Here is a 71,251-nt window from a genome sequence, read left to right on the forward strand (position 1 = left end):
TGTGCTAAGTTGTGACAGTGGATTATAAAGTGAAATACTTAAAATATGACGAAGAATGTTAAGAGCTTTATAGTTCAACTAGCACTTTTAGGCGTTTTTTAACAAAGACATCCAATTTTCAAATCCTTCTACTTCTATCAAATTATTATATTAACCAAAAAAAAAAAAAAAATTTCCCCAAACCTAATATACAACACCTAACCGAAGTTTTTCCCAAATAAATAAACTTACCAAAAACTATCACTAAAGCCCAAATAAAAAAATACGGAGATACTGAGTATAACAAAATACACACCATCTAAAGCCTAAACCCAAGCTAATAAGCTTACTACTCCCATATCCAAAAGAGTAATGCTACAAATACAAACTATTTTACAATATCTTTACAAAACGTTAATGTGACCAATCTCTTATTAGTTTTATCTAGGCCCACAATTAATATCACCTTTTCATTTACCAATAATCACTCATCACATCAGCAGTTTGTAAAATTTTTTGTAAAATAGATTGTATCTCTAGCTTTATTCTATCAAAAAAAAAAAAACTAGCCTAAATCCGCACAACAAAAATGGAAAAACCCTATTTTTTTACGAGTGCCCTTTTGATCATTTTTTTAGAGCAATACTTTTATATTTATTTTTGTAGGGACTTAATTTGTAACGACCCTAAATTGGTTTATTGGGTTCGAACGTTAAAGGTCCAAACAATAAATTTGTAGAGAGTGGGCTAAAAGGCTAGGCCTTGGTTATTGGACAGTAGTTAGTCATGGTGTTCATGATGATTATGCAGAGGTGAACTTAGCGTACTTGGCACGGCCTGAGTGGCTCCGGTCCTTGGACCTCGTCCGAGGAGCTTAATGTTCTTATTATTCCTTTTACGTTAGGGTTCAATAGCCCTGGAGACGATCTGCCTTTCTCTTTTTTGGCTGCTTCCTCTTCCTTTTATACTAGCTTTTCCCCTCTCTCAAACATCCACGTGTAGTTCCACTTTTTAGAGCTGATACTTGTCTTGTCAGCCCATACCCAAAGTGGTTAGGAGTAGTTGTAAAAGCTGAAGAGCATGGCCTTGTCAAGCGCAGAGTACTTAATTGCAGTATTGGCAGCCTTTCCCTTGAACCGCTCCTATACTGTACTCGCCATTTCTTCTGGGAGCACTCTGGGGGCTGCCTTTGATGGCGTGCCATTCTTTCCTTCTATGTTTTGGGATGTCGAGGACAGAATCGTCCTCGGCTACACCTCTAGGCCATTTGGACTTTCGTTGCACGTCCTCGGCAACGTCTCTCTTCGGCTCGGGCCTTGGGCCTTAATGTAAAGTGGGTCGGGACCACAAATTCTCTGGCCCCCACAATTTTAATATAAGAACTTAATTTTCTAATTTTACACAATTACTATTCAAAAACACTTACGTTAGATTATCAATTCTAAAAACTTATTTCAATAAAATATTCATTTTCCAATTTTTTTAATTACTTCCTTCAACCTTCTCTCTCTCTAGAACCCTCTCCCTCTCTCTAGAAAAAATTAATAAAATTCTCATTTTACATAACTATAATAACCGTGTATATTTACACGGTACTATAACTTTTCTATATTTACACATCTTTACATAATTTGACGTGGGTAATTTTTTGGAATTTGATGAAAATTAGTCCTTATGCTGTTATACATAGACTATATGTGTACTCTATGAATTTTTTATTCCAATTAAAATATATACAAGTCTTTAATATATATTTGTAAGTAAAAAAAGAAGTTACAGTTAAATTGCTCACATAGTGTAGCATTTACATAATCACTTTTAGGTTATGTTTGGTAACCGTTTTTATTTTCTATTCTCAAAAACTTGTTTTTAGGAATATAAAGAAAAAACAATTTTCTTGTATTTTTGAAATCAAAAACATGTTTGGTTAGTTGAAATTAAAAAGACAAATTTTTTAAGAAAAAAAATAGAAAATACTAAAATATGTTGTTACTAGGATTTGAAGTTTTGAACTCTAATGCTAACTCATTAAATGAGATAAATTCATTAAATTAAATGCGTGTTTTCATTGACTTTTGAAAATTAAAAACTGAAAATAGCCTTTTATATGTTTTCAATTTCCTTCACAAATTGAGTTCTGAGAACAGTTTTTGTTTTCTGTTCATTTTAGGTTACTAAACAAGTTTTTTAGTCTCAAAAATAGAAAATTGTTTTTGGAAACAGAAAATAAGAGAAAAAAACAGTTACCAAATATACCCTTAGATTTTTACAATATGGGTAAAATTATTTTGTTTGACTATATATATATATATATATAATGTAAAGCTCTCTTTGGCCATGTAATTGATGATATTAAAAAGCTAGCTACTAGTTTACGGTGATCTTGTTTTGTATATGTTAACTGTTAAGCGCAATAGTAACACCCTTACACATGCTCTAACCAGAAAAGCAAGAGTAATAAAATAAAAATAGCTTGGAAATTAGAATATAAATATATAAACTTGGAAATTGAGTCTCAAATTCTCTTCAATTGCCTAATAACATATGGTGTTCTAACATTGGAATTTTTTGTTTTGATTTTAAATTGCAAAATGCTGCTCGGGCAAGAATTGATCATCCTTCCACATCATGTTTTTTGTGAAGCAAATGACACGACAGATGAACTAGTAAAAAGGTAACCAAAGCATCAATTGCAGCTTCAGAGAATATAATGAATGTTCAAATTTTGTTTGTGTAAAATATGTGTGTGATGTTTTGCAATTAGGCACTCCTTGCGAGTGTAATGCTTGTAACATTGCTTCTTAGTTAATAAATAAATCTTTTTTTTAATTAAAAAAACCAAAAAAAAAAAAAAAGGAAAAGAAAAGAAAAGCAAGAGTAATTGATGATGTCAGGTGGGGTTGGAGGAGATTTGTAAATCCTATTGTAGTTCGAGACAATTTTATTTTGAATTGATCAATAAAAAGCATTTTGTTGGGATTCTAAAAATAATATATATATATATATATATAATATGTTGCATCCTGATTAATATTATTTTAATAATCAATGGTTCAAGAGCTCTACTAGGAGGACATGCTCTAAAAATGCTATGGCCTTACCGATAGTTATATAACTCAATGAGTTGGCAGGTAACCTCATGATATTTTTAAGATATATAGGTTCAAATTCTGTCCAGCTATCAAATATTCAGATTATCAAAAACAAAAGGGTAAATTCCACAAACCTATCCTGAGGTTTGGATTAATACCAGTAAAGTCCACAAAATTTAAAAAGTGACCATTTTAGTCCTTTTTGCCAAACGGTTTGTAACACCGTTACTTTTTTTTTTTTTCATTCTTCTTGTTCTTTCCTCTCTCCAGAATTACCTCTCTCTCTCTCTCTCTCTCTTCATCTGAGTCCATAACCTTTGACCAAACCGAGCAACCCAGCCACCCGACCCAGCTCACCACCACTTCAAATTAACCATCCTCCGCTCAAATTTGGCGACGATCAGCCCTCCTTTGCTCAATTCCGGTGACGATTTTTCTCAGATCTGTTTAGATTTGATGATTTTGGCTCAGATCCGAAGTATTTTCAAAAACCCACTTAGATCCGGCGATGTTTAAGCTTAGACCGGTAACGTTTCACTCTCCTCCGCTTAGATCTGGCGACGTCCGGCGACATTTCAATCTCCTCTGCTCAAATTCGGCGCCGTGGTGGTGGGTTTGCAATTTCTCTTCTCTCTTCCTCTTTGCGGTGGCGCTATAGTGGTGGGTTTTGTAGTCGGTCGGTTTTGGTTTGGATTGGTGATAAAGAATTTGGTTTTTTGTGGGTGTGTTGGATTTTTGTGGGTTTTGGTTTGTGTTTTTGGTTCTGGGTTTGTTTTGGGGTGGTCGGTATTACTTATGGGTTTGTGGGTTTTGTTGGTGGTCAGTGGTTCTGGGTTTGTGGGTTTTGTTGATGCCGTTGCTTTGTTGGTGGTTGATGGTTTTGTGGGTTTTGCTGGTGGTCGGTGGTTGGTGGTCACTGGCTTTTTGTGGGTTTGCTAGGTCGGGTTGTTGGCTTTGTGGGTTCTATTCTTCAATTTTTTTCTTCTTCTCTGAATTAGAGAAAGGGAAGAGAGAAGACTCAGGAGAGGGGTGAGAGAGAGGATAGAGGGTATCTAACGGTGTTACAAACCGTTTGGCAATAAGGACCAAAATGGTCACTTTTTAAATGTTGTGGACTTTAATGGTATTAGTCCAAACCTCAGGGTAAGTTTGTGAAATTTACCCAAAACAAAAATAAGTAAAAAAAGAAGAAGAAGCTATGGTCTCACAATTTGACTCAGCACATGTGGTCCACTACTAACTCCACGTTGAATGAAGTGCCTTGCCTTGTCTCTATAATCTATATTTCATTCTTTTTAGTGGAAATTATACTTTATCATCCTAAATTATACACTAGATTACACTTTGCACCATAAACTATTCAAATGCACACTTTACACCCTAAACTATGACCTTTGTTACACTTTGCACCCCAACATTAGTTTTATAGTTAAGTTAAATAGAAATTAATAGCATGTGATTTGCATGTGATTTTTGCTTAGGTGTGACACTGTATAAAGACCAAAACACCCTCTTCATAAACAATTTAAAAAAAAAAAAAACAAAAGCTTAATTCTTTTTACTTTTTCCAGCTCTCTCTCTCTCTGTCTCGTGAGTACAGGTATAGCCCTCTCTCTTTGGTACAGCTCTCTCTCTCTCCCCAAATTAAAAGCCTGTAACCCTAAATCCCCTAATCAAAAATATATTCGGCTCCACCAAATCAAAAAAGACAAAGTTAGTTTGATTTGGGGATTCAGGACCCATAAAAGATAAAAATCATTTTCTTTTATTCAAATTTCAAACTTGCTTAAAAAATTAAGAATGAAAAAGTGAGATATGGGTAAATCGGTGAATCCCTATTAAGCATATTCTTTCAATATTTTTTTGAAGAATCTGGGTGACATACTATCTGAGTAGGGGCTGTCATTTCCAATGAGGAAACCACTGTTTCTCAATTTGTTATGCATAGAGAAAAGTGGTAGAGGTTCTTCCTTCTTCTACTATACGCCTGACTTGAGTTCTTGCTTCTATAATACCCCTTACCTCATATCAGAACTAAACTTGTTTCTTTATTACTCTTTTCTTTTTCTTTTTTCTGGGCTTACACATTCTCTCCTTTCTTTCTGTCTTCTTCATAAATTTCATCTTCTCTCTCACTCATATCCACGTATCCAAGCATCCCAGCATGTATCTCACTGCTATTTTTTTGCGGTCTAACTTTTCTTTCCACCTTGAGGCAAATATAGAAACTACATGAATTGCATCAATTGCTTGATGAGCGAGAAAGGATTAAGATTGCAAAGCAGAGAGAGTATGATTAATAAAGAAAAAGACAACGTTAGTTTGATTTGGGGATTTAGGGTTACAGGGTTTTGTTTTTAATTGTTTATGAAGAGAGTGTTTTGGTCATTAAATAGTGTCACACCTAAGCAAAAATCACATACAAGTCACATGCTATTAATTTCTGTCTAACTTAACCATAAAACTAACGTTGGGGTGCAAAGTGTAACAAAGGTCATAGTTTAGGGTGCAAAGCGTGCATTCGAATAGTTTAGAATGCAAAATGTAATCTGGTGTATAGTTTAGGGTGGTAAAATGTAATTTCCCCTTATTTTTATCCGACACCACTTGCATTGATGGCTTATCATTATACCTCTTTGTTAAAAATCATATATTCGTTTGGATGTGTGTATCCCTCCATCTAACATACAAAAAATAATTATAAGAAAAAATCCTTTAAGGATGACTTATAAATGTTAAGTAATTTGTAATACGATATATATATATATATATATTGTGGGGCCAGAGAATTTGTGACCCCGGTCCACTTTATCTTAGGGCCCAAGGCCCGCGCCGAGGAGAGACATTACCGAGGACATGCAGCGAAAGTCCAAATGGCCTAGAAATGCAGCCGAGGACAATCTTGTCCTCAGCATCCCAAAACCCAGAAGGGAAGAACGGTACGCTATCAAAGGCAGCCCCTAAAGCATTCCTAGAAGAAAGGACGAGTACAATAGAACTCGCACGGGAGTACAGTGTGGGAGCGGTTCAAGGAAAAACTGTCACCTCCGCATTGAATGCGCTAACACACGTCCTGGCCACATTAATGGGAAAAGACCCCTGAACAGTGTGGTTTCGGTTATTGCAACTAACAGAAAATGGGGGAAGGTGGCTGATGAGACAAGTATTGGAGTAGTTACCTGCCTGATCAACAGATGGAAGGTCAGAATTAACTGAGAGGGGCTAATATAATGTAAGAATGCGCCAAAAAAAAAGGGCATGATGTTTCGTCTCTAGGACCATGGTAACCTAGCGTAAAAAAAAATATAATAAGAACATTAAGCTCCTTGGACGGAGGCCAAGAACCAGAGCCACCCAGACCGTGCCGAGAAGAAAGTCTTCTTGGATATATTCAGTTCACCTCTACACAATCATCATGAACACCATGACTAACTACTGTCTAATAACCAAGGCCTAGCCTTTTAACTCATTCTCTACAAATTTATTGTTTGGGCCTTTTACGTTCAAATCCAATAAATCAATTTGGGGTCGTTACAAATTAAGTCGCTACATATATAATTACATTTAAAATTTTTTTTAGAAGGATTAAAAATATGTACTTAAATACATAATTTTAATAATTTAATTTCAACATAAATTAAATATTATTAATGGTTAAAAAAAAACTCCATTGACTTCAAATTAAGATCTAATTAAATTTTCTTTCAACTGAATAAGACTTATAGTCATGATTCTTCGAAAAACACTAAACTAATTAGTAATTATTATTAGTTATAGGTAAATTTTTTTCCCAAGGAAAAAAAAATTTGTTGTAGTATCATATTATTCATATATTACCTCTGAATCCTAAACTTAGGAGATCTCCTTTTTTTTTTTTTTTTAACTCTGATTTACTAGACCTCTATTGTTTTTTTTTTTTTATAAAAAAAAAAAATCCTTTTTTTCCCTAATAAAAGTTTCGAAACTGTATCAAAAAACTTGACCCCTTATAATCATTTAAAAAAAAAAAAAAACTAACCGACATTTACTAGATTCTCAAAAGAAAAAAAAAACCTACATTTACTACTACTATCTATTATTTAAATTTTGAATATATCATTCAAAATCAAACTTTTTTTTTTTTTGAGAATCCATTCAAAATCAAACTTGAGGCTTCACTTTTTTTTTTTTTGTTGTTTTAAAATAGAACTTCTACTGTTATTCAATTTTAACCACTAGACTAGTCTGTTAGCAAAAATCTACCAGACTAGTCTGATAAAAAACAAACTAGTACGATATCCTTGAAGGTACGGTTTTACAAGTGGGAATAAAAATTCTCTTATATTTATAAAAACCAATTCTGCAAAGCCCCACTTTTATAAGACTCTCACTGTTTCAATCATCACCAAGTAAAACCAAAAGTTAAGGAACAGAGAAAAAAAAAGAAAAAAAGAAAAAAAAGCAGAGCATAGCTTTCACAAAATTGCAAGCAATTGTTGTCTTTCTCCGACCTCGGACTTCGTCTCTGTAAGTAAAACCGTAAAACTCTTTTCCACCATTAATGTTTGACTTTCACTAATTTTTTATTTTTGGTAATATATTAATTACATTTATTCATTCACGCAAAACACGCCGTCTTTGTAGTCTGTACAATACTCTAGTATTAGTTATTTTTTTAAATATTTACATTTATTTATTTATTCATCCAAAACAAAAAAAACAAAACTATATATATTTCTTCAAATTCTCTCTAGGGTTTGGATTGCTTGGCTAGGGTTTTAGAGTTTTCAGTCTCTAAAAACACAAAATGTATGTTTTTGAAAAGTTGAAAAGTGAAAACAGAAAAGTATAAGAAAGTAGTTTTTTTCTGGGTCAGTACTGTTTTTTATATCTGGGTTTTGAATTTTTTTCTAAAGGGTTTCTTGCTTTTCTTTTTTGGACAAGAAAGGTACAATTTTTATGTAGCAATGGAGAAAGTGGCTTCAGATTTAAAGCTATTAGATTTGAAGCAGAGTGGTTTGAGGAAAGCGTTTGAGGCCTTGAATGCTCAAGCGTCTTCAATCCTTATACTCACACTTCAATGGAAAGACTTGGAGGAACACTTGGATTCCACAAGGAAGTCCATTGAAACCCAGTTCAAAGAACTCGAGGAGCGCGAAAAAGAGATGGGTTTGAAGGTGAAACAATTGGGTTTAGTGCAGAGTGAGCTTGGTGCAAAGGAAATTGAATTGGGTTTGGTGCTGGAGAAGCTTCAGTTGAATAAGGAGCAACTGGTTTTAATGCAAAAATCAATGGGACGGTACTCTAGGGACCTCGAGTTGAAAAAAGAGGAACTGGATTGGTTGGAGAAGTCGTTTGAGGAGTGTTGTGACAAATTGGGATTGAAAGAGAAGCAGTTGGAGACAGTGAAGGACTCGTTAGATAAGTATAGTGATGAAGTCATGATGAAAGGGAAGGAAGTGGAGTTAGCGAAAAAAAGAATAAAAGATTGGGCTGAAAAGTTTGTGTTGAAAGAGAGGGAACTGTGTGGGGTTCAAAAGTTGATTGAGGAGAAAGCAATAGAGCTTAAGTCAAAGGAGAAACATTTGGAGTCTATCAAAATATTGATTGAAGAAAATAGTGAAGAGCTTGAAGCGAAGGAAAAGCAATTTGATCAAATAGGGAAGTTAATCAAAGAGCGGACAATGGAGCTGAAAGTGAAAGAGAATGAATTTGAGTCTATTGATGGTTGCATTAAAGAGAGTTCAGAAAAAATTAAGTCAAAAAAGAAGATATTAGATTTGATAGAGAAGAAATTGATAGACCAGTCTAAAGAAGTTCAGTCCAAGGAGAAGCAACTTGATTCAGTCGAAGAATTGTATAGAAAATTTTGTGAAGATTTTGAGCTAAAACAGAGGGAGTATAATGCAATCCGAAGATCTATTGAAGAACTCAACGAGGAACTTGAATTTAAAGGAAATCAACTGAATTCTAGACAGAATTTGATTAAAGAGTGTGACAAGGAGTTCAAATCAAAACAGGAAGAGCTTAGATCAATTCAGAAAGCAATTGTGGAATGCTTTAAGGAACAAAAATCAAAGGAGAAGGAACTTTATTTGGTAGAAAAGTCCGTCAAAGATTGCACTGATTCTCTTGAATCAAAGGAGAAGCAACTGAAATTTGTCCAAGAAACAGTGAATGAAGGGCTCAAAGAACTTGAATTGAAAGAGAAGCATCTTGCCTCACTCAAGAAGTCATTGGACGAACGTTCACATAATCTTGAAATGAGAGAAAGGCAAGTCAAAGAACGAGTCAAGGAACTTGATTTGAAAGAGAAACAATTTGATTCAATAAAAAATAATCTTGAAATGAGAGAAAGGAAAGTCAAAGAACGAGTCAAGGAGCTTGAATTGAGAGAGAAAAAATTTGATTCAATACAAATATCATTGAAAGAGACTATAAAAGAGAAGGAATTGAAGGGGAACACTAATGACCTTCCTTCTCAAGTGAAGACCAAGCAACATGAACACACACCTGCCAACAATGCTATCGTTGATCCTTACCCTGCATCTTTGAGATCCCACCCCACCATGGATGGACGAAGTTTGCAGTTGCTCTTGAATAAGAATTTACAAAGGCATGAGATGGTGCGTGGTGAAGTCTCTACAATTCTTCAAACAGCATCTGACCCTTCGAAGTTGGTGCTAGATGCAATGCATGGGTTTTACCCTCCACATTCAAGGGAGGGAGATATGGTGTTTGATGTGAATATTATCAGGAGGAGTTGTATTCTTTTGTTAGAGCAGTTAATGAAAACCTCAAAAGTTGTTAAGCCTCAGGTGAGAGAAGCAGCAATGAAATTGGCAGTTGAATGGAAGGCAAAGATGAAAGTGGACAATGATAATGGTTTGGAGGTTTTGGGTTTTCTGCAGCTCTTGGCAACATTTGGATTGGGCTCTGGCTTTAATGAAGATGAGTTACGGAGTCTTTTTCTCACTATTGATCAGCATAGACTGGCACCTGAATTATGTCGAACCCTTGGGATCATATATAAAGCACCTGGTAATCTCTCTCTCTCTCTCTCTCATATTTTTAATTTGATTTGCCTAAACTTCAAGGCAAAATAGGTGATTTTAATTTTTTTCTCCTTTTAATCTATTGTGAATATTTGAATTAGCAATTGTGATGTCCCTAATGTTCTTTGAAATGAGAGGCTTATACATCTTTCTTATTTTATTTTATATGATGAAACCAATTTTGATAATATTTTTGCCCTCTAGACCTCACTGAAAAGCTTAAAAATGTTAATGACCCTTCCTTATGGGTTTGGGACTTTTTCTGTCATTATGTTGTGTCAGATTCCATTCCTTTATGGAGCAGGACTGCTGCCATTGCCCTGGGACTGGTCATGGGATAAGTTTTTCTGCACATAGTTAATCCATTAGTTGTTGGCAGCAATGATATTTATTGCAAAATGCCTTGTTTGAACACTTTAATGTCTTATTAGGCGTTACCATTTTGAGATTTTAATGTTTAACACTATACAGTTTATTCATTCATCAGTTATTTAGTTATATTCCTGGGATGCTTATTGATTAACACACTATCTTCACTATTTCCTTGTCCTCCCCCACATTAATGTCTAACACAGCTAGTAATAAATTATGGTATAATTGTGATAATGATTGTAAGGAAATAATCCAGATATGCTGTCCCTTTCTTCCAACATCATCTCTAGTGAATCCAAGGCTTAAATTTGGTCTTTTAAGAATTTGGCAGTCCAAATATAACTTCTTCCTTGAGTTTCTGATGATTTGTATTGCTTGAAAGAAAATTTAATGCGATAAGTATGCTTTATATTCAATACAGAAAATTCTTATAAATTACCCACTGGTTTCTATTCATTCTACCTGTCCAGTGGCCAGTGCTCTTCATTCCCAAGTTAAAATGGAGCAGCTTGAATATCTACCAGCCAAAAATGTTTCTTGTTCTTCATCTGTAAATCTTCAATTAAATGCCACCACATATGGGAGTTTGCAGTTCCTGAATGAGCAACTGAATGGGGCTGATTTGACGTGCAACGAAATATTAGCTTCTCCTCAACTGTTATCGGATCCAGCAAAGCTTGTTTTGGATGTGATGCAAGGCTCTTTTCCTTATATTTGGGAGAAGGGAGACACAGGTTTTGAAGCAGGTATCATGAAGAGCTACATCTTAATGCTACAGCAGCTTAAGAGTCTCTCACCACAGATACCTCCACAAGTTAAAGAAGAAGCAATGAAACTGGCAGTTGAGTGGAAAATGAAATTCACAGCCAGTGCTATTAATTCTTTGGAGGTTTTGGCTTTTTTGCTGCTTCTAGCTACTTACGAATTGACATCTTCATTCAATAGAGATGAGATTTTAAAGCTTTTTGAAGTTGTTGCAGAGTATAAACAGGCTCTAGAAGTATGTCAGACCCTTGGCTTCATAGATCAGATTCCTGGTATGTTTTCTGAATATTGAATCTACCCATCATCACTCCATGTGCATGTCTGTATATGTTTGTCCCTTTTTTTTATTAGTAAGTTAAACATGCATCCAGTGGGTCTTGAATCTTTCACCTCACCCTCTATCGCATTCTTATGGGGAGGGGAAATATCATTTGAGTTAGAGCTCATTGGCCCATCATGCTTTTTTGATTTGTAGTTTTTGTGCAATTTATAGCATTTATTTTCTAGGCTGGTTGAAACTTCTAGAATTTTGTTCTTGTTTGTGATTGGAAGAATATTGTCCTTGGGGTTCTTGAAGGGCTGCAATTTGCTGACCTTTGCCCATTGATGAGATGGGCCAACTTGAGTTATTGATGTGCTGTGTACATTACTTACTTTTCTGACTGATGAGTGAAGAAACCATGCAATATTGATTTGTTATTTCTGTGAGAACTACTTTTGCAATTTTATTGATTTCAAGATTTGTTTCATGGGTCCATAACTCCATTCATGTACAATTGAAGCAAGAATACTATGGTTTTGATGGTATGTTGTTAGGAGTATAGAGTTAATATAGTTTTTATATTTAGCTCTTTATTTTACAAGATTTATTATTTCTTTTTTCTTTTTTTATCTAGGGAAGATTGATAATTTTTGTAATTCCTACCTATGAAGGATATTTTAGTCTTTGAGTTATGCTTAAAAAATTCTAAGTGTGTGAGGTTTAGTTTCTTTAAGTACAAGTCAATTTTAGTTTGGATATTTTGATGGCGCAACCATAGCATGGTTAGAGAAACAATTTCCTATTTGGAAGTCTACGGTTAAGGCAAAGCTCAAGAATAAAGTATCCATATTAGTGTATTAAGTTTTCTGCTTTATATGGTCATTCTAGAGTTAAGGGTATTTTAGTTAGTCTACAATTATTGGGTATGGGCCATAGTTATAGGCCTTGGATTTTCTTTATTATATTAATAAGTAAGTCTTATTTTGTTTACTTATCAAATATGTGTGGATTTTGGTTTAATTTAAGGTTTGGTTTACTACTCAAAGTAGAAGTTTTCTGCTCAGAAAAGTTAAAGAGTTATGGTCTATATAGGTATCTTACTATACTCAAACAAGTCAGAGTTGATCAATAAAATATTGTGTTTTGAGTATAGGCAAGTTGGCCTTAGTATTCTGTTTCCTCCCTTTCTCTTCTTTCTTGTGATATTATGTTCACAAAACTGTTCATAAGTACTGTTCATTCACACTGTTTTTGTGTAGTGTTAACACTTACTGATTTGGAGAAATTCTATATCTTTTTCTCTCTCTCTCTCTCTCTCTCTCTCTCTCTCTCTCTCTCTTCAACCCTAAATTAAATATTTTTCCTTTTCTAGTGAACCCATATTCGTTCTCGAACCCTAATCCTTCTTCAAAAAGGTTCTAAACCCAAAATCTACAAATCTTCCTAAACTTTTTTTTTAATAAGGAAGAAGAGAATATTATTAATAAAAGAAAAGCAAGAGAAACACAAAGAGTTCACAGAAGTGAACAATGGAAAAAAGAAACAACAAAACAAAAACAACCCCTAATCTATTCTAATAGAAGAATCCGTAAGGGTAGAACAATCCGAGAAACCCCAATATCGAGACCAATCAAAGAGGGTCCTCTGGCAAAACTCTAATAATTGAACCACAGTTTTCCCCTCATCCTTAAAAGCCCGCCGATTCTGTTCAGACCAAATAGTCCACATTAAACAGCCTGGGACCAAATCCCAAATATCAGAACTATGCTTCCCAAGCCAATGAAACCAACAGAATAATAAGTCTTCAACTAAACCTGGCATGACCCAATCGATCTCAAACAACCGAAGCATATACATTCACAAAGAATGAGCTATCGGACAAAAAAGTAACAAGTGATCCACAGATTCCGCATTACAACAGCACAAATAACAACGATTTGCCAATGGGCGACCACGAAGCATAAGATTATCCAAACTTAGAATCTGACCTTGAGCTGCTATCCACATAAAAAAAGCCACCCTTTTAGGAACCTTAACTTTCCAAATACCCTTCCAAGGGAAGGTGGAGGGAGCTGCATTACGAATCTTATGATAAAAAGACCGAGTATCAAACTTCCCATTGCCATTAAGATTCCAACAAAGCTTGTCACACCCTCCACCCCTAGGGATTCGGGTTTGGATGAAATGAAGAAGGGAGTAGGAAGCCGCCAACTCCCAATCATTGAATTCTCTCTAAAATCTTAAAACTCCACACTCTGTCATTATCACCCACTGAAGGGCTTAATACATTAGAAATACAAGCCTCCTTATTAGCTGAACACAAAAATAACTAAGGATAAAAACTTTTAAGAGGGACATCCCCAGTCCACTTATCATGCCAAAAAAGAATATGAGATCCATCCCTCACCACAACAGAGAAATGCTTAGTGAAAGTTTCCCACCCTTCACTAATACTCCGCCATAATCCACAACCATGGGCCCTACTACAAGCTCTAGTGCACCAACCCCCTTTTCCCTCCCCATATTTCATGGCTATGACCCTTCGCCACAGATGAGAGGTTTCATGGTCATACCTCCAAAGCCATTTCCCTAAAAAGGCCTGATTAAAGACGCCAACTTCCGAATTCCTAAACCACCCAATTCACGTGGTAAGCAAACCTTTTCCCAAGCCACCAAAGGATATTTGAAACACTCAACTGATGAACCCCACAAGAAGTTCCTTTGAGTGCGTTCCAATCTAGTCGCCACAGCTTTGGGGATAGTAAAAAGGGAAAGGTAATAAGTCAGAAGGCTTGAAAGGGTACTCTTCAGCAAGGTGAGTCTACCACCCTTTGACAAATAAAGCCGCTTCCAACCTAAAAGTTTCTTTTCCATCCTCTCTAGGATCGGATTCCAAATGGAGGGTGTTTTATATGAAGTTCCCAACGGCATGCCCAAGTAAGTCATAAGCAAATTGCCCACTCTGCACTGAAGAATATTAGCCAAAGACTAAATGTTATGCACCTCCCCAATAGGGAAAATTTCACTTTTCCCCACATTCACCTTCAAACCAGTAAAAGCTTGAAGACAAGTCAAAGCTAGCCTAATAGATAGAATTTGCTCTCTAGAGGCATCACAAAAAAGAGTGGTATCATCAGCAAATAAAAGATGAGAAACACGGATATCAGTAGAATTAATAAGACCCACATGAAAACCCTGAATGAAACCACCTTCCTCAGTTTTCTTCATGATACGACTTAAGACCTCCATGATCAAAAGAAATAGGAGGGGAGACAAAGGATCGCCTTGTCTGAGACCTCTAGAGCTACCAAAGAAACCAGTAGGAGATCTATTAACCAGAACTGAGAAGTGAATGGTAGAGACACAAGTCTTTAACCATCTCCTTCATCTATCCCCAAATCTTATCCTTTCCAACAGATAAAATAAAGTGTCCTAATTCACATGGTCATAAACTTTCTCAATATCTAACTTACACACCACCCCCGAGGTGCGACACTTCAGTCTACTGTCTAAACATTCGTTGGCAATAAGCACTTAATCCAAAATCTGTCTGCCGCCAACAAAAGAATTTTGTGACTCCGAAATAAGATTATCCGGCACCCGCCTCAATCTGTTAGCTAAAACCTTGGACAAAAGCTTATACACACTGCCTACTAAGCTGATAGGCCTAAAATGTTTAATATTCAAAGCATTATTTTTTTTTGGGAATCAGAGATAGAAAAGAAGCATTCAGAGACCATTCAAACTCTGAGCTCCTATGAAAATGATCAAAGAAAGCCATGACATCTATTTCCACAACACTCCAGCATTTTTGAAAAAAAGCCATAGTGAAACCATTAGGACCTGGGGCTTTATCACCCTCCATCTCTTGAAGAACCTTTGCCACTTCCTCCTTAGAAAAGTCCCTCTCTAATTCAAGCCGCTCGTCCTCTTCAATGCTAGTAAACTCTAATCCATCCATAGAAGGGCACCAAGTATCTGACTCAGTGTACAAACTCTGATAAAAATGGATCACCTTAGACCGCACCTCTTCCTCATCCTCATAGAGGACACCATCCACCTCTATACCCTGAAGATAATTAGTTCTTCTATGGGAGTTTGCAATCCGATGAAAAAAGTGAGTATTATTGTCCCCCTCCTTCACAAATAAGAACCGGGACTTTTGTCTCCAAGAAATCTGCTCCAAAAAGGCAAGATGTGCAATCTCTCCTTTAATTTGAGTACGCCGAGTTTGATCCTCATGAGAAAGGCCTGACAGGTCCTCCCTAGCATCCAAACCCAACAATTCCGATAAAAGACATTTCTTCCTAAAGGCCAAATCTCCAAATTCCTCCTTATTCCACTTTTTCAAGTCCTCTTTAAGAGCTTTTAATTTACGACCCAGAATAAAGCTAGGAGAACCCGAAAAGCAATACTCATTCCACCATTGCTGAACCCTCTCTACAAAACCCTCTTCTTTCAACCACATATTCTCGAACTTAAAGGCACTCCGGCCTTTATTAACATTACCCGCCATCACCAACAGAGGGCAATGATCAGAAACTACACGAGGGAGAACCCTTTAAGACACGTTTCCAAAGTGATCCACCGATGCCAAGGTTCTATCAATTTTTGACATACAATCTGACCCCAAATCTCTAAACCAAGTAAACGAAGTCCCTTCAAGGGGTAAGTCCACAAAGTAATTAGCCTCAATGAAGTCTGAAAAAGCAAACATTGTCGGACTAAAAGCCTCACAACCAAATCTCTCACTCGGATATCGAATGGTATTGAAATCCCCAAAAACACACCATGCCGAATTCCACCTGGAGTGCATCCTTAAGAGTTCTTCCCACTGAGCACCTCGTTGAGAATCCGCATTAGGCCCATACACTCCTGAACAAGCCCATACAAAATCATCTACAACCCCTTGAATAAAACATTAACAGAAAACCGCCTAACAGCACAATCAACTTTTTCAAACACTCTTGTCCCAAACCAGTAACACCCCCCCCCTGCAGTATTGACTGCATCTAGAACAACCCAATCCAGGAATGGACTACCCCAAAGGCTTAGAACAACAAAAGAGTTTAAAGAAGACAATTTAGTTTCTTGAAAGCAAACTATATCACACTTCCACTCCTTGAGAAGATTTTTACATACCTCTCGCTTCTGAGGATTATTTAATCCCCTAACATTCAAAGATAGCAGTCGTAAACTCCTTTAAAACTAGTAATCGCCCCCGTACCTACTGAGAGGTCTCTATTCCTCCCCTTAGATGCTACCCCATCATAATTAATAGAGGAAAACAAACCTTTGAGTTCCCTAAGCCCTTTTTGCTTAGAGTTCACATTACCATTAGAAGACCCAACACTAACAACATCAACACAGTCTTGTTTGAGAAGACGAAATAGAGCCAGGCATTGATTTTCATGCTTCACAATAGGAAAACCCACAATTCTACAAAAAAATTTCATCAAACTACAAACCCATTTCGAATTTTCCTTCGCTGACCCCCGAAACTCTCCCTCATCACCTTCCTGGATCACCTCCAACTCCTTATGTCCATTGGGATCCCATTTAGAAAGAGGTGAGCATTCCAAAAAACCATTCTCATCCTCACCATGAAAAAAATCACTAGGATTAATCACCATGTGCTTCCACTGACTCAGTAGATGCTCAGGCCCATCCTGAAGCAATTCAAACCCACCCACTTGGCTCGGCAACACAGGCTCAGCATTAGGACTACTCCAATCTCCTCCCTTCTCACCTGAATCCACCATAAAGTCATCTCTCTCTCCAAAATAGAGACCCTCCCCAGTACCCAGACCTGACAAAGGAGAAAAAGAGTTATGGGTAGCATCGGCCTTGCCGTCACCAGCTATCAGAGTATGGGTCATGTCCCCCATCCTCCGATTGGTCACCACCGCGCCGGAAAACCCAAGAAAGGACCCCACCGTCGCACTCGCCGGCGCAGCTGCTGTCACTGGCGACCCGGAAACCTCCATCGTGCTCGCTGAAACCGCTGCTGGCACCGGCGACCTAGGAACCTTCCTCGAGCTTCCTCTGGAGCTCTCCCCTACAACCCACAAAGCCTAACCCTCAAAAGAATCCTTTAAGGCCACGGGTTTGACCAAAGTGCCCTTAAGTGGAGAAACAGTATCCATGAGCTGGGCTTGGGCAAGCCCACCAGAATGTTTAATAATTTCTGGCCCGCTACTTACATCCTTGGGCCAACTGAAATCCTTTGCATCCAGGTAAGTCACAGAATGTTTCCCGCCCTCAATTTTGCACTCTTAAAGCCAAACAAGCAGGGGTCAACTTAAAAGTACAAGTCCGCGTAGGTCTGCCATTAATGACTGAGATTTTGCCTTTTAAAACTAAACCATTCTCTGCATGGCCTCCAGGAATCCTGTTCTGCCCCAAGATAGCTCCAAATTTTTCAAAATTCCTAAACTTACGCTAATGACCAACAGCAGACAAAATTTTCCCACTCTGGTCACCACCAACAGAACTGACCACCTCCACCACCACCATTTTTGGAGGATGCTTCAGCCATAGAAACTGGTTTAGCACCAGTGAAAAAATCCCTCATCTCTCTCTGAAACAAAGACCAACCTGCACGATTGGAACTTGTTGGTATCATAACACCCCCTCGGTGAGCCCCGTCAAAGTATTCAGCTATGACCACAAAAACACCAGCCTTATTTGACCTCCCACAAAATTCCAACAACTTATTATTATCCCGAAACCGTTTGCACATGGAAACTTTCCCTGAAACCCAATCACGAATATCAGCAAAACAAGAAAGGATCCACTCCAATCCTTTACGTCCTGCCCAGATAGTATGCTTGAAATGCCGGCTGCTCTCATGAATAGCATACGAATCATGTCGCCCATCATTGAAAGAAAAAGAGAAAAGCTTTGCATCAATACGGAAAGGAATCTTTCTACCCCCTGAACCGATACAGTGGGAGAGGTATAATAAGGTTTGAAGCTGGTTTGGTATCAGTTTTAGGTAGGGAGATAACGGGTAACATTGGAGGTGTAGGCACAGAAGGTTTATTAGGCAATGTGGATGGTTGTGAGGGGTGTGACGGTGGGCAAAAACTAGAAGGGATAGAGGGATGACAAAAGGTGTATGGAGGTAAACCAAAAGGTGGGAGTTGAGGTGGAAATAGAAAAGGATAGGGAGGGAGGGAAGGAAAATGTGGTACAGCCGGTGGTAGGAAGGGGAAGAGAGAGGGAGTTGGGGGGGGGGGGGGGGGTTGATGGTGGGGGTGAGGGTGGGGGAGGGAGAGACATCAGCTTAATTCGATATCAACCCACCACAAGTGCACATGGGCAAGTTCTCCCATTTGTCCTATATCATTTTTGTTAGGTGTTTAGTTTGCTGTCATTTCTATTATGTGTTAATTGGGTCTGCCTGATGCATTTATCCATACCGGCTTCTGTTATTTAGGTGGTGCTTATATTTTAATCATATGCATATTGGAACTTCTATGGGGCAGTTTGATTAGCCTGCAATTTTTTTTTACATTTTACAGATTTTATTAAGAATCTTATTGAGAGGAAGATCTATATTAAGGCTGTTAGATTTATTTGTGCCTTCAAGTTGGTTGACAAGTTTCCACCAGTACCACTCTTGAAAAAATACTTGGAGAATTCAAGGAGCTCTACAAAGAACTCATGCAAGAGAAAGAAATCACTTGAAGAAAAGGTATCCTATAGCTATCTTCCTCCTTTTCCATGAAATGCCAACTTCCTAGTCTAGATACTTTTGCCCATCTTACACGTGAATGAATGCTCGCAGGATAAGGCCGCAAATAGAGAAATAGCAGCTCTAAGAGACGTATTGGGATGCATTACAGATTACAACCTTGAAACCCAGTTCCCTCCCAAGGACATTGAAAGACGTGTTCTTGAGCTTGAAAAGCTAAAGGCCGAAAGGAGAAACGCTGCATCAACCTCTGCCGTCGAAGTTGGACCAAAACAGCCGGATGTGAAGAAATGTGATAATAGCGGTTCAGCCCGCAAGCAGCAAGCGCAGCCGCAGAATAGAAACAAACGTGCTCGAACTGCTGTCTCCACTGTCAGACCCCATGCAATGCCAGTTCCAGCTCATGGAGGCCATGGGCATTTTGGTTATGCTGGCAACTACAGTCTTTCTCCTTATTTGGGTGCTGGGCAGCAGTTTGTTAGAAATCATTACTTGTTTCATTTCTGACCTAAAGCTAAGCCATAATTTCACAACCTAGATATGCTCACTGTAACAGTCCAATGTATAGTTGAATAATTTTGGAAAATCAGTGTATAGTGGTAGCCTTGGTTAACCGTTTAACATCTTAGTACCCATCATCTATGAATCACTTTATAATCCAAACTTTTGTAGTGTAGAGAGGCTAGACATGAGTACATGGTAATAGAAAAATTTTGAAACCTTAGTTTTGCATTATTTATGTATCATTTATGGTCTTTATTGGGTTGCTTATACGTTATGGTAAGTCTACTATTGGAGAATCAATTGGGTGAAAGAATGGCATACATACCAATGATACCATTCATTCATGATTAAGTGTGCATGTCAATATATTGTTTTCCAAAGTAGTCTAGTCCCTCACTAAAGCATTAGGGAATTCTTTCAATGATCTATTTGGATGACCATTTGTGCAACAACGTGGTTTTGAAAGTATCTTGCCTACAAAAGAGAGTGTAGGCTTGTTGAGTATGGACGGTGCTCAGCTGTGGATCTTTCATCTTACATTTTGTCATTACTGTGAATGGGCTTACATGAGAATGACCCATCCTACTGAAGGAGACTACTTGAGTCACTGAAAATGAACCAAGCCAATCATGATCAACTTGAGCTCGGCTTGATAAAAAGTTTATTCATGTTTGTTTGTTTATAAATAAGTCAAGCTTGAGTCTTAGTTTTAGGCTCGTTTCATAAACAAGCCGAGCCTAAGCAAGAAAATTTGTTCATGAACAGGCTCATGAGCTATTAGGCTTGATACACAACAATTCAAGCATAGACTCATTTATAAGTTTATATGTGTTAGCTAAATATACTCATTATACATATCTTAATAATGACATGGCCAACATTAGACCACTACTATATTACCATATATGATCCTTCCCTATCAATTATTTAAAGTAAAGTTATGAAATATACTAGTATTTTCTCATTCATAATAGTTACAAATAGGTATTTTTCTAGCCCTTCACCACCTAACGTGAATGTAAAAATTGTATTTTGAACAATTGTTGAAGCTATAGACAAGGAATGATGAATAAATGAATTTAATTATGTAAATTATTAATTTGAATAATAGCTAATCATAGGTAAGACTTGATGCATGATAAAATGAGTATACTATTTTTTTTTCTTCTTAATTTTAGAGATTTAAGCATTTAATAATGTAATTTTTTTAGATTTCAAGCTCAAAAACTTGACTTGAGCTTGATATTAAGCTTGAGTTTGGCTTGACTAATTAATCAAGCCAAGTTCAAATTTTTTGGCTTTCCCACGAGCTCAAACTCAAACATTATTTTTAGGCTTGTCACAAGCTCAAGCCAAGCTCGAGCTTTTGATTTTTCCTGACGAGCCAAGCTTGAACAAGCATTATTCGACAAAGCTCAGCTCGTTTACAGCCCTATACCTGACCACCACTAAGTGAGGTAACATTTCGTATTTGAATGCAAGTAACATCAACAAATTCAATTTGACCAACTTTGTCTCTTGTTATCTAAGATGTTTGGACTAGGCTAGAGAGCTTGTTATGGTAATCTCAATGAGTGAATTGTAATCAAAATTCTTATTGTCAAATATACTTTGCATTACTCATGGACCCTTTTTCGTTAGTGAGTATTGCTAGAATCAAATACTCACTTGAATCAACAAACAATTGCCATAGCCTTCTCTTCAAAGAGGAAAAAGTACTGATCCGGGTGGAGGAAAAAATACCAATCTCGGGGCCATCCCCCTCACCATCGCACTCACACCTTTAGATTTTTTAGAGAACTCAATTTTCAATAAATCCAACTGACATCTTGATCTTCATCAAATCTAATAACTTAATTTTCTTCAAATCTTTCAGGTCCTTACTTCAAATTACTAGTCTCAACATCCTAACTCGCTCCACAAGATGATATGATGGAACTGATAGTTTGATTGTCTTTTATCAAGTAGTAACCCAAGTCTTATCATTTGACTTGGGTTGGAATTTTTCGAAACTCAAAACTATACAAAAATTTATAGACAAAACTAGAATTTAAACTTTCCAAATAGAAGGAGGGAATAAAGAAAATAAATTTCATGTAAATCCAAACTAACATCCACTACATATTAACAAGATATCAACAAAAAGAAAAGTAAAAAAAAAAAAAAAACAATACAACTAAATCATCTAACAAAATGGAATTCAATATTCTTTTAAATTCTAAAATATTTGAATGGGTCACGTGGCCATTTTAGTTTTTTTTTGGGGGGGTTCTAGTTTTAACTCTCAATGCTTGAGGGGTCAAAAATAAAATATTCGAAATCTTAAAACCAAATGCATATATTAAACATTTAAACTGTATACAAACTTCGTCAAATTGGGTCAAGAGAAAAGATTGCGATCACGCTATTCACGTTATTTTCCCTCCTTTTTCTCTCCAACCAAAAACACCTGTTCAGTTCTTCATTCCCCAGAACACAACCACCTTCTAAGTTTTCTTCGATTCTTTCACATCAAATGCGAATCACGCTATACATATACATAATATAATGCGCGGTTAGGTTTGTTTACATATTTTCTCCAATGGAGAAAATCACAAGGGAATTGGAGGCGGCGGAGTTGTCGAAACAGAACCTGCGCAAAACGCTTGACCAAATCCACGACTGCTCTTCCTCAGTCCTTTTGCTCTCACTCCAATGGAAGGACCTAGAGAACCACTTCGAAACCACGCGCCGCTTTCTCCTGGAACGGGCTCAGGAGCTCGAGTCGAAGGAGGAGGAATCCGGTGCTTTTCGGGAGAAGGAGAAGCGGTTCGGAGAGCGCGTGAAGGAGTTCGAGCTGAAAGATATGATAATCGGCGAGAGGTTGAAGAAGTACGATTTGAAAGAGAAGCGGTTCGGAGTTTGAAGCGAGGGAGAGGCAGTTTGCGATGAAGGAGATGAGATTAGGCGAGAGATTCGAAGAGTTTGGTGAGCGTTTGAAGAGGTTTGAGTTGAGAGAGAAACGGTACGAAGAGTTTGAGGTGAAGGAGAAGCAGTTTGGAGAGCGTTCGAAGAGATTTGAGTTGAGAGAGATTTCAAGGAGTTTGATTCGAAAGAGAAGCGATTCGCGGAGCTTGAGTTGAAAGAGAAGAAATTGAATGAGAGGTTCAAAGAGTTTGATTTGAAAGAGAAGAGATATGGAGAGCGCGATCGAGAGCTTGAAGCGAAAGAGAAGCGATTAGGAGAGTGTTTGAAGAAAGTTGAGGAATGGCATAAATTGCTTGAGTTGAAAGAAAAGAGAATAAGAGAGATCCGAAGAACTCGTGTTGAATGAGAAGAGAGATATAAAGAGCTCAAGTCGAAAGAGAAGAGATTAGAAGAACTTGAATTGAGAGAGGAGAGTATTGAGCAGAGATCAAGAGATATCGAGTTGAAAGAGAAGCGGTATGTAGAACTTATTCAAGACTTCGAAGCAAAAGAGAAACGATTAGGAGACTGTTTGAAGGAATTTGAGGAATGGCATAAAGAACTCGGGTTGAAAGACAAGAAAATTGAAGAAAGAAGTGAAGAACTTGTGTTGAATGAGAAGAAATATGAAGAACGAGTTAAAGAGTTTGAGTCAAAAGAGAAGCATTTCAAAGAGACGATTAAGGAGCTTGGATTGACAGAGAAAAGGTTCACTGACTGCCTTCAAACCCAAGTAAATACCGAGCCCTTAGCAGAGCCCTTAGAAGATTTTCTGGTTAACGATGTTGATAATAATTCGTCTTCTTCTGCTAGTCCTCGATTTTGTGTAAAAATGGGTGGAAAGAGTTTGCAAATATTCCTAAATGAGCGGTGGAAAGAGCACGATTTGATGAGAGATGAAGTGGCTGCTGCTCTTTGATTATCATCGGACCCTGCAAAGCTTGTTGTGGATGCAATGGAAGGGTTTTATCCTCCACATTTGAAGAAGGGAGACGCGGAGTTTGATGAGAGATTGTTCAAGGGAGTTGTTGTCTGTTGTTAGAGCAATTGCTGAACAATGAAGTCTTGTTGAGAATATATGCAAGCATAGAATTTCAAGCCTCAAGCTTCTTTAGTGACTCGACCATTCCTGCCTAATCATTAGGTTAATAGAAATCGGCATCTTCAGGTTTTTCTAGGAAAAGGTTTCTCTTAATCATTGTCTTAAATTGATTAAAGTAATGCTTAATGTTAGGCATTTGCTCAATTAGTCTTAAAAGTATCCCCTTTCCCATAGATGGAACCTGTTACCTGTATTTTCTGTTTTGTGTATACCAGGACTCATTCAAAATCTTATTAAAAGGAAGCAACTCCCCGGGGCTATTAGGTTGATTTATGTATTTAAGCTGGCCGACAAGTTTCCACCAAGAGATCTCTTGAAGGATTGCTTGAAGTGTTCAAACAATTCTTCTAGAAGGCTTTTCAAGAAGAAAAACAGATCACCTAAAGCACAGGTAAGTTTTCAGAACTTTAAGAGCAGCATCACTTTTCTGAAAAAAAGAAAACGAGGCTATGAAGAAAAAAACTAAGCTGGCCCTTGGCAGCAAGAAACATATTGCTCCTGTCACTCCTGCTGCTGCCCCCATCCCTGCTCCTATTCCTACCTCCATTACGGAAAATAACCTTACCTCCCCAGCAACCATTGCCAAAACCACTGGCCATGCCCCTGCCCACTTGACTCCAGTGCAACAGCATAGTGGTAGTAAGCGCCCTTGGATAGCTGTTTCAGCAGACGCTGCACCAAATACTTCCAAAGGTTCCACCTCAACTGCTCACTTAATAGAACTGCCTCATCAGGAGCCAGCAAGCTTGTTCAGCAATAAAGGTACACCCTGACTGAATACATTAGTTACACATCATTATAGTTCACATGCTTGCTAATATGCTAATTATTTGGTGTCGTTTGGTGGGCACTGAAACGTACTTAGTGTTGGGTCCCAAATAATATCATCACAAATATTAGCAATCCAAAATAACATAGGACAAACTCCGAATAATTTCACTATTATTAAATCAAAAACAATATCTCTTGTATATGTCTCACAGCTAAAAAATAATCTCTCTCTTGTTTTTCTTTGCTCTCATACGCACTAATTATTTCTCTCAAAAGCGGCAACACTTTGCTCTTTCCTCTCTATTTTCTTCTTCACGCACAGCTCTCTTTTGGCTGTTTTCTTTTTCTCTAAGCGGCTCCCTCTTGGCCGTGCTCTTTTCTCTTGTGCAGCTTCCTCTCTTTCTGTCTCTTCTATACGCGGCACACCCTAAAACCTAAGAAACCTTATCTTTATATATTAACCCAGCCGCCTTACACACTTACTACACATGGATGCTAATTCAACTAGAATTAGGATGCTTGCAAGTCACAGCCAGTACAAAACAAGTCCATAGATGGGCTTTAATGCTATGTGGGCTGGACATGTGCACATGGTGCACCCAACACTTAGGACTTTTGATTACAATGATGGCTACTTTTGATAGCATGTGATTACGGACAATCACAAGAACCTGAATATTGTAATAGTAGGCTATTATATAAGTGGGTTTGGTTCACATCTTTCAGTTCCTTTGTTTCACCACATAATTTAATTCATCCATCTATTATTTGAAAACTTTTTTGGTTCTAATTTCATAGATTCTTGTCTTAAAGATTTTGTTTTCCAAAATTTTCTGATTACATTCTTTCATAGTGTATGACTATCAACAGATTGCATTTTAAAGTCTCCAGACACACACACACACACATATATTTGGATGAAGTGAGTGATTATTTCATTTCCAAGGAGAAAAAAAAAAGATAGTACAATCACAATAACAAGCAGAGATAAGCTACGAATTACAAACCTATCCACATCAACCAACGAGCTCAAACAACCTACACAACTCTTGAACAGAGCTCTCTTTTACATTTGCATCATTATTGAAAAACCCCATTGACTACACAGGACACATTCTTTGATATAATCTCTTATCTTCTTGCAACATTGCTCTCACATCTCTTTAATCAATCCGACAGTCTGCTTCTCAGTTCTTCCTTGGTCTTCATGGAATCTCGCATTTCCTTTCAACCATGGTTGATAAATTGTGGTTGCCATTAGCTATTCTGCGAAATATAATGTTAAAGTTTCTCCTTGTAAGGAGCTGAACACTCAACTGGATAACATCATCCCACCTCCACAAATCCAACTTATTGCCAAAAGCCTTGTAGCTCAATTGGTTGGCACTTTTTGGCGTTTCTAATGAAGATATCCAGGGTTCATATCCCTCCTTCTCCAATTATCGAATTATCACAAATCCAGCTTTCCCAGATAGTCCCAAGACTTGCAGCTAGATTCTCTGGCCAAAAGCACATAAAAAAAATACATGATCACAGCTTTCCAAATGATTTCTGGAGAAAATGCATAAGCAATTACCATTGTATTCCCATTGGACCTACCTATCTTATGCAGTTAGCCTGTTCTTAATTGCTAATCAGCACATAAACAAACGCTAAGAGATGGCTTCTGAAAACAAGATTAGTTTCCACTATTCCTCCACTGAATGCTTGACTCTTATCTCTTCCCAAGCTGATCTACAAGAAAAATTTCTCGATGCTGTTGGAAGCCGCTTCACAGCATCTCCTTGAGCTAGAGTTACATGAAAACAGCCCTCATGAATCCTGACCACATTCTTAGATTTTGCAGGAGCTTGCTTCCAATCCCCTTTATGGACACTATAGATTTTTCAAACAATGTGTTACCAGCATCATAAAATATTTGATGGCCATACTTAGGGTTCAGGCCACCATGCGGGTGCCAATTATCATGCCATAGGATTATAGGAAAACATTTCACCTATCCCCACATCAAGCTTTATCAATGGCCTACTTTGCTTTCTGATGCATAGAAGCTTTCTCCACCCCCATGTGCAGTCTTGAGGGACTCCATCTGCCCAAAAACTTCTGCCTTGTAAATAATGATTCTCCCAAGCAACTGAAATAGTACCAGATTTAACAAAAAGATTCCTCATACATATCATCATTGCTGCCTTATTCCACTCATTCAATCTTCTCAACCACAAGCCACCTTCTCTACAGATATACATTTAGCTAAGTTCATCATGTTATGCTGTTTGAAATTCTGATTACAGTCTCCTATTCATTGCTTTCTGTTTCACCATCTTAAATTCACCTTCTACATACCCAAGTTGAGAAAGGAATATAAACATGGAACTTTGCTTTAATCTCTTCTTCTTGATTTGTTGCTGTTATCTTCTCATTTCTTTCCTCTTCCAGTAATAGAAATGCATGCAAGAATTTTCCAAGTTCACAGGCTTCTGTTTAAATGGCTTAAGATGTTGTCTGTTGTTGACAGGCCCCATCCCTTCCTCTCTCCCTGCATTAAGCTTCTAGGTCCTGGTTTCAGTGTTAAGGGTGATTGTTAGTTTAAGAAGGTTGTTTCAGTGTGCTTATTCTATTGACCATCACTTTAAATATCCTACTTATCTGATCCTGTCCTTTTTCCTGGCATAGATTTTCATGCTTCCAATGATACCTTGGTCATCACAAGAATACTCGTGTATGCCTTGCATGGTTGCGAGAATGACTAACAAGACCATTTACACCTCCTTTTCTTTTCTTTTGGCTTAGTGGAATGAAAAACATTATCTTTTATGAAGGTGAATTTTATCATATGATTCATTTTAATGCAGAAAGTCTCAGAAAGTCAACAAGGAAAACTAACTAATATTTTGATAAATTAGCTTTAGAATATTGCCTGTTCGTTCTTCAGCATTTTTTGCATGATTTGAGTGATATCAAGAATAAAACTCAGGCACATTCATGGTCATGAACTATTGTTTAATATGTGGTATGTAAAAATTTCTGTTGAATATCAAATTCTTTGTCTTACTTGTTTAGTGAGCAGCACTGTTCATTCCCATGTAAAGAGTGGGCAATTGTCAAAGGAAAGTACGCCATTGGACAGCAGAGAGGCTTCTTTGGCTGTGAATCCTCAGCAGGATCCTAAATGTTCATCTGTCAATGAGGATGGAGAGATATTGAGATCATTACTTAACAACCAAGTGGAGTATGATTCGATGCGAAGTAAAGTTTCTGATGCTCTTCAATCTGTACCAGATCCAGATAAGCTTGTTTTGGATGCAATAAAGGGAATTTATCCTTCAAACTTAAAGGGAGATGAAGGCTTTAAGTTGGGTTTTTCTAGAAACTTCATTTTATTGTTGAAACAATTAATATTTTCACCCCAGATGAAGCCTCTGGTGAAAGAAGAAGCCACGAAGTTTGCAAATGATTGGAACTCAAGATTGAAAAATAAGAGAGATGATCCTTTGGAGGTCCTGGCCTTTCTGCAATTTTTAGTAGCCTATGGCTTGACCTCTTCTTTTTATGCAAATGAGATTCTTGGTCTTTTGGATACTGATGTTTGGCATAAAAAGGTACCTGATTTATGTCGGGTCCTTGGCCTGACAGATATCATGCCTAGTAAGCTCCCTCTCTCTCTCTCTCTCTCTCTCTGTACCCATAAATCATTTGTGTTAAATTCTGTTCATATATTTTGAAAACTTTCTCATTTGAATGGGTGTCATTCCTCCTTCATGCAGTACAGTAATCCTTAGCATCACTGCCTTCACAGAAGGAACTTTCAATGGGACTTGTACATCACTGATTTACATCTTCTGCAAGCTTTTGTTTTGTGAAAAATTTTATAATGGTCTTTAAAGTTTCCTGGTTCCTATTTCTTGTAGCTTTTGCGGAATTTGTAATGTGTTCGAATCAAAGATGGAAGAAGGGTACTATATGATTGAGAAATTTAGAAAGGAAAGATTTTAGGATATGTAATAAGAACCTGAAAGGGTGAAAGGTTTTATCCGAACTGTTATTAGATCCCTTGAAGTGATGCTTAAATGTAATGTAAATTTAATATAAACACCACTTGTTTTCCCTGTGATGATATTGCATTTCATCAAATGTTACCAAGCGATGCAAGAAATCTTATAGAGAACCTATATGGGTTTCCTTTCCTTTGGTTTTAATTTAGTTTCAGTGAAGATATCTTTTCCTCATGAAAAGAGGGTTTCCAGTTGTTAAATTCTTTCCTCTATCTGTCATGTGATATTTGGGTTTTCCTTTCTTTTTTATTTTATTTTTATGTCATTCATTTTCCTTTGATGCAATTATTGTCATCATTGTTACATTGATTAAAAAAAAGGTCATACCCAATATACAATGCTCCCACTTCTTCGGGTTTTTAATACTAATAGTTCCTTTATTGCATGTAATAGATTTCATTCAAAATGTTATCAAAGAAGAGCAGCAGTTGGAAGCTATTAAATATATCTGTGCACTGGAGGTGGTGGACAGTTTCCCACTAGTACCTCTTTTAAATGATCATTTGATGAATTCCAAAAGAAAAGCAGAGGACTTATGCAAGGAAGGAGATAAGTCACTTCCAGTTCAGGTATTTTCTCCACCCTTTTGTTTATGTTTGTATGTTCTTCTTGGTCAAACATTCAACCACCTTCCTCTTGTACATATTTGCTCGTGATTGAGTAAAACTTGCTTACAGCTTATGGGGATAAGCAAAGAGTTAACTGCTTTAAGAGCCGTATGCAGCTGGATTGATATTTACAAGCTTGAAGATGAAAACTTTCCTGAAATCCTTGAAAAGCACATTGCGGAACAGGAAAAGCAGCAGGCAGAGAAAAAACATGAGTATGACTCCTCCAATGTCAAAAATGGACCTCGTACTAGATCTAAAGCTACATTACTGCAGCAGCATCAACAACAACAAACAAGCTGTAGTCCCAAAACTTTGGGGTCGGAGATGGATCCTCAACAAACTAATCAAGTTTCGACCACAGCACACTGAGCAGATATGTATTGCTCCTACAACCATGATAACTGCCACCTCTGCACCATCCACCCTAACTTCTGGCAATACTCCAAAGTCTGAACCTGAAGAACACAGTGGAAGTAAGTGTCATAGGACAGAAGTTCCAAGAGAGGCTCCACCAATCTCTGCTGTTGGTGCCACTTCTGGTTTTCACTCTATGCAAACCCCTAATTGGCAGCCACCAGGTTTGTTTATGGACCAAGATGCACCATACTTCAACACATCAGCTAGACATTATAGTTTGTCAGGCTATCCTCTGCCTAATGTACATATGAACCCATACATTATTCCTGATTACCCTAGGGAGGCACTTAGGATACCTGATTATTTTGATAGGCCACTATCCTTTGGTGGCCCTGCAGATACAATCAGGGGACCAGGTTTGTACAATTATCCAATGCCTTATGGTGGCTATAATTTACCGCCGTAGTACCTTCTTCTTTTGGCCTTCAAAACATTTGCGTTTGGAAAGTGCAAAAAATGCCAACTTCTTAGGATTTTTGAGCTTATTTTAGCTGACCCCCCACTCAAAAAAACTTTTCCCTTTATTTTCTACAGCACTTTCAGCAAATAAATAATTAGTTAAACGCATCCAAATGCACTCACAAGCTTGTCCATTATTCTTACAGAGTATAGGCTAAAATTCACTTGTTAATTGCTGTTCATTTCCTTCAATTTTGCTCTATGAAATGCATAGAAGAAATGATTATACAATGGTTTCCTCACACAGTTGTGAAACCCTGTCCTTTACTTACAAAGTATAGGATTAAGTTCACTTGTTGACAGCTGTTCTATTCCTTTTGTTTTGCTATATGAAATGCATGGAGGGAATGATCATACAATGGTTCTGTAAGAAGGGAAGTAAAAAAGAAATATATACATTTGCCTGAATCATATTTATACAAAAAAAAAAAATAGAAATCTTGAATCACCTTTTTGGCTCTAGTTACTGAAGGTTTGGTAAAACAGCACATTTAAAATATGTTAGTTGCTTCAATTGTACTGCTTTGATAACCTAGAACAACTTAACTCAATTATACTGTAGTACAAAATTATGTTAACAAAATGCTGAAAATTTCAGTTCTTTTTAGCAGTCAAATCTGTTTTTTTTTTTTTTTTTTCAATTATATTTTTCCTTTAAGAATGTCTATATTTTATCTTGAACTAATTGTTTCCTTGCCCTACCTCTGTTTCTCTCTCTCTCTCTCTCTCTCGACTTTACCTTTTAATTTAAGAAGTCCATGGTCCAAGAAGACCACGTGGCTTATGAAGTGATTGCATGCAAATACCCTTTGCTTGTAAAATTTCATGCATGGACTAACACATGCCACGTACTTATACACGAGAGGTGGACAAGGGTGGCTTCTACTTGCTGGATTGCTGATGAAGTTTCCTTCTTTGGCTGGCTTTCAATACCTACGAGGTAACATGTGGGTTACTCACTTGTTTAACTCAAGGGTATCGAGTGGGGGCATAGCAAATAGGAAAATGTCGTTCTTCTAAACATGTTTAGAACCATCTTTGCTTATAATTAAAGAGACTGTCCATGTGACTTGTATAATTAATATGCATAAATAGTCTCATAATTTATCATGTAATGAGTTAGAAAAGATAGGGTCAAATAGGTTAAGAGTCAAACTTTATCCTAGCAAATAAGTATATGCTCAACATGGTGCACGCTTTTTACAAGGCTGTAACAAAATTATTTCAAAGGAAAAAGTTAATGGTGAGATGTAATAAAGAATGTGAACACTAGTTTGATGTAAGAGCTTACGTATATTTGTAGATTCGAAGCATAGCCTTGCAAATAACTAGATTAGAATTTAAATTTCAACCTTTAACGTTAGTGTTTGGCAGTTTGGATGGGTTGTTAATTTTGTCTTAAAGCTTTTTTTTTTTTTTTTTTCATTTTAATTCTTAAATTTAACATTTCTATCAAGTTGGTCCTTTCGTTTTTTACGGAATATAAAAGTAATAAAATTTTCATTGTTCACATAAAACTTTTACAGTGTTTGTCGGATTTAATGGTAGTTTTATAGATAGTAATTAATGGACACGACTACAGGAGGACTAACTTGATAGATTTGTTAGTAAGGATTAAAATGTCAAAAGATAATCTCTAGGAACGAAAATTGACAATTTACTGAAATTTAAAGTAGATAATTTGAACTTTTTGACCAACAATTATGCCACAAGTAAATATTTTTCTTCTAATAGAGTCAAAGTAAATTTTGTGTGTAATCCCTTATTATCTTAATACTTGAATAAGGTTCTAACTTCCAAGTTGTTAAAATGGTTGGATACTAAACAGTAACAAAGTCATGGGAATGAAGGCACTTGACTCTAAATCTTACACTAGTTTGTAATTTGAGTAATGCACGGTAAATCTCAACAAAATTTTTTACTCTCTATGTTTAATCTGTTTTAGAATATATAATTTAATACTTACAGTAATTATTAATAATAGGAAATATTTAGTAGAGGATTGCAAGAACATCAACAAATCAAAGTTAACCAACTTTGTCAATTCTTCTGATCTAAGATGTTTGGACTAAGCAAAATAACTTCTTGTGAAAAAACCAATCTGACCTTTTGTATTTGAAAATGAGTTAGTAAATTAATAAGTACACAACAAATTTCATAACATTTTTTAATTTTTATAGAATCAAAGTTATATCAAAATTTGAGTAGTAAATTATGTCAAATTTTGGGTAGTCAAATTTTTTATGGTCCAATAGATGCATTATTTGTTAATTATATCCTTAGTAACCTTTGGTAGAATTAATAAACAAATATTAAACTTCTTATTTCAAGAGGAAAAGTACCAAAAAACAAAGATAAGAAACATAATGATGATTGATGATAATTGTGGGGACACGATTCGTGGCGGACCGTAAGGGTGTTGGGTTCGCACGCAAGAAGGCCCCAACAATATCATTTGTAGAGCGTGGGTTTGAAATGCTAGGCCTTGATCGACAAGCGGTGGGTTTTTCGTGGTGTTCGTGCGTGTCTATGCTAGGTTCACCCATGGAGTCTTTCTCCTGGAGGTGGGCTGGGAGGCTCTGGTTTTTGGCCATTTTTCCCAGCCTCCTCTTTAGGTTACTGATTTTTCCTTTTATATTCCCTTGTGTTCACTGTCCTTCGTCCACGTATAGGGTTAGCATTTCCAAGGTTGATATTTGTCCCATCAGCCTGCACTCAAAGTCGTTGGGGGTGGTTGTAAAAGCCTAAGAATGCGGCTCTGTCAGGTTTAGAGCGTTGAATGGCAGTAAGGGCAGCTTTCCCTTGATATTTAAGATCTTTCTCTCAAGTTTCAGTCATATACCGTTCTTACCCTCCTCTTTGAGGGGGAACTTTGGGTCTGCCGAGGACTGAACTACCCTCGGCGGTACCCTAAGGCCATTTCGTTGAACTTGGGCCATAGACCTCCTCGGCTTGGGCCTTTTGGTGCTCCCTGGGTAGATGGGCCTGGCCCATAAATCATTTGGGCCCCACAATAGCCCCTCAAAACCCGGCTGTCCAACCTCTGGGTTGGAAAGGGGGGTTTTGGTGATGCCGGACCTTTTCTTACGGCCCAATTAACTCGGCCCCTTAATAATGCTGGCGGCTCTTCATCTGCCCAAGAGGTGCACCGGTCCACGAGACAGTTTTTAATTTCGCGCTCGATGCGTTCTTATCGCTTGGGGTATCCAGAACGCGCTTTGAATGACCACTATTTACGAGACCACTTTAATTCGACGGTTTGTGTTGATGGGGTGGAGAAACGGAACCGGCATGTTTGCGTTGACAGATCCCTTTGGAGATCTGAACCTATTAAATGCCTCCCGCTCCCCCCTCTGTATAAGAAGGAAGAGAGGAGGTTATTGTTTTTATTAAGAATCCCTTTTCATCTCCCTGAGACCCTGAAATACCTAGCCTCCCTTAGGATTCGGTTTATCTACAGGTTTATACACTTAATCGTAAAACACTTTACCGTAACAACAAGGAATGCAAAAGCCCCACCCCTCCCAAAAACGCCACGTTCCGATAAAGCTCATCATGGCTCGATCGGGGCAAGGGTGGCGAAGACTCAAACTCAACCTCATCCTTCTTTCAGTCAAAATCCGAAGCAGGGACTCGTCACGTCAAACTTTCGACGTGACTGAGTCAAGAACACCCAAGATCGTTACCATCAGGCTCCTCACGAGCGTACCTAATATGGCACCAGCGTGTTAGGGGTCAGGGCTGAGGCAGGGGCTAAATGCTTCTGTTTCTCCCTCTTTTGCTCCCTGGTGCCCTCCCCCGCCCTCTCCTTATAGCCTTCCCAGCACCAGTTCCGACCTGGTGCTTTCTCTTTTCCCTCTTTTGCTCCTTTTCTTTCTTTTCATTTCTTCTCTCCTCTTCTCCTCCTTCTTTACTCATGTCTTCCATCTTCTTTATTCATCCCCTCCATCTTCGTCATTGATTTCTTCCTTACTATTTCCTTCTTCTTCTTTCATTTTTTTTTTTAAAGTGAGTTCCTCTCTTAGTATGAGCAGCAATGAGGCGGAGATTGGAGAAACTTTGAAGACGAGTTTAAAAGACGCTTGACAGTTTACTTTTCTGTACTGCAGATGTAATGGTTGCTTAGGCAGTTCACATTTTGTATAGGCTCGTTTGAGCCCCTTTTTGTACGTTGTAGCAATTTTTCATATTAATAAAGATTGTTGTCTACCTTATTTCGCATGTTATGTCTTTACGTTTTCATAAGTTTGCAAGCACTGCTCGGCGCAATGATATAGCATTTAAACCAATAATGATTAAGACCAAAATACTTGATAATAATAAAAAGGATATCGCCGTAACTTTAATAGAAGTGCTCGGCATGATAAGGCCGACCAGCGAAAAGTAATACTTACCCCATGATCGCCGAGGAGAAAAACGAAGGCTTGATGCCGTGTGAGGAATAACTGTTTGGAAATATATCGCTCACTAAATGAACAACTCTCTTATACGGCTGAATGCTGGGGCGTTGCACCACCTTCCTTATACCTTTATTGGCCTTAACCTTTTACGGTGTTTGAGCCGTAGCTGAAATGGCCTGAGCTTTTTATTGGGTAGCCCATCTTATGAAATTCAAAACCCTTCTGTCCCTCTTTTTCTTTTTCTTTTTTTTTCGTATACCCAAGTATTTTGGTTTCCCCATAGGCTTGGGTCCGAGGACCATACAAAGCCTTGGTTCTGCCCAAAACTCGGAATAATTATAATCCTTTTGTACTTGGCTTTTTTCATAGGCGCAGGTCCGAGGACCCTGCAAGGCCTTGGCTCTGTTTACCCCTTTTTTCAGGTACCTCACCAGTTGCCGAGCAATAGGTTGCCCTCGGCAGCTGTTATTCCCCGGCGTGGGCCATAGTCTGAGGACACCCTTGCGGGACGGGCCCGGGCCATGATTTTACTGGGCCCACCAATTAGGAGATATTTCCCTAGTCTTTAGTCACGCGGCACTTTTTGACGTCCCAGTGCTCGAGGTGTGACTTTCCCAGACTCCTTTAATCTCGTGGTCGCAGCTGACGTTGGAAGTCGAGCCGGAGACATTTTGTCTGTAGCGCCTCTTGGGACGCTGCGTGAATTAAATGCCCCTGCCTCATCTTTTCAAATAAATAGGGGAGAAAGTTACTTGGCCTACGCACAAACCCTTTAGCTTCCTCCTTTAGGAAATCATGTCTGAGGCGAGGGTTAGGGAAAAAGAGCTTTCTCCACCGCAGAAACGCCGCGTCCTTCCGAGACTCGAAGGAGTGATGTATGGGCCAAAGACGCATAAATTCAAGAAAAATTTCCACTTCGACAGAGGGAAAAGGATGTTTCCCCCTCTTCTAGTCAAAATCCGAAGCAGGTTCTGGTCATGCCAGATTTTTGGTATGTCCGCAGAAGGAATTTCCACCATCAGCACTGTCTACTTTGCAGCCGGCAAATTTTTGCAGGGGCTTCCCAACTTCCGGCTCTCTGCACCTTTTCTGTAGATGGTGTTAGCTTGAGGTCAGGCTCTTTGGCTGCCTGAGTTATGGGCATATAGAAGTGTCGAGGAATAGTTTCCTTAGACAATAACCTGGCGCAGTAGCCAACCTCTCCTCTGAGCTGCCCCCACGGCCTTCTCTCCACTCGCTTGTGTTTTCCTTTACTTATGTAGTCAGCTTTAATGTAAACTTGTTCCAGCTTTTCGTTGTACACTGTACTGTTCCTTTGTCTTAATAGAATATGAGTCCATTTCTCTATACATATCTTTCTTCTCCGTAACAACTACTTTATGCATGAATATTAAATGCAAGCTTGCTCTTAAGGATATTCCGAGCAGAAAAAATGCTTTAATACAGGTTCCTACTAATTTAAACTCACAAATATTACCAAGTATAACAATGATAACTTTCAATAAATTAAATTCTTGGAACTAACCGGGATAAGCGCTGAGTACTACGCGATGCATGCTAGACCAATGTCCGAGAACGATAATCTCTAAATAATTCGTCTGAAAGGGTAGCTAAATCTCGTTTAGTGTTTAGTTTTCCACATCCAGGTAGTTGGTTTCCCCAGAGGCTTGAGTCCGAGGACTATGCAATGCCTTGGTTCTGTCCAAAACCTAGTTTTCCACATCCAGGTAGTTGGTTTCCCCAGAGTCCGAGGACTATGCAATGCCTTGGTTCTGTCCAAAACCTAGTTTTCCACATCCAAGTAGTTGGTTTCCCCAGAGGCTTGAGTCCGAGGACTATGCAATGCCTTGGTTCTGTCCAAAACCTAGTTTTCCATCATCCAAGTAGTTGGTTTCCCCAGAGGCTTGAGTCCGAGGACTATGCAATGCCTTGGTTCTGTCCAAAACCTAGTTTTCCATCATCCAAGTGGTTGGTTTCTCCTGAGGCTTGGGTCCGAGGACCATGCAATGCCTTGGTTCTGTCCAAAACCTAGTTTTCATTTCATCCAGGTAGTTGGTTTCTCCTGGGGCTTGGGTCTGAGGACCATGCAATGCCTTGGTTCTGTCCAAAACCTAGTTTTCCTTACATCCAGGTAGTTGGTTTCTCCTGAGGCTTGGGTCCGTGGACCATACAATGCCTTGGTTCTGTCCAAAACCTAGTTTTCCTTAGATCCAGGTAGTTGGTTTCTCCTGACGCTTGGGTCCGTGGACCATACAATGCCTTGGTTCTGTCCAAAACCTAGTTTTCATTACATCCAGGTAGTTGGTTTTCCCAGAGGCTTGGGTCCGTGGACCATACAATGCCTTGGTTCTGTCCAAAACCTAGTTTTCATTACATCCAGGTAGTTGGTTTTCCCAGAGGCTTGGGTCCGTGGACCATACAATGCCTTAGTTCTGTCCAAAACCTAGTTTTCCTTAGCGCTGGAACTTGGTTGTAAGGGAGTTAGCTCCTCGGCCAAGCCCCTAGAATTATTCGCGTGATTAACGCTGACAAACGTAGCCCCTAATCAAGAAGCATAGCCCCTAGCGGGACTTTACGCTGGAGTTGGAACTTGGTTTTAAGGGGGTTAGCCCCTCGGCCAAGCCCCTAGCCAAAGAACTTAGCCTCTAACGAGACCTTATACTAGAACTTTATAACCGACGGTTAGAAATACCGCCGGAGTTCTCTCGAGCCACCGCCTATACCAACGCACAAGCCTTCCCACAGACGGCGCCAATTGTGGGGACACGATTCGTGGCGGACCGTAAGGGTGTTGGGTTCGCACGCAAGAAGGCCCCAACAATATCATTTGTAGAGCGTGGGTTTGAAAGGCTAGGCCTTGATCGACAAGCGGTGGGTTTTTCGTGGTGTTCGTGCGTGTCTATGCTAGGTTCACCCATGGAGTCTTTCTCCTGGAGGTGGGCTGGGAGGCTCTGGTTTTTGGCCATTTTTCCCAGCCTCCTCTTTAGGTTACTGATTTTTCCTTTTATATTCCCTTGTGTTCACTGTCCTTCGTCCACGTATAGGGTTAGCATTTCCAAGGTTGATATTTGTCCCATCAGCCTGCACTCAAAGTCGTTGGGGGTGGTTGTAAAAGCCTAAGAATGCGGCTCTGTCAGGTTCAGAGCGTTGAATGGCAGTAAGGGCAGCTTTCCCTTGATATTTAAGATCTTTCTCTCAAGTTTCAGTCATATACCGTTCTTACCCTCCTCTTTGAGGGGGAACTTTGGGTCTGCCGAGGACTGAACTACCCTCGGCGGTACCCTAAGGCCATTTCGTTGAACTTGGGCCATAGACCTCCTCGGCTTGGGCCTTTTGGTGCTCCCCGGGTAGATGGGCCTGGCCCATAAATCATTTGGGCCCCACAATAATGAATCACTTTATTAAAACTAATAATGAGCTAGAGAGATATAGAACATAAAGGATTTATTATTGATTCCCTCCCCTCCTCCCTCCCAATTTTTTTCAAAATGTAATTATATATTTTACTAGGTATCGTAACACTTTGAAGCGTTGTAGCACTAGCACCTAGTATTACAAAACTATGGTAGACTATAGTATCAGGCAAAATCATGATTTAGTTCAGCAATATTCTTGTAGTATTATATGGCTCTTGTTAAATCAAAATTCTTATTTAATGTTAAGTATTTCATAACTTGTTTCTTCATAAATTTGAATTTATAACTTCAATTATCATTAGAGTAATATTTTTTTAAACTTAAATTAATTTTACTCTGAATAGCTATTTATTAATGAACTCACACAATTAATTTCTCCTAAAAAAAGGGTTTAAATTTTCCAAAACAAATATATAATTATTCATTTTTAAAAAATTCTAAAAAAATACAAATATACTCTTCTATCTTCAAAATTTAATCTAAGTTTCATTTTCATCCATTAAATTTTAAAATTTTAAAGTATAATAAATTTTCTTTTATTAAGGAAATTACATAATAACAAGCTGAATAACATTTAATGTTAAAAAAGTTAGTATAACCTAGAAAAAAATAATGAAGTTTATAACTTTTTAATTTTCTTATGATGAATTACAACTTTATAAATTTAAAGGACAAAAATTTGAGGTTGGACAAATTTTTTCAAAAAAAAAAAATGAAAAATATATTTCAGCAATTCACACAACTGAAAGAAAATAAATATGTTTTTCATTGAAAGAAAAAAAATACATTTTAAATCTGTGGGGCCAGGGAATTTATGATCCGGCCCACGCTCTATTAGGGCTCGGGCCCATGCCGAGGAGGGTGCGTGCCGAGGATAAATGGGGGGAGGCCAAAGTGTCAAGGGAAGCAGCCGAGGACGACCCTGTCCTCGGCACTCCAGAACTTCAGGGGGAAGAACAACGTCTTGATGAAGGTTGCCCCCAAAAAGCCCCCCCGAAGGAAGTGCGAGTAAAATGGGACCCACATGGGGGTACGGTGCACAACTGGATCAGAGTAAATACATCATTTCCGCATTAAATGCACCCACCAGAGTCCTGACCATGTTAATGAGAAAAGACGCCTGGACAGGGTGACTTCGATCATCGCAACTAACAGAAAGCAAGGAGGGACAGCTGATGGGACATGTACAGAAGTGGGCACCTGCCTGACCAACAAGTGGAGGGCCAAGATCGACCGAGAAGGGCTATATAATGCAAAGATTAATGCACCAAAAGGCCGGCTGGGAAAAATGGCCAAAAACCAGAGCCTCCCAGCCCGCCTCCAGGAGAAAGACTCTCAGGGCAAACACGATTTAAACCATGTATGAACGCCACGAAAAACCCACCGTCTGGTTACTAAGGCCTAGCCTTTCAAACCCACGCTCTATAAATGATATTGTTTGGGCCTTTTTACGTGCGGACCCAACCTTGTTACGGTTCGTTACAAACTGTGTCCTTACAATTGGCGCCGTCTGTGGGGAAGGCTTGTGTGTTGGCACAGGCGGTAGGTCGAGAGAGTCTCTTTATCATTTTCAACGACCGATTGTAGTGTTCTAGCGTAAAGTTCCACTAGGGGCTATGTTTCTTTACTAAGGGCTACGCTTTGTAGCGTCAGCCGCACAGATGGTTCTAGGGGCTTGGCCGAAGAGCTAATTCCTCCAAAACCAAGGTCTCATGCCATAGCCGAGGGGTTAATTCCCCCAAACTGAGTTTTGAACAGAACCAAGGTATTGCATGGTCCTCGGACTCAAACCTATGGGGAAACCAACTACTTGTAAAAATCAAGTTTTGGACAGAACCAAAGTATTGCCTGGTCCTTGGACTCAAACCTATGGGGAAACCAATTACTTATCAAAATCAAGTTTTGGACAGAACCAAGGTATTGCATGATCCTCGGACTCAAACCTATGGGGAAACCAACTACTTATCAAAAACTGAGTTTTGGACAGAACCAAGGTATTGCATGGTCCTCGGACTCAAACCTATGGGGAAACCAACTACTTATCAAAAACTGAGTTTTGGACAAAACCAAGGTATTGCATGGTCCTCGGACTCAAACCTATGGGGAAACCAACTACTTATCAAAAACTGAGTTTTGGACAGAACCAGGATATTGCATGGTCCTCGGACTCAAACCTATGGGGAAACCAACTACTTATAAAAGTCAAGTTTTGGACAGAACCAGGGTATTGCATGGTCCTCGGACTCAAACCTATGGGGAAACCAACTACTTATAAAAATCAAGTTTTGGACAGAACCAGGGTATTGCATGGTCCTCGGACTCAAACCTATGGGGAAACCAACTACTTATAAAAATCAAGTTTTGGACAGAACGAGGGTATTGCATGGTCCTCGGACTCAAACTTATGGGGAAACCAACTACTTATAAAAGTCAAGTTTTGGACAGAACCAGGGTATTGCATGGTCCTCGGACTCAAACCTATGGGGAAACCAACTACTTATAAAAATCAAGTTTTTGACAGAACCAGGGTATTGCATGGTCCTCGGTCTCAAACCTATGGGGAAACCAACTACTTGTAAAAATCAAGTTTTGGACAGAACCAAGGTATTGCCTGGTCCTCGGACTCAAACCTATGGGAAAACCAACTACTTTAAAGAAACCTGGGTACTAAGCAGGACTTAGCAACTACACGTGACCTCTAGAATGATGCCTATATCCTCGTTGAATGAGGGTTAGAAATGAGTTCAAGGCTCTGCAGGTGCAGGTAAGCTAAGGTTATGAAACATGATGTTAAATGTATCGCATGCACAACTATTCATACGTGTTAAGATAAATTAGTTCAAAATTCACAAACAATAGTAAGTATTGACGAGGGCAACTAACACGTAACCAAAAGGAAAAAGGAAGAAAAGGATTTCATATATACATGTTCAACAGGTTCAAACTACTAACAGATTACAAAGTTTTCAAAATGAAAAGAAACAAGTTAATCGTTAAACTAAAAACAAATACGAAGCCTAGCCAGGGTTTCTACTTCTTTAGTTTTGCGTCGGCCACATCCTGGGAAGGCGAAACGGGATCAGCTTCGACGCCCTGGAGGATAGTCCCTTCTGGGGAAGGCTGAACAGGGTTAGTATCGGTACTCTTGGGGACCGCAGCAAAGGGAATTGCCTGTGGGGGCTGGGCAAGTATGGCTCGCTCCTCAGCATTAGGCATCTGAGTGCCAACCACGGGTTCAGTAACCTCTTTGGGTACCTCAGGATCCGTATGCTGAGATATTTCTATCACATCCTGAGGTTCTCCCTCTTTGAGCGTCTTGCCAGGAGAGCCGCCGACCTGTAAGTTTTCCGACTGGGTGACCCCTTCCTCGGGTTGGTCGCTCATAGCTACGGAGCTGGAGGAGGTGGCCTCACGGATGGCTGTAGGGTAGAATATGTTCTCCGCTTTCCACAAATCGGATGAAGCATTTCACCCCAGCTCGCTTCAATGCCTCTTCCCAAACCTGGGAGCAGTAAAGCCTGCATACTCCAGGAATCTGGACTTTAAGGATGGCTTGGGTTTCAACTACCCCCGCATTATAACCATCATCCTCGGCTGTTTCCTTGGCAGTCTCAGCCTCATTTCTGGCAAACTCGGCCTCCTGCTTGGCCTTTGTGGCTTCGTCACGGGCATACTCTGCCACACCTTTGTCATGCTCTGCCGCGGCCAGTTTTTTACTTAAATCCTTGACTAGCTCTTTAGCTATTTGCAACTAATCCTCGGCTTCTAGTAGACGTTTTGTTTGGTCTTCGGCCTGTTTTTGGGCGTTAGCTAAGCCCGCTGAGGTGCTATCCCTTTCTCGGATAGCGACTGTTAGGTCAGCCTTGGCCTTGGCAGGGTCCTCCTCAGAGGCTTGGAGAGTCTTCGCGGCCGTTAAGCGCTTGGTGCGTTCATTCTCTGCCGCGGCCAGTTTTTTACTTAAATCCTTGACTAGCTCTTTAGCTATTTGCAACTGATCATCGGCTTCTAGTAGACGTTTTGTTTGGTCTTCGGCCTGTTTTTGGGCGCTAGCTAAGCCCGCTGAGGCGCTATCCCTTTCTCGGATAGCGACTGTTAGGTCAGCCTTGGCCTTGGCAGGGTCCTCCTCAGAGGCTTGGAGAGTCTTCGCGGCCGTTAAGCGCTTGGTGCGTTCATTCTCAACCGCCTTACTCTTATTATTCACCTCTTCTTCCATCCTATAGGTGGCCTGGAGAGCCTGACAAGGGAGATAAATGCATAGTTAATGACAAACCAGGAGTGAGAGTTAATAAAGTTTTAGGTTTCAAGAAACCTTACCATGCCTAAGTACCTCTTAGTACTGAGGAAGACTTCCTGCATCCTCATTTTCCTCAGTCCATCCATGTCAGTGGGAAGTAGCATGGTTCTCCCTAGTGCGTCTGCCACGTAGCCACCCTCGCCATCTCCAAGGTCCCTTATGGATGCGGTTTCCAACAGTGGACCCCCGTGAAGCATTGGGGCAGGAAGCCAGGCGCTTGGCGAGGACTGGGCCTCGATCCCCTTCCCCTTGCCTTGAGAGGATTGGACTTCAGTCTCTTTACCCTTGCTTTGGTGCCCAATCTTCAGTTGTTTTGTACGCGGAGCCTCCTCCTTCTCCTTAGAAGGTTGGGATTTTCCCCCGTCCATGGTTTCCTTGCCCTTGGGGCTCCTCTTTCTCTTTGAATCAGTGCCTTCCGGCCGAGAAGGTAGAGCTGGTTCGGAGGAAGTAGGAAGTTTGGGGCGGGGGGATTATGGCTGTGACTTGGTGGAAGATGACCTAGTCTGGACAATCTGGGGCTGAGGTGGTAGGGAAGGAGCATTGGGTCGTAGCGTTCCCTACGTATCCTTCCCAGGTTGACCCTCGAGGAGTTCGAATAGGGGGATTGGGGGCTTTCTCTTGAGTCCCATCTCGGCTTGGGAAGAGGTGCCTACTGACGACAATTTCGCCTCGGACAAGGCTGGGTCACCTATATTACCAGAAGGATCCTCGGATTGGTTAGCTAGGTCAAATACCCCAAAACCTTCCTCGGGCTGGCCTAACTCACCTTCGTCCTCTCCTACTTGATGAGACGAGGAGGGGCCCACCGATGGGATGTTCTCTGGGACAGATGGTTCCTGGGAGATTAAAAATCCTGTCTCGACCACGGTAATTTTTGGAAGCCAAGGACGGCTGGCGCTGATCACGTGCCTTGCGTCCACAAATGACTTCTGAACAGGAGGGTACCCTAGTATTTTGTGAGTGGCTCGGACTTGACCATCTCTGTCATTTACGAAAACTACCGCTTGTAGAACAGTCTCCAAGTTCGCCCGGTTGACTAAGTGAAAATGCCGTTGATAGGCGTGTGGATCTATAAAAAGAAAAACACGTATGCATGGTTCGTTACAGAACAACATCGGATTAGAATGGCATAAAAGGTCATCGCCCTTCCATTCCCAGTACCCCACCTGGTTCTCCTTCTACTATGGGGCACGGGTCGCCATCGTGCCATTCACCAGAGACGATAAGGAAATCCTTGTTTAATCCTTTGTTAGAATCAGGGAGGCACTGGATTAGTCGAACCCTCTCGTCTCTCGTCTTCATGTAGTAGGATTTTCCCTTCAAATTTTGGAGATTGTAGCACCAATTCACGTCATGGTGGGTCAGTCTTAGCCCCATCTTTTCGTTTAAAGCATTCACGCAACCCAGAATCCTAAACACGTTGCTAGCGCACTGGGTGGGGGCTAATCGGAAGTGCCTGAGGTAACCCCTCGTTACCGGCCCCATAGGGATTCTCATACCCCCTTCTACAAAGGCGAGGACGGGAATTACTACCTCGCCCGTTTCCCTCTTATAGTGCCACTCCCCCATCTTACAATGCCTCAGACTTACGTTGGAAGGAATTTTGTAATCGGAGATGAACTTATTCATCGCCTCCTCAGTATCAACCAATTTCCTTAGACTCGATTTAACCATTTCTATGATTTACTCAACAAACTCAACCAACAAAGGGAGAAGGAAGGGAACCAGAGAAAAATAAACCCAGAAAAGAAAAAGCACAGTTAATGGAGGCAGGGAGCTTACATAAAAGAGGAAAGGCGCTTCGGATAGGCTTTTTGTGCTGGAGATAGACTTGAGTTTGGACGAAAGTTCAAATGAATCCAGGGTGTACGCGCTAGAGCTCTTAAGTGCAAAACTGAAGAGGCAGATCCGTTCCAAAAAGTCATTTATACTTTCTAGGGTAACTGCACAAATTTTCCCGCCCATAAAGACCAAGGAATCACCACCGTTTGATCTTCATCATGCCGTAGGACGTGGGAAACACAGAGCCGCCTGTATTTAATGAGGCCACGTTTCACCTTCCAGGGACTCCAGGAACGTGTCTCGGGCAGATGAAAATTCTCGGGAACCGATAGATGACAAGGATTGATAGGCATTGACAGATGTCTGATGTCATCAAAACCTTCCTATCCGTCCGAGGAGCCGGATAGTAGGATTTCGAGGGGCTATTGTGGGACCAGGGAACTTATGATCCGGCCCACGCTCTATTAGGGCTCGAGCCCATGCCGAGGAGGGTGCGTGCCGAGGATAAATGGGGGGAGGCCGAAGTGTCAAGGGGAGCAGCCGAGGACGACCCTGTCCTCGGCACTCCAGAACTTCAGGGGGAAGAACAGCGTCTCGATGAAGGCTGTCCCCAAAAAGCCCCCCCGAAGGAAGTGCGAGTAGAATGGGACCCACGTGGGGGTACGGTGCACAACTGGATCAGAGTAAATACATCCTCTCCGCATTAAATGCACCCACCAGAGTCCTGACCATGTTAATGAGAAAAGACGCCTGGACAGGGTGACTTCGATCATCGCAACTAACAGAAAGCAAGGAGGGACAGCTGATGGGACGTGTACAGAAGTGGGCACCTGCCTGACCAACAAGTGGAGGGCCAAGATCGACCGAGAAGGGCTATACAATGCAAAGATTAGTGCACCAAAAGGCCGGCTGGGAAAAATGGCCAAAAACCAGAGCCTCCCAGCCCGCTTTCAGGAGAAAGACTCCCAGGGCGAACACGATTTAAACCATGTATGAACGCCACGAAAAACACGCCGTCTGGTGACTAAGGTCTAGCCTTTCAAACCCACGCTCTATAAATGATATTGTTTTGGCCTTTTTACGTGCGGACCCAACCTTGTTACAGTTCATTACAAACTGTGTCCTTACAAAATCTTATGTTTAATCTTATAACAAATTAAATCTTATAATTTTAAAATTATAATATAAACTTTGAAATTTCAAGAAAAAAAATTAAAAATTTAGTATAAATCAATTTAAAAAAAAAAAAAATTCTTATTCCACATTATCTTATCTTATCAGATCAGTTATCTATAAATCGTTAAAAGAGTTTATTTTAAGAAAATTAACTCAAACAACTAGATAAAGTTAAACTTTGATGCAACAATAGGCAAAGAGAAAATTTCTATTGCACAGTTGGAACTGAGAATTCTTTGCAAGGAGAAACCGAAACAGCTTGGTGTGCTATCACATGTGCAGCTAGGAAAGGTTATAAAAATAATAATATTGAAAGGTAATACTCTAAATGTTAATGAGCTCTGAAAAACTTACTCGAGTATGAAGCCCACATATGATGTATTTTTATTTTTTTTTTGACAATATATATGATGATATTTTGTATTAGGCTAAATCTTTTGCAAATATTTCTTTTTCCTTTTGTAAATACAGTGTTCAACAGTGCTCATCTCATTGCCTAATGGGCTAGGCCCAAGCAAATTTGTATTTCCTTGGTTGAGTAATAAAGTATTTTATTCAGCAAAGATTATGCAAAAAACACATGCTCGTTAAACCCTGATTGGCTCCAGAAAAAATTTGCGATTTAATAAATTCTCTCTATTTTCCCTCCTTTTCTCTCTGTTTGTCTGTCACGTTATACAGTGCTACATACACATGTGAATGCATGTAGATATAATAGTTAGGTTTTCTGTATTTAATCGTGTTTTGTAATGGGGAAAATCTCGAGCGAATTGGAAGCGGCGGAGATGAAGAAGCAAACTCTGCGGAAAACGCTGGAGCAAATCCACAGCTCTTCGTCTTCGTTTCTTTTGTTCTCGCTTCAATGGAAGGATCTGGAAGACCACTTCGACACGGCGCGTCGTTTTCTCCAGGAACAGGTGCAAGGGCTCGAGTCCAAAGAGAAGCGGTTCGAAGAGCTTGAACTGAGAGAGAAGCGGGTTGAGGAGTTGTCGAGAGGCTTCGAGGCGAAAGAGGAACGATTGAGAGAGTGTTCGAAGGAATTTGAGTTGAAAGAGGCGGACTTGGAAGAGAGAGTTAGAGAGGTTGAATCGAGAGAGGAGAGGATTGAGGAGTGTTCTAGAGATTTTGAGGTGAAAGAGAAGCGGTATGGAGAGTGCATTCGAAAGCTCAAAGCGAAAGAGAAGAGATTGGGAGAATGTTTGAAAGAATTGGAGTTGAAAGAGAAGAAAATTGAGGAGTATGCAGAGCGAATTCGAGAGCTTGAAGTGAAGGAGGATGGATTGAAGGAAAGTTGGAAGGAATTGGAGGAATGGAATCAGGTGTTTGAATTAAGAGAGAAGAAAATTGAAGAGAGATTTAGAGAGCTCGAGACGAAAGAGAAGCAGTTCGAAGCGCGGTTTAAAGGGCTTGAAGTGAGAGAGGAAAGCATTGAGTTGAGATTGAAAGATATTGGTTTGAAAGAGAAGAGATCAGAAGAAATCATATTGAATGAGAATAAATTGGGGGAGAGAATTAAAGAGCTCGAGTTGAAAGAGAAGCTATTTGAAAAGCGGATTAAAGAGCTTGAATTGAGAGAGAAAAGATTCGCTGACTCCCTTCATATCCGAGTAAAGACAGAGCCCTTAGAAGATTTTCCAGTTAACAATGTTGTTAATAAATCTTCTACTGCTAGTCTTCAATTTTGTGTAACTATGGATGGAAAGAGCTTGCAAATATTCCTAAATGAGCGCTGGAAAGAGCACGATTCGATGAGACTAGAAGTGGGTACTGCTCTTAGATTGTCATCAGACCCTGCAAAGCTTGTTTTGGATGCTATGGAAGGGTTTTACCCTCCGCGTTTGAAGAAGGGAGATCTGGAGTTTGATGAGAGTATTGTTCAAGGGAGTTGTGTTCTGTTGCTGGAGCAATTGTTGAAACTTTCACCAAGTATCAAACCTGACGTGAAACAAGAAGCAATGAGATTGGCCATTGTGTGGAGGGTGAAGATGAGGGTGGACACAAAGCATTCTCTAGAGGTTTTGGGGTTTTTGCAACTCCTAGCTTCTTATGGATTGGCCTCTGCTTTTGATGATGATGAACTCATAATGCATTTGGAGAAAGTTTCTGAGTATGAACAGTTGCCTGGATTGTGTCAGATCCTTGGTGTTGATAATATGGCACCAGGTAAACTTTCTGAAAATTGGGCTTCATATGGCTTGCCCTCCTCTCCTATGTTTTAATTCGACTTGAAAGTGTTTTGCAAACCTGTGCGATGCACTGTAAAGTTCATTAAAATTTTGTTATAAATGATAAATGTTCAAATATATACCCATAAAGTTATAGGGAATATGGAATCTAATTAATCAAAATTTGTTTAGAAAATGCTAAAAACCACAATGAAGTCTTGTTGAGAATATACGCAAGCATAGAATTTAAAGCCTCAAGCTTCTTTAGTGACATGACCACTCCTTCCTAATCGCAAGGTTAATAGAAAGTGGCATCTGCAGGTATTTCTAGGAAGAGTACCAGATTTAACAAAAGATTCCTCATACATATCATCATTGCTAGAGATATACATTTAGCTAAGTTCATTATGTTATGCAGTTTGAAATTCTGATTACATTCTCTTTTTTTTTGATAAGTACATTCTCCTTTTTTTTGCTTTCTGTTTTACAAGAATTCTTGTTGGCTGCTAGGAGTTTTCGTGAGAGGCAAAGTATGGTTTCACCATCTTAAATTCTCATTCTACTTACCCAAGTTGAGAAAGGAATAGAAAACATGGAACTTGGCTTTAATCTCTTCTTCTTGATTTTTTTTTGGATAAGTGAAGAAGACAAGAACTTTTGTTGCTGCTATCTTCTCTTTTCTTTCCTCTTCCAGTTATAGAAATGCATGCAATAATTTTCTAAGTGCACAGGCTTCTGTTTAAATGGCCTAAGATGTTGTCTGGTGTTGACAGACAACATCTTAGGCCATTTAAACTTCTAGGTCCTGGTTTCAATGTGAACTGTGAAGGGTGATTGTTAGTTTAAGAAGGTTGTTTCGGTTTGCTTATTCTATTGACATCATGTTAAATAGCATACTTATCTGGTCCTGTCCTTTTTCCTGGCATAGATTTTCATGCTTCCAATGATATTTTGGTCATCACAAGAATACTTGTGTATGCCTTGCATGGTTGCAAGAATGACTAACAAGACCATTTGCATCTCTTTTTCTTTTCTTTCCTTTTCTTTTGCTTAATGGAATGAAAAATATTAACTTTTATGAAGGTGAATTTTTCCTGTTTGTTGAAGTGGCTTTAGAATATTTCCTGTTTGTTCTTCAGCGTTTTTGCATGATTTGAGTGATATCAAGAGTAAAACCCAGGCACTTTATGGTCATGAACTGTTGTTTAATATTTGGAATACAAAAATCTTATACCCTTAATCCAATCGCTAACATTTTCTGTTGAATGTTAAATTTTTTGTCTTACTTTTTTAGTGAGCTGCACTGTTCATTCCCATATAAAGAGTGCGCAATTGTCAAAGGAAAGTTCGCTATTGGACAGCAGAGTGGCTTCATTAGCTGTGAATGCTCAGCAGGATCCTAAATGTTTATCTGTCAATGTGCATGGAGAGACATTGAGATCATTACTTAAAAAGCAAGTGGAGTATGATTCAATTCGAAGTAAAGTTTCTGATGCTCTTCAATCTGTACTGGATCCAGATAAGCTTGTTTTGGATGCAATAATGGGAATTTATCCTTCAAACTTAAAGGGAGATGAAGGCTTTAAGTTTTGTGTTTCTAGAAACTTAATTTTATTGTTGAAACAATTAATAGGAGTTTCGCCCCAGATTAAGCCTCTGGTGAAAGTAGAAGCCACGAAGTTTGCAAATGATTGGAAATCAAGATTGAAAAAGAAGAGAGATGATCCTTTGGAGGTCCTGGCCTTTCTGCAATTTTTAGTAGCCTATGGGTTGGCCTCTTCTTTTTATGCAAATGAGGTTCTTCGTCTTTTGGATACTGATGTTTGGCGTAAAAAGATCCCTGATTTATGTCAGGTCCTTGGCCTGACAGATATCATGCCTAGTAAGTTCTCTCTCTCTCTCTCTGTACCCATAAATCATCTGTGTTAAATTCTGTTCGTATGTTTTGAAAACTTTCTCATTTGAATGGGTGTCATTCCTCCTTCATGCAGTACAGTAATACCTTAGCATCACTGCCTTCACAGAAGGAACTTTCAATGGGACTTGTACATAACTGATTAACAACTTCTGCAAGATTTTGTTTTGTGAAAATTTTTGTAATGTTCTTTAAAGTTTCCTGGTTCCTATTTCTTGTATATCATTTGCTTTTGCTGAATTTGTAATGTGTTCAAATCAAAGATGGAAGAAGCGACATATATGATTGAGAAATTTAGAAAGGAAAGTTTTTAGGACATGTTATAAGAACCTGAAGGGGTGAAAAGTTTTATCTGAACTGTTATTAGATCACTTGAAGTGATGCTTAAATGTGATGAAAAGTTAATATAAACACCACTTGTTTTCCCTGTGATGATATTGCATTTTGTCAAATATTACCATGCTATGCAAGAAATCTTATAGAGAACCAAAATGGGTTTTACTTCCTGTGGTTTTAATTTAGTTTCAGTGAAGATATCTTCTCTTCATGAAAAAGAGGGTTTCCAGTAGTTAAATTCTTTCTTCTATTTGCCATGTGATATTTGGGATTTCCTTTCATTTTTATTTTCTTTTTATGTCTTTGATTTTCCTTTGCTGCAATTATTGTCATCATTGTTACACTGATTAAAAAAATGGCCATACCCAATATACAATGCTCCCACTTCTGTGGGATTTGAAAAGGTTGTTGGAAAGGGATAATTCCTAGACGTTGTTGCACTAATTATATTTAAGCATTTTAGTCCTTTTAAGGGTAATTTCTTAATGCTAATAGTTCCTTTATTAAATGTAATAGATTTCATTCAAAATCATATCAAAGAAGAGCAGCAGTTAGAAGCTATTAAATATATCTGTGCACTGGAGCTGGTGGACAATTTCCCATTAGTAACTCTTTTAAATGATCATTTGAAGAACTCCAAAAGAAAAGCGGAGGACTTATGCAAGGAAGGAAATAAGTCACTTCCAGTTCAGGTATTTTTTCCACCCCCTTCTGTTTATGTTTGTATGTTCTTCTTGGTCAAACGTCCAACCACCTTCCTTGTGTACATATTTGCTCATGATTGAGTAAAACTTGCTTACAGCTTAAGGGGATGAGCAAAGAGTTAACTGCTTTAAGAGCTGTACTCAGCTGGATTGAAATTTACAAGCTTGAAGATGAAAACTTTCATGAAATCCTTGTAAAACACATTGTGGAACAGGAAAAGCAGCAGGCAGAGAAAAAGCGTGAGTATGACTCATCCAATGTCAAAAATGGACCTCGTACTAGATCCAAAGATACATTACTACAACAGCATCAACAACAACAAACAAATTGTAGTCCCAAAACTTTGGGGTCGGAAATGGATCCTCAACAAACTAATCAAGTTCGACCACAGCATACTGAGCAGAAATGTGTTGCTACAACAACCATGATAACTGCCACCACTGCACCATCCACCCTAACTTCTGGCAATACTCCAAAGTCTGAACCTCAAGAACACAGTGGAAGTAAGCGTCGTAGGACAGAAGTTCCAAGAGAGGCTCCACCAATCTATGCTGTTGGTGCCACTTCTGCTTTTCACTCTGTGCAACCCCCTAATTGGCATCCAACAGGTTTGTTTATGGGTCAAGATGCTCCATACTTCGACACATCAGCTAGACATTATAGTTTGTCAGGCCATCCTCTGCCTGACGTACATATAAACCCATACGTTTTTCCTGATTACCCTAGAGATGCACTTAGGAGACCTGGTTATTATGATAGGCCAATACGTGATCCTGCAGATACAATCAGGGGACCCGGTTTGTACAATTATCCAAGGCATTATGGTGGCTATAATTTACCACCCTCGTACCTTATTCTTTTGGACTTAAAAACACTTGCGTTTGGCAAGTGCAAAAAAAAAAAAAAAGCCAACTTTTTAGGATTTTTGAGCTTATTTTAGCTGGCCCAAAAAAAAAAACATTTCCCTTCTTTATTTTCTACAGCACTTTGAGCAAATAAACAATTAGTAAAACGCATCCAAATGCACTCACAAGCTTGTCCATTATTCTTACAGCTACAGGGTATGGGCCAAAGTTCACTTGTTAATTGCTGTTCTTTTCCTTCAATTTTACTCTATGAGATGCATGGAGGGAATGATCATACAATGGTTTCCTAATAGGAATTTAAACAGAAATATATACATTTGCCTGAACCATATTTATACAAAAAAAAAAAAAAAAAAATCTTGAATCACCTTTTTGGCTCTAATTACTGAGGGTTTGGTAAGAAGAGCAAATTCAAAATGTGTTAGTTGCTTCAATTGTACTGTCTTGATAACCTAGAACAACACAACTCAACTATACTGTAGTTCAAAATTATGTCAACAGTGTGCTGAAAATTTCAGCTCTTTTTAGCAGTCAAATCTGTTTTTTTTTCCCAATTATATTTTTCCTCTAAGAATATCTACATTTTTTATCTTGAACTAATTGATTCCTCCCCTCACGCCTCTCTCTCGACAATGCCTTTTAATTTAAGTGATTATTAGAAAAGACTTGCGAAATGCCTGCATATATATAAGTCCATGGTCCAAGAAGACCACTTGGCTTATGAAATGATTGCATGCAAATTCCCTTGGCTTGTAAAATTTCATGCAAGGAATGGACTGTCACGTACTTTATACTCTAGTGTTGATAAAGTTTCCTTCTTTGGCCGGCTTTCAATACCTACAAGGTAAGTGGGTTAATCACTTGCTTAGCTCATGGGTATATTAAAGTGGGGCATAGAAAATAGGAAAAGATTGTGGTTCTAAACATGTTTATAATTATCTTGCTAATAATTAAAGGGGTCGTCCATGTATTGTTTTAGTCACAACTTTTTTAATGGGCCATGCAATTTGTTTTAATAATACACATGAATAGTTTTATAATTCATCACATAAGTGATTGGATAAGATAGCAAATTAGTATAGGCTCAGCATGCTGCATGCTTACTATAAAAGTGTAACAAAAAATTTTCAAAGGAAAAAGCATATGGTAAGGCGAAATAAAGAATGTGTACGCTAGTTTGATGTAAGGTCTTACGTATATACATGGATTTGAAGGATAAGAATAACCTTGTCTATTAATCAACTAGGTTAAAGTTTAATTTTACCCTACCCTCTATGTTTGGCAGTTTGGGTAGATTGTTAATTTTGTCCTAAAGCTTATTTTTTTTGTCCTTTTAATTCTTAAACTTAACATTTCTATCAAGTTAGTCATCTCGTTTTTTACCGTATATAAAAAGTAATAAATCGGTCATTGTTCGCATAAACCTTTAACAGTGTTTTATCGGATTAATGGTAGTTTTGTAGATGGTAATGGACAAGACTTCAGGAGGACTAACTTGATAGATTTGTTGGAGTTTAAGGGTTAAAATGTCAAGAGCTAATCTCTATGAACGAAAATGACAATTTACCAAAAATTTAAAGTATATAAATTGAATTTTTTGACCAACAATTATGTCACAAGTAAATATTTTTCTTCTGATAAAGGCAAAGGAAATTTTGTGTGTAATCCCTTATTATTTTAATGCTTAAATAAGGTTCTAACTTCCAAGTTGTTAAAAATGGTCGAATACTAAAAATAAACACAAAGTTATGGGAATGGAAGGCACTTGACTGCGAATCTTACACTAGTTAGTTATTTGAGCCATGCATGGTAAATCTCAACAAAAAATTTTATACTCTTTTATCTGTTTTAGAATATATAATTTAATACTTATAGTAATTATTAATATAAGGAAATATTTAGTAGAGGATTGGAAGAACATCAACAAATAAAATTTAACCAACTTTGTCTATTCTTGTGATCTAAAATTTTTGGACCAGGCAAAATAACTTCTTGTGAAAAACCAATCCCACCTTTTGTATTTGAATTTGAATTAGTATATCAAATTATCAATAAGCACACAATAAATTTCATAACATTTTTTTACCGTTGTTGAAGTGTTAACTTGTGATTGATTTATAACAAAAAGTAAATTAGGTGGTGATATCAGTGAAAGTATGTTGCACTAATAGAATGCAAAATTATGTCAAAATTTGAGTAGTAAATTATGCCATTATATATATATAAAGAGCCAAATTTGATGATTAGTAAATTATGTCAAATTTTTTATGGTCCAATAAATTGCATTATTTATTAACTATATCCTTAGTAACTTTTGGTAGAATTATTAAACAAACGAGATATCATGTTAGTCAAATTCAATATCTAGGTTGAGTTTCAAACTTCTTATTTTAAGAGGAAAATGTACCAATAAACAAAGATAAGAGACATAATGATAATAATGAATCACCTTATTAAAACTAAAAATACAAAGATCAGAGTGATAGAAAACATAAATGATTTTTTTTTTTTTTAAATATAAGATAGAAATTTTACTTTAACTTAATCTAAGTATATATGTGTATGAAACTTCCTTCTGAAAACTTGAATCTTGGTTCTTATCCCATCACTCAACAAGAACTTTGTATTTATAGAGTGGCTATCATATCAAGGATGCACGGTGGTAAAACATAAAGGATTTAACATTGACTCCCTCCCCCCACCTTCGAAAAAGAAAAAAAAAATTGATGTAATTTAATATTTTATCGTAACACTTTGAAGCGCTTTAGCACCTAGTATAACAAAACTATGATAGTTGTAGGGATAAGGGCCCAGGATCATATATTGGGCCTTGGACTTAGTCTGAGGTCATTAAATGGTCCGAGGAGGAACAAATAGTCATTAGGGGTTCCAATTTAAAGTCTCATAAATAAGAAACGAATGGAAAGTGGTTCGAGGAGGAACTCCTTCTCGGATATGATGAGTACAGTTCAAATATCTATTCCAGCAATTAGAATGAACCTCCAGAAAGCTCCAATGATAGGGAAATGCTTCATAAACATACGGGAATGAAGGAAACCCAAAAAAATTTAAGGAAAAACTGCTACCACCTCATTAAATGCATTACAGCTATTTTTCTGACCGCATTTATGTTGAGAAGACATTAGAACAATGCTGTCTTGACTACCACAACTCACAGAAAGCCAAAGAGGGTGTCTGATGGGACAGATACTCAAGTAAGGGTTCAGACAATCAATAAGTGTAGGATCAAGATGGTCCAAAGGGAGCTATATAATGTGAGAGACCCTCCATGAGAAAGGGATCGGAAGAATAGAGAGAGAGAACACTGTAGCAACCTAAATTGTCTTTGTATCCAATTGTGATCAATTTATACAAGTGTGACCTCCTCAGATTGAAAGTCCATTGATATCAGAACTTCTTATTTGTGTTTGATTATCATTCAATTCAGTACTAGCCGTTGTTCAACTCATTAAGACCTAGTTCTTAAACCTACTCTCTACAAATTTATTGTACTGGGCCCATTGGACCAAAATCCCATACATCTTGGGCTTGGGCCGTAGTTCGAGTCCTTACAATAGTCTATAGTATCAAACAAAATCATGATTTAGTTCAGTAATATTCTAGTAGTATTATAATTTATAAGCCTTTTGTTGAATCAAAATTCTCATTTAAAGTTAAGTATTTCCTATCTTGTTTTTTTTTCATAATTAACTATTTCTTGCATAAATTTGAATTTATAACTTCAATTATCATCAGAGTAATATTTCTTAAAACTTAAATAAATTCTACTATGAATAGCTATATATTTATGAACTCACACAATTAATTTCTTCTAAAAAAAGGTTTAAAATTTTTCAAAACAAAATATAATTATTCATTTTTAAAAAGCTTCTAAAAAAATACATGTGAGGGCTAAAAACGATGTTTTAACGTCACAATTAATTTGCAATAGATGGGTTGGAGTGAATCCACAATGGAAGACTTAAACTAGGGTAAGAAACTACAAATATCAATCAGGAACAATCAAAGAAAAGATCTCTCATTTATTTCCAATAAAACTCCTTATATAAACGTACACTTTTTCTCTTTGTGTTTCTCTCTCTCCTTTTTTATCACCTCCTCTTTTTGCATGTCTTGCTTCTTTTTATTCTCCCCGAGAACCCTATCTCAACACACAGCTGGTGAGATACTTGTCACATTAAACACCTTCCCCTTTCCTTTCATGATGCATCTAGACTTAAAGGGTTTAAAATACTGTTCAAGTGTTAGTCATTCAGCAATAAATGCAACTATGCCAAGCAAGTGGATTGAATTAATGCGAAAGTGATTGTTACTTTACCTAGAGGCCACCCTCTAGATCCTTGGACATTTCTTTTAAGGACACTGAGTTTGTCTCCGAGGTCATCCAAGGAAACATGTTACACGAATCTCGGCTGTCTGGCTTCAAACTATTACTCTCAAGATGCTATATCTCAATTCTCTGAGCCCAATAGCTTTTCTCCATTGCTGGGTATTGGGCCAATCTTCCTAACGGGCCCATTAACACTTGGAATCAAACCCACTCCCTTACAATACAAATATACTTTTCGATCTTAAAAATTTAATCTAAGTTTCTTTTCTTTTTTGGTTAAAAGGGGAATGCATTGAAATTATCTAGCCATAAAAGGCGAAGTAATGGCTAAAAGCCTTAAGGAGTATAATCTGGAAGCATTTGAATTCAAAATTACACATAATTCATTAGTGGAAGAGCATCTAATACAACAAAATTCCCTGGACAGGAGCAACAAAATCCCGATACACGTGGCTGATCTTGATTCGATGGAATTGGCCTAGGAGGTACCTGTAGTCATTAAGCATTGAAGAGTCTGATTTGTTAGAGGGTTTCTTAGAAAGGACAAGATCAACAATAACTTTTGCATCCAGTTCCACAAGTAATTGGTGATGCCAAGGTGGGATGCTAGTATCAGCCCATCCCTCAAGGCCCAAAACTTAGCAATGATACTAGTTCCAACACCAATATATCTCATATAGCCCTTGACCCACTTTCCATGGCGATCATGAATAAGACCTCCCCTACCTACCTTCCCAAGACTCCCTAGAAATGCTCCATCTGAAATCTAAATGTCATTTTCATCACTTACTTTTAAAATTTTGAAGTATATTAAATTTGCTTTTTATCAAATGACAAGTTGAATACTTTTTTTTTTCCCACAGTGTTTCCTCAAAACTTTCAACCAGAGACTAATTACTGTTTGCGACGGGTGGGCCCATAGCGGGGTAAATCACTGGCCCAAGGAGTTTTTTCAAAGTGCTGTTGCCTGGACTTGAACTAGGGAGCTCTTAGTCAAACTCAAGACAGCTACTTTAAAACCGAGTGCCCAACCACTTAACCAACCCCACTTCATTAAGTTGAATACATTTAATGTTTGCATAACATAGAAAAAAAAAGTTTATAACTTTTTAATTTTCTTATGATAGAATTAAAACTTTATAAATTTAAAGGACAAAAATTGAGGTTGGACAAAATTTTTTCAAAAAAATGAAAAATATATTTCAGCAATTCACACAACTTAAAGAAAATAAATATATTTTTTCTTTGAAAGGAAAAATACATTTTAAACCTTAAGTTTAATCTCAAACAAATTTTTTTTTTTAATTTCAAAATAATAATATAAACTTTGAAATTTTAAGAAAAATAAATTAAACCTCACATATTTAAGTAGAAGTGTAGAATATGCAGAGCGATTTTATTTTTAAAGTTTAACAGTATAAATCAATTTTTAAAAGACACAAAAAAAAAAAAAAAAAAAAAAACTCATTATACTACATTATCTTGTCTTATTAGTTATCATAATGTAACTCGTTAGAAGAGTTTATTGTCAGAAACTTAACCCCCAAATAAAAAAAAACATACCCATTAAACCCTGATTGGCTGCTGAGAAAATTAGCGAAACAATCAATTTTCTCTATTTTTCCCTCCTTTTGTTCTTTTCTCTCTGTTTATTGAATGCATGTAGATATAGTTAGGTTTTCTGTGTTTAATTGTGTTTGTAATGGAGAAAGTCTCGAGCGAATTTGAAGTGGCGGAGATAAAGAAGCAAACTCTGCGGAAAACGCTGGAGCAAATCCACAGTTCTTCGTCTTCGCTACTTTTGTTCTCTCTTCAATGGAAGGATCTGGAAGACCACTTCGATACGACGCGTCGTTTTCTCCAGGAACAGGCGAAAGAGCTCGAGTCCAAAGAGAAGCGGTTCGAAGAGCTTGAACTGAGAGAGAAGCGGCTCGAGGAGTCGTCGAGAGGTTTCGAGGCGAAAGAGGAACGATTTGGAGAGTGTTTGAAGGAGTTTGAGTTGAAAGAGGTGAACTTGGAGGAGAGAGTTAAAGAGGTTGAATTGAGAGAAGAGAGGATTGAGGAGCGTTCTAGAGATTTTGAGGTGAAGGAGAAGCGGTATGGAGAGTGTATTCGAGAGCTCGAAGCGAAAGAGAAGAAGATTGAGGAGTGGTCTAAAGAGTTTGAGTTGAAAGAGAAGAGATTTGAAGAGGTTGAATTGAGAGAGGGGAAGGTTGAGGAGTGTTCGCGAGGTTTAGAGGCGAAAGAGAAGCAGTATGGAGGGTGTATTCGAGAGCTTGAAGCGAAAGAGAAGAGATTGGGAGAATGTTTGAAAGAATTGGAGTTGAAAGAGAAGAAAATTGAGGAGTTGTCTAAAGAGCTTGAATTGAAAGGGGAGAGGATTGAGGAATGTTCCAGAGGTTTAGGGGCGAAAGAAGAGCAGTATGCAGAGCATATTCGAGAGCTTGATGTGAAAGAGAAGCAATTTGAAGCGCGGTTTAAAGAGCTTGAATTGAGAGAGGAAAGCATGGAGTTAAGATGTAAAGATATTGGTTTGAAAGAGAAGTGGTATACTGAGAGTATTCGAGAGCTTGAAGCGAAAGAGAAGAGATCAGAAGAAATCATATCGAATGAGAATAAATTAGGGGAGAGAATTAAAGAGCTCGAGTTGAAAGAGAAGCTATTTGAAAAGCGGAATAAAGAGCTTGAATTGAGAGAGAAAAGATTCGCTGACTCCCTTCATACCCGAGTAAAGACAGAGCCCTTAGAGGATTTTCCAGTTAACAATGTTGTTAACAATTCTTCTACTGCTAGTCTTCGATTTTGTGTAACTATGGATGGAAAGAGCTTGCAAATATTCCTAAATGAGCGTTGGAAAGAGCATGATTCGATGAGACTTGAAGTGGCTACTGCTCTTAGATTGTCATCAGATCCTGCAAAGCTTGTTTTGGATGCTATGGAAGGGTTTTACCCTCCGCGTTTGAAGAAGGGAGACGTGGAGTTTGATGAGAGTATTGTTCAAGGGAGTTGTGTTTTGTTGTTAGAGCAATTGTTGAAACTCTCACCGGATATTAAACCCCAGGTGAAACAAGAAGCAATGAGATTGGCCATTGATTGGAGAACAAAGATGAGGGTGGATGCTGAGCATTCTTTGGAGGTTTTGGGATTTTTGCAACTCTTAGCCTCTTATGGATTGGCCTCTGCTTTTGATGCTGATGAGCTTGTAAGGTATTTAGTGAAAGTTGCCAAGCATGACCAGATGCCTGGATTGTGTCGAGTCCTTTGTCTTCATGAGAAGCTCCCAAGTAAATCTTCTGAAAATTGGGTAGCTATGGACGGAAAGAGCTTGCTAATATTCCTAAATGAGCATTCAAAAGAGCATGATTCGATGAGATATGAAGTGGCTACTGCTCTTCTATTGTCATCAGACCCTGCAAAGCTTGTTTTGGATGCAATGGAATGGTTTTACCCTCCACATTTGAAGAAGGGAGACGTGGAGTTTGATGAGAGTATTGTTCAAGGGAGTTGTGTTCTGTTGTTAGAGCAATTATTGGAACTCTCACCAGATATTAAACCTCAGGTGAAACAGGAAGCTATGAGATTGGCCAGTGATTGGAGGATAAAGATGAGGGTGGATGCTGATCATTCTTTGGAGGTTTTGGGGTTTTTGCAGCTCTTAGCCTCTTACAGATTGGCTTCTTCTTTTGATGCCGATGAGCTTGTAAAGTATTTGGAGAAAGTTGCTGAGGATGACCATATGCGTGATTTGTGTGGTGTCCTTGGTCTTGATGATAAGATTCCAGGTAAATCTTCTGAAAATTGGCTTCATATAGCTTACCCTCATCTTAATTTTTATTTTACTTGAAAGTTTCTCTGAAATGTAATCTGTGTGTATGATTCATTAAAGACAATAGTATAAAAACTTCTTGGAATGAAAAGTGGTACAATGGTGTAACAACCCTCAACGTTTGCCAATGGCACAGTTGCGAGAACTCCCTGGTTAGAGGTGGTAGTCTCTGAATTCACTTCTGTCATTCCTCATTAAATATCCTTTGTTGAAAAATGGGTGGTAAGACTACTTTACAATTGAATCCAAACCATTTGAGGTAATGGTAGTGGAAATGGGCTCTCTTTTTGCATTAAGACTTTTTAAAAGAGGAAGATACTTCATTCAATTTTCTTGGGAAGAATTTGAGCACATTTGGTCATGAAAAGCTTGGAGGAACTTGTAACAATGGACAATCCAATGGAGTTCATTAGAACTTTGGAGAAACTTCCTAGTTTCCTTTAAAAATTCAAAAATGGAAATTCAGTTTTGAGATGTTTTGGCCTCAAAGGCACTTAAAGTAGACTATCTAAAAAGATGTACAAATGTTAGTCATGCATTACCAATATCTATTTTACTAATTGATTGTAGAATGTATTTCATTGAACTAGCCGAGAGTATAGGCAAGCATACAATTTTAAGCCTTGACTTTCCCTGGTGACATGGCCATTCCTGCCCTTTGCCCATTTGTAAGGTTGGATAGAAACTGGCTTCTGCAGGTTCTTCTAGGAGTAGATGTCTCTTAACCATGGTCTTAAAATAATTCAATTCATGCTTAATGTTAGGTATTTGCTTAATTAACCTTAAGTACCCTTTGTATCCCCTTCCCAAAGTTTGATGGAACATGTTACCTATTTTTTCTGGTTTTTGCGTACCAGGATTCATTCAAAACCTTATTGAAGTAAAGCAGCTTCTCAGGGCTATTAGGTTCATTTATGCATTTAAGTTGGCTGACAAGTTTCCACCAATACCCCTCTTGAGACCTTACTTGAAGCATTTAAGGAAATCTGCCAATAGGCTTTGCAGAAAGCAAGACAGACCGCCCGAAGAACAGGTATGTTTTTCCTTCTTTTTCAATGTGAACGCATACTTTGTGTAGGGCTGACAGCCTGAGTGAGATCATTTATATAAACCTGCTAGCAGAATGCGGCCCTAAACAGGATAATAGCTGACATGGAGGATGTCCTTAGATGCATTAAAGACCACGAGCTCGAATCTGAAATTTCATTTCAGAACCTTGAGGAGTTTGTTGCTTTTCTGAGGAAACAAGAAGCAATGAACAAAGCAACTGAGCCAGCCCTTGGCAGTGAGGCTCAACCACCACAGCAGAGTGTGAAAAAACATATTGCTTCTGCCAATCCTGCTGCCCCCATCCCTGCTCCTATGCCTATATCCATTATGACGAATAACCTCACCTTCCCAGCAACCGTTGGCCAAATCACTGCCCCTGTGCCCTTGACTCAAATGCAACAGAGTAGTGGTGGTAAGCGTCCACGAACAGCTGTATTTGCAGATGCTGCACCAAATACTTCCAATGGTTCCCCTTCAGCTGTCCAGTTAATAAAACTGCCTCATCAGGAGCCAGCAAGCTTGTTCAGCAATCAAGGTACCCCATGACTGAATACTACTAATCTGCTAATTATTTGATGCCATTTGGTGGCCATTTAAATTTATTCTGAACTTTTCATTACAATGCTGGCCACTTATCACTGTATATGCTTATGGAGAATCTCAAGAAGCTTAATATTGTAATAATGGGCTACTACTATATTTAGGTGGGTTGATTCACATCTTTCAGTTCCTTTGTTTGACCATCACAGTTTTATTCATCTCTATTATTGGAAACCCTTTTTGGTTTTAATTTAATTGATGGTAGTCTTGGAGATTTTGTTAGCCAACATTCTTCTGAGTACATTCTATGATAGTGCGAGACTATCCAACAGAATTGCATTTTAAAGTCTCCAGATAAGAGAATGATTTTATTTCCTAGGAGAAAACTGATAATAAAAAGAGGTATAATCACAATAACAAGCAACATTTTGCTACTAACTACAAACCTATCAACATCAACCAATGATCAAACAACCTACACATCACTAGTTTTGGGGTAGTTGGTAATTTATTAGATGAATTGCTGATGTTCTTTATCAAAAGAATTGATGACGTAATGTAGGAAAAATAGGAATGAATCCAAATCAGACCTGGCAGAGCTGGGAAGCTTGGATTTTGAGGATTTAGAGTTAGATTTTGGTAGGGGAAGATGAATGGTAGGATTTGGGGATGAAACAAAGGGGAAAACCAAAGATCTGGGTTGCTATTCCAGGGCCCTGAACAGTAACAAGTGGACAGTAATGGAGCTATTTGAGGGTTATTTAGGTCTATTTGATATGCGGCTTAGGGTTTTGAAGTTTTGGATTTAGGATTTGAAAGGTGACAAATCAATAGGTGTTTGCAAGGTTTTAAGTTTCTCGGAATTTAAGAATGGGAAAAGAAACATGTGGCTGAAGGTTGGTTTACTGATAGGATGGAGGGGTGGTGGTATTCTTATCAGTTTCACAGCTTGCCTAGTTTTGTTTTGGTCAACAAGCTTAAGGCACTAAAATTAGATTTGAAGAAGTAGAATGAAACAGATTTTGGAAATGTAATGTGTAGAAAACACACTGCTAACTTGCATCATCCAATGATTAATGAGGATAGATCCCTGATAGACTAAGAAAGATGCAATGCGAACAAGCCATGTGAAACTTGAGAAACTTATGCTGTAGGAGGAAATACGCTGGAGGAAAAAGTCTTGGATGCTTCTGCTAAAGGAAGGGGATAAAAATATGAATTTTTTTCATCTCATCGCAAACAGCCGTAGTTGCTGATGCCTGGGTTTTGTATATTTTTAATTTTACCCGCTTGATGCTGACTTCAAGCAAACCTTTGGTGCTGATTTCTGGATCCTATCTCTCTTTTTATTTTATTTTATTTTTTATTTTATCTTATTCCCAAATAAAAGCCCCCTCCTTGTCAATTTGTCCTGCATCACTTTTGGTATCAGACCAAATTCAAATTCGTCACAACCACTGTTTAAAACCAATAGCCAATACACCCATACCAAATCAACCTCCACAAACTTTACCGTTGAACCACCAGCCTCCAATTGTGGGTCCAGATCCCAAACCATAACAACCACAGAAATCAAACCGCCCATGTTGAGAAAGGAATACAAAAGATGGAAACTGCCATCATTTTCTCTTTTCATTCCTTTGTTTCAAGTTGCTGAAATGTGTGCAAGGTTTTGCTAAGTTCACAGGCTTCTGTATAAATGGCCAAAGACATTGTATGGTGTTGACCCCTTCCTCTCTCTCTGTACTAAGCTTCTTGTTCTTGGTTTCAGTGTGAGAAATGATTGTTAGTTTAAGGTTATTTCAATGTGTTTATTCTATTAACATCAAGTTAAATATTCCTGTTCTATTACCTGGCATAAACTTTTGTGGTTCTAATCATAGTTTGGTCATCTCAAGAATACTTTTATGCCTTACATAGTTTTTTTGTGGGGATAATTTGAACCTTTTAAATTTATTTATTTATTAAATTTGAGTGCTTTGTATGCCTTGCATAGTTACCAGAATGATGCCTAACAAGACCATGTACACCTCTTTTACTTTCTTTTCAATCTTATAATGAAATGAAAGGGATTATCTTTTATGAAGAAAAAATTATATTATATTACTCATTTTAAGGCACACAGCCGACAAGGAAAATTGATATATATATATATATATATATATAATCAAAATTTGAGTAAATGTTTGGATAAAGTAGATATTGAATGTTGCCTGTTCATTCTTCAGTTTTTTTGTATGATTTGATTGATCTCAATAATCAAACCTATGCACTTTCTTTTAATATGCCAATGAGCTCAAGCTTAATTGGCACTTTCTTCCCTTAAAGTGCTAGGTGGAAGGTGAAGTTGTGGGTTCAAGACCTTCTGAGTGTGTGTGTTTAACTTACCCGTCAAACATGCACTTTTTTTTAATACATGGAATACAAAAATTTTGTACTCTTAATCCAATCTAGCATTTCTGTTGAAAATTGAATGGTTTGTGTTTTACATGCATAGCAAGCAGTGTTCATACCCATGTAAAGAGTGGGCAATTGTCAAAGGAAAGTTTGCAATTGTACAGCAGAGTGGCTTCTTCAATGGTGAGATCTAAGCCAGATCCTAAATGCTCATCTGTACAAGAGAATGGACAGAAACTGCTAACACTATTTAAAAGAAATCAAAGGAAAAAAAAGAAATTGAAATTGTTACTTAAAAAGCAAGTGGATTATAAGTCAATACGCAATCAATTTACTGATGCTCTTCAATCGGTATCGGATCCAGAGAAGATTGTTTTGGATGCAATGAAGGTAGTTTTTCGTTCAATCTTAAAGGGAGATGGAGGCTCTGAGTTGGATGTTTCTAGAAACTTCATTTTTTTGTTGAAACAGCTACCACAAGTTTCACTCCAGATTAAGCCTCTGGTGAAAGATGAAGCCATGAAGTATGCACTTATTTGGAAATCAAAGTTGAAAAAGAAGAGAGGTGATCATTTGCTGGTTGTGGCTTTTCTGCTATTTTTAGTAGTCTATGGGTTGAGCTCTTCTTTTTATGCGGATGAGGTTCTTGGTCTTTTGGACACTGATGTTTGGCGTAAACAGGTCCCTGATTTATGTCAGGTCCTTGGCCTGTCAGATATTCTGCCTAGTACGTATTCTCTCTCTCCCACCATAATGATTAGATTCTGTTACTATATTTTGGAAACTCTTTCATTTGTTTAGCTGTCATTCCTCCTTCATACAGTACATGATACCTTGGCATTACTACCTTTGCACAAGGAACTTTCATTGGGATATGTACATAACTGATTTGTATCTTCCGTACGCTTTTCTATTGTAATGCATTTTCTGGTTTGTAATGGTCTTTAGAAATTGTTGGCTCCTATTTCTTCTATATCATTTTTTTTTTGGCTGAATTTGTGATGTGTTTGAATAAAAAATATGGAAGATGGGAATTATATGATTGAGAAATCTAGAAGGGAACTTTATGGAGATAGTATGTAGGAAATGTAATAAGAACCTGAATGGGTGAAAGGTTTTATCTGGAACTGTTGTAAGAACACTTAAAGTAATGCTCAACTGTTATGTAAAATTAATATAAACCACTTGTTTTGCATGAGATGAAATTGCATTTCGTCAAATTCACCAGGGTATGCAAGAAATCTTATGGAGAACCAAAATGGGTTTTCCCATGGTTTTAATGTTTTTTCAAAAGAGTATACTCTCAAGAAGAGGGTTTCCTGTAGTTGTATTATCTCCTCTGTCTGATGTGATATTTAGGAGTTTCACTTGATAATGATTATAACATGTCTAATCCACCTATCCTCATCCCCCCTATTGATGTCATTAAGTTTATTTTTTTATTTTTTAATCCCTTTGCTTCAATTATTGTCATCATTGTTACACTGGTTATGTCTAATTATTATAGTTCTTATTGGTTCAGTTACTTAATACTAATAATTTATATTTTCCATATAATAGATTTTATTCAAAATCTTATCAAAGAAGAGCAGCAGTTGGAAGCTATTAAATATATCTGTGCACTGGAGCTGGTTGACAAGTTCCAGCCATTGCCTCTTTTAAATGATCATTTTATTAATTCTAAAAGAAAAGCAGAGGAACTATGCAGGAAAGGAAATAACTCACTTTCAGTTCAGGTATTTTCTTCACCTTGTTGTTTACGTTTGTATGTGCTTCCCAGTCAAACATCCAATCACCTTTTTATTGTACATATCTGCTCATGATTTGGGTAAAACTTGCTTACAGCTTGAGGGGATAAGCAAAGAATTAGCTTCTTTAAGAGCTTTACTAAGCTACATTGAAATTTACAAGCATGAAGCTCCATACTTGCCCGAAATCCTTGAAAAAATCATTGCGGAACTGGAAAGGCAGCAGACAAAGAAAATGTGTGAGTATGATGACTCCAATGACAAAAATGGACTTCTTACTGGGTCTAAAGCTACATCATTGCAGCAGCATAGTGAGCCGAAATGTGTTGCTCCAACAAACAAGATAACAGCCTCTGCAGCATCTACCATAAATTCGGTCAATACTCCTGAGTCTGAGCCTCAAGAACAGGGTGATAATAAGCGTCAGAAAACCGAAGTTCCAAAAGAGGTTCCACCAATCGATTCTGTTGGTGCCGCTTCTGCATTTCACTCTACGCAACCCCCTAGTTGGCAGCGACCGGTTTTGTTTATGGATCAGCGTTCTCCACACTTGAACACATCAGCTGGACATTATAGTTTGTCAGGCCATCCTCCTGCTAGCTTACATATGAACTCGTACAATAATCCTAATTACCCTGAGGGTGCAATTAGGGAACCTGTTTATTATGATAGGCCACCACCCTTAGGTCGGCCTGGGGTTGCAATCAGGGGACCAGGATTGTACAATTGGCCAATGCCTCATGGTGGCTGTAATTTACCACCCTAAACTTTCAATGGTGGTTAAATTTTACCACCTTAGTAACTTTTTCTGTACTTTTACCTTAACCCTGTTTACAAAACAAAAATGATAAAATTTAAAAGCTTTCTTGAATCACCATTTATGCTTTAGTCAATCAGAGTTTGCGAAAAGAGCAAATTCAAAATTTATATCAATTGCACTGCTGTTTTATAACCTATTACAAGTTTACAACTCAACAGAACTATGCTCTAATGCACAATTATCAACGTAATAGTGTTCTAGAAATTGTCAAGAGTTTTGTCATTTAATGTAATAATGTTTCCAATAAAGGTGTTTAGAAATCTCTCCTTCAATTATTGATTTTATAAAATAAAAAAAAATAACCGGACTGGAAATAAACTAATAAACTAAGCTGTTCATAAACAATTTGGGCTTAACTCGATAAAAAAAACTTGTGCATTTGTGTTTGAGCCTTATTTTTAGACTTGTTTAATAAAACAAATCAAGCCTAAACAAAAAAAGTTATTCATGGATATGCTAATGAACAATAAGGCTCAATAAATAAAAAGTTAAGCTTAACCTCGTTTGTGGGTTTTGTAATAAACTTGATATAAGCTTAATAAATATACTCATATCTTATTAAGACTTTATTTTATTGGGAGTTTGAACTACTTGTCCAAACCAAATAGGATTTAATGATATAATTGTGTTGAATTTCAAGCTCAAAAGCTTGATATTGAGCTCAAACTTGGCTTGACTAATGAATCAAGCCAGCCCAAACTGAGTTCAAGTTTATAAACTCTTTGACGAGTTTGAACTCAAACATTATTTGTAAGCTTGGTTCAAGATTGAAGTAAGCTCAAACATTCACTACTCGACAAGTTAGGCTTGTTTAGACCCAATATGATTCCCATCATGTAACCAAGAATATATATATATATATATATATATATATATATATATTTGAACATACAATTCAATGATATGAAAAGAAAATTTTCTTTAATCTACATTATATATTTTTTTATTAACTCTTGCATTGTTAGGACACATTTTGTTATATGTGAAATTCTATTACTAAAGTTTAATGAAGTTAAAAATATCACTCCATAAAATTTTATGACCAATATTTTTATAAACTTAAAAAGACGTTTCACTCTTTTATTTTAAATTAAATTAATTTCCACCATAATTTTTTTTTAATAACTATATTTGGGTTTTATATATTGTGATTGTATTATGCTACTCAATATATGAATGTTACCCGTATTTTTTTGGTTTTTTTCCTTATTAATAATCAAGATAGTTTACTTTAGATAATATTTTATTATCAAAGTTTCAAAATTTTAAAAACTACTCAAATGTAAATTCTATTATCAAATCTTTCAAGAAATTTAAAACAAGTTTTATTATTTTAAATTTATTAACCATTTGCTATAATAAGATAAAATTTTTATTTTTTATTTTTAATTTACTTGATATTAATAAAATAATTTCTTGAATTTGCATATAATTTTGAGTTTGTTTGTGTAACACATGGGTATACTACTTGTGGGGGATTTTTTCCCGCGCACGCTCTTTGTCCACTTTGGGGAGCCAAGTCCGCATGGTTTTGTCCTCGTCCCCGAGTATGGGAAGACTTTGAGTGCAGTCCCACATCGGTTAGAGAAGCGCCCCACACATGCCTTATAAGCCCTTGGAGCAGGGCATGGTGTACCACTCACACATGCGTGGGGTGCTTTTCTAACCGATGTAAGACTACACTCAAAGTCTTTCCATACTCGGGGACGAGGACAAAACCGTGCAGGCTTGGCTCCCCAAAGCGGACAAAGAGCGTGCGTGGGAAAATAATTTGATATTATATAGACAATCTAATTTGATATTATAATTTTTTTACATCAATAGTTGAAAACTTAAATAATATTCAGACTTTTATGTAGTGATCGTGAAGAATTATTGAAAGTTTAAATAATATTAGAAATTTTTATAATGAAAATCATTCCACTTTCTATGGAATTGATTAAAATTGTAATAGTATTATTACTTGTGAAACATTGATTTTGACAAAATTGACTGGGTCAAAACAACACGTTTGGGTTGCACAAGCAATGTTGAATTTTACTAGGTTTTACCGGTTTAGGTACCGGTTCATTGAGTTACTAGTCCAACTAGGCTAAGTCAGGTTTAAATGTTTAATAACTATGATAAAGTGTACCATTTTAAGGTTTTTTTTTTTTAATATATAAATTTCCCTATTGTAAATTAATTAAATGATGACTTCATTGTAGATTCCTTAATCTGGGTGAAATCATTATCGACTACTAAAACTTCATCTTGAGATTCATGACTAGCATGACTACGGGTTCCTTCTCTTAATCCATTCAAGTGAAGTAAAGTGGTCCCCAAGAGTTGTAGTTCTCACAATTACAAAGAAATAAAACATGAAGATTCTTCACAATTCTAAAAATTTTAATGAAGCTAATTATCATTTAGCTTTTGTAAGCCAATGTTCTAAAAGACCAAAGGGAAGAAAATCTCATGCGCAAGGGGGGAAATTGTCAGTTTCAAAGCCTCTTTGGCGGAGAGTTTCAAAGCTATTTTAGGTTAAAAGGATCAGGTTCTCTCACACCTTTGAATCCAATAAAAGAACAGGTGGCGTAGCCAGAAATTTTGAGTTGGGGGGACCAACTATTATGTCAAGATAAACTCAAATCACAAATAGACACTACCCTAAAAAATCCACATAATATATGCGTGTATGAAAATATAAATTTTAATTTGCTTATACTAAAGTAAGTTATATTCATATATTCAAATTATCAACTTTAATATGTATATATATACACCTAGACACAAAATCTTTTTTATAAAAGAAACTTATAATCTTCTTAAACTCTAATAAGTATACAAACATTGTATAATTGGGTATACAACATACAAATATAAAGAACCAAAAAAAAAAAAAAAAAAAAACGATTAAAAGTCATGCTTGACAATAATACTTCACGTATTAAACTCCATTAATTATTATTTTTATAACAAAATTATACATAATTTCCTTTTTAATATATAAACTGTTCGCAAAACTTCATCCATGTTTGACAAATCAAAATTATATTCTTATAACTGAAGTCTTATATGAGCTTTTTTTTTTTTTTTTTTTTTTTTTTTTTTTTTTCTTTTCTTGATAAAATCTCGATAATAGAAAATTTCAACTAAATTGTATATATTATCAATGTTGAATGATTTGAATGCATTAATAAGATTTGAAATTGAGCTAAAAATTAGGGGTCTCACTATTTACTCACAAAACTTACTATCTAATTATTTCATTCTATTGCAATTGTATATTAATTAACGCTAAACTCTCTTTTTTTGGAAAGGATTACTAGATTAATTAATCAATGCTTTCTTTTGGGGGGCCAACTTCTACTTCTTTTTTTTTTTTTTTTCATATAAACTTTAAATATTTATAAAAAAAAAAACCTATATTGTAAAAAAAATTAAAAATTTTGGAGGGGCCAAGGGCCACCCCCCCCCCCCCCCCCCCCCCCCCCCACAAAAGGATGCATGTGGCTCCGCCATTTAGAACTCATGATAAAAGTTGAGGCAGGATGCATGTGGCTCCGCCACTTAGAACTCATGATAAAAGTTGAGTCCCCAACCATGAAGAAACACACAAAAATTAGTCATGTCTAATAATAGAACTTCACTCGACATAAGTTTTCTTAATAATTTCTAGTGGGTACTTACGTTGATTGGTGACCTATATGACATGAGCACAAGCACAAGATCGTACTTTTATCCTATTACACATGATAAGAAAAAGGAACAGAAAACAAAGAAAAAGAAAAAGAATATTCCCATTCTTTATAGATTAGTCAAAGTAGGCTTGTCTACAATTTTTGTTTCTCTTTTGATGCTTTCATCTTTTCGGTGACAAGAAAGCGTGGTAAAAATCTCAAACACTATGAAAGCAACTTGAAACTGCAATTTGCAAGGGTCTTGTACTTTGAAAGCAACCATATTTTAAGAGACAGAGACTACAATAATAGAGATCCTTTCCTCGTGGGTTTTCATTGGCTATGTCCACAACATTAATTTCTCTTAACCTAACACGGAGTGGCGGCATGCAAGTCAGTGGTCATGTGACCAGCCTAGTTGCAAGAAAATGTATATATACACTTGTCAAAAAAATATTATATGCTAAATTAATTTATTGTGATCACCCTAGTAAAAATTTTGAACACCTTAACTTGATAATTACAAAAATTTGGGTTCAACAAAAATAAGAGTAGTGCTACTACATTTACATATTTTCACAATAATTTTACAACAAATCGAACGTAGCAAATTGTTACTAATTCTAATTTGAGCCAAATACTAATATTATTTTTTTACCCAGAAATAACAACTTTTTGCATAAGATTTATTGTAAAAATATTGTGGACTTAGTATTACTCTAAAATTAATTTTGTCTCCAAAAATAATTCTTAATCCCTGTTTGTTTTTTTTTTTTTTTTAAAGTTTAAATAAAAACGATAACTATTAGCTCAAATAACAACAAACATAAACCAAACAAAAACAAGACAAGATCAAACAATGATAAGTGAAAAAATTATTCAACAAAAAGCCTATTATAAAACAAAAAGATAAAATTTGTAATTTGTTCAACCTATTCAATAAAAATAATTTCTAATTTCATTTTTCTTTAAAAAATGGTACCAAGAAAAATATTGTGGTAATTTAAATTTCTCAGTGACTACTCTAAAAAAAAATTGCTAGAGCTGCCACTGCTAACACGGTTACCAAATTAATTTATTTTGGATAGGATAGAATTCTAACCTATGACGTCTACTTCATGATAATTATTTTTATCATCAAACTAAGACACTAGCACTATTTTTTGTGCAGACGAAATTTGAATTACAAATCTTTTATTCAAGAGCAAAAGACTTTATCAGTTAAAAACATTGAAAACATTTTTTCATCTTTTTGATGACAAGAAAGCATAATAAACATTTGCTCTTCAAATTTAGCCTCAAGCTAAAATCTCAAGCACTGTGGAAGCAACTTGAAATTGGAAGTTGCAAGGGTCTTGCACTATGAAAGCAATCATATATTTTGGAGAGACACAGGCTAATAATAGAGAATAGAGATCCTTCCGTCCTGGGATATTACCTATAGAGAATAAAACCTTCCTGGTTTGTTGCTTGGCTATGATCACCTAACACAATCACCAACCAAAACATGATTCACGTGACAATCCTACCACAACTCTTCTCAACCTACAACTTCTACCGCGTCTTATACATATTTTTGCAGTAATAATTTATTTGGAGAGAAATACTATCTTGGTATTGTCAATCATATACTATCATGTGTTTTGGTATTGTCAATCATGCCAAATTATGTATCTTTTATTGAATTTTGATGTGTCCTAAAATTGTAATTGAAGACCAAGTTGAAGACTCAAAGTT

At 37.7% G+C, this 71,251-nt stretch overlaps 5 protein-coding genes across 6 annotated transcripts; all 5 read left to right on the forward strand.

Moving 5' to 3' along the window:
- Window positions 1-7,442: 7,442 nt before the first annotated feature.
- Window positions 7,443-20,037, forward strand: LOC115981624 (centriolin-like). 2 transcript variants are annotated; one of them, XM_031103905.1, is made up of 5 exons: window positions 7,443-7,577; window positions 7,995-10,091; window positions 10,948-11,514; window positions 19,031-19,203; window positions 19,297-20,037. In XM_031103905.1, exons 2-5 carry the CDS (start codon window positions 8,018-8,020, stop codon window positions 19,708-19,710), a joined length of 3,228 nt encoding a protein of 1,075 aa, XP_030959765.1. In that variant the 5' UTR covers window positions 7,443-7,577; window positions 7,995-8,017; the 3' UTR covers window positions 19,711-20,037. The 2 variants fall into 2 exon arrangements, with proteins under 2 accessions (XP_030959765.1, XP_030959764.1); XM_031103904.1 differs by having other exon boundaries at window positions 7,999-10,091; window positions 19,297-20,036.
- A 2,055-nt stretch (window positions 20,038-22,092) lies between these two features.
- Window positions 22,093-23,025, forward strand: LOC115981492 (FRIGIDA-like protein 5). The gene has a single exon (XM_031103671.1). The coding sequence runs from the start codon at window positions 22,289-22,291 to the stop codon at window positions 22,610-22,612; it is 324 nt and encodes a 107-aa protein (XP_030959531.1). The 5' UTR covers window positions 22,093-22,288; the 3' UTR covers window positions 22,613-23,025.
- LOC115979789 (FRIGIDA-like protein 5) lies at window positions 22,635-34,503 on the forward strand. The gene is made up of 11 exons (XM_031101847.1): window positions 22,635-22,752; window positions 23,025-23,567; window positions 23,971-24,150; window positions 24,194-24,517; window positions 27,587-28,171; window positions 28,972-29,147; window positions 29,256-29,555; window positions 29,638-29,962; window positions 30,347-30,426; window positions 33,747-33,768; window positions 34,475-34,503. Exons 1-11 carry the CDS (start codon window positions 22,635-22,637, stop codon window positions 34,501-34,503), a joined length of 2,682 nt encoding a protein of 893 aa, XP_030957707.1.
- Window positions 34,504-45,722: 11,219 nt separating this feature from the next.
- Window positions 45,723-51,279, forward strand: LOC115981491 (FRIGIDA-like protein 5). The gene is made up of 4 exons (XM_031103670.1): window positions 45,723-47,296; window positions 48,593-49,180; window positions 50,066-50,241; window positions 50,352-51,279. The coding sequence occupies exons 1-4, from the start codon at window positions 45,883-45,885 to the stop codon at window positions 51,192-51,194; spliced, it is 3,021 nt and encodes a 1,006-aa protein (XP_030959530.1). The 5' UTR covers window positions 45,723-45,882; the 3' UTR covers window positions 51,195-51,279.
- Window positions 51,280-56,985: 5,706 nt separating this feature from the next.
- Window positions 56,986-65,857, forward strand: LOC115979215 (FRIGIDA-like protein 5). Its single transcript, XM_031101197.1, has 6 exons — window positions 56,986-59,253; window positions 60,155-60,330; window positions 60,420-60,882; window positions 63,385-64,011; window positions 64,845-65,020; window positions 65,130-65,857. Exons 1-6 carry the CDS (start codon window positions 57,174-57,176, stop codon window positions 65,796-65,798), a joined length of 4,191 nt encoding a protein of 1,396 aa, XP_030957057.1. The 5' UTR covers window positions 56,986-57,173; the 3' UTR covers window positions 65,799-65,857.
- The last annotated feature ends 5,394 nt before the right edge of the window (window positions 65,858-71,251 follow it).

Source organism: Quercus lobata, chromosome 3 (genome assembly GCF_001633185.2).
Source record: "Quercus lobata isolate SW786 chromosome 3, ValleyOak3.0 Primary Assembly, whole genome shotgun sequence".
In the NCBI taxonomy this organism is placed as follows: Eukaryota; Viridiplantae; Streptophyta; class Magnoliopsida; order Fagales; family Fagaceae; genus Quercus; species Quercus lobata.

Bases quoted from the DNA above. Each gene is read 5' to 3' on its own strand.
- LOC115981624 (XM_031103905.1), top strand. From the start codon at position 8,018: ATGGAGAAAGTGGCTTCAGATTTAAAGCTATTAGATTTGAAGCAGAGT. The intron at 11,515-19,030 runs GTATGTTTTCTG...TACATTTTACAG, and splicing joins CTTCATAGATCAGATTCCTG to ATTTTATTAAGAATCTTATT. The intron at 19,204-19,296 runs GTATCCTATAGC...GAATGCTCGCAG, and splicing joins AGAAATCACTTGAAGAAAAG to GATAAGGCCGCAAATAGAGA.
- LOC115981492 (XM_031103671.1), top strand. From the start codon at position 22,289: ATGGAGAAAATCACAAGGGAATTGGAGGCGGCGGAGTTGTCGAAACAG.
- LOC115979789 (XM_031101847.1), top strand. From the start codon at position 22,635: ATGAAGGAGATGAGATTAGGCGAGAGATTCGAAGAGTTTGGTGAGCGT. The intron at 28,172-28,971 runs GTAAGCTCCCTC...TGCATGTAATAG, and splicing joins CCTGACAGATATCATGCCTA to ATTTCATTCAAAATGTTATC. The intron at 33,769-34,474 runs GCGTACCTAATA...ATGATCGCCGAG, and splicing joins TACCATCAGGCTCCTCACGA to GAGAAAAACGAAGGCTTGAT.
- LOC115981491 (XM_031103670.1), top strand. From the start codon at position 45,883: ATGGGGAAAATCTCGAGCGAATTGGAAGCGGCGGAGATGAAGAAGCAA. The intron at 47,297-48,592 runs GTAAACTTTCTG...TTACTTTTTTAG, and splicing joins TGTTGATAATATGGCACCAG to TGAGCTGCACTGTTCATTCC. The intron at 49,181-50,065 runs GTAAGTTCTCTC...TAAATGTAATAG, and splicing joins CCTGACAGATATCATGCCTA to ATTTCATTCAAAATCATATC.
- LOC115979215 (XM_031101197.1), top strand. From the start codon at position 57,174: ATGGAGAAAGTCTCGAGCGAATTTGAAGTGGCGGAGATAAAGAAGCAA. The intron at 60,331-60,419 runs GTATGTTTTTCC...ACCTGCTAGCAG, and splicing joins ACAGACCGCCCGAAGAACAG to AATGCGGCCCTAAACAGGAT. The intron at 64,012-64,844 runs GTACGTATTCTC...TCCATATAATAG, and splicing joins CCTGTCAGATATTCTGCCTA to ATTTTATTCAAAATCTTATC.